The sequence below is a fragment of the Heteronotia binoei genome, chromosome 2 (genome assembly GCF_032191835.1).
Source record: "Heteronotia binoei isolate CCM8104 ecotype False Entrance Well chromosome 2, APGP_CSIRO_Hbin_v1, whole genome shotgun sequence".
NCBI classification, from domain to species: domain Eukaryota; kingdom Metazoa; phylum Chordata; class Lepidosauria; order Squamata; family Gekkonidae; genus Heteronotia; species Heteronotia binoei.
Window position 1 is genome coordinate 1279908 of NC_083224.1, and position 69875 is coordinate 1349782.

The 69875-nt window shown below is 52.8% G+C and overlaps 3 protein-coding genes and 1 non-coding gene across 5 annotated transcripts in view; 2 read left to right on the forward strand and 2 right to left on the reverse strand.

Moving 5' to 3' along the window:
* The window catches only part of TNNC2 (troponin C2, fast skeletal type), a 9422-nt gene extending 6998 nt beyond the window's left edge, over positions 1 to 2424 (forward strand). Inside the window, exons 5-6 of one of the 2 annotated variants that reach the window (XM_060233168.1) lie at positions 877 to 1013; positions 2312 to 2413. In XM_060233168.1, the coding sequence (XP_060089151.1) occupies positions 877 to 1013; positions 2312 to 2343 (169 nt within the window). In that variant the 3' untranslated portion in view covers positions 2344 to 2413. Of the gene's footprint in view, positions 1 to 876; positions 1014 to 2311 lie in introns of both variants that reach the window. The other variant, XM_060233167.1, reaches the window with a different exon arrangement.
* Positions 2425 to 6174: 3750 nt separating this feature from the next.
* On the reverse strand, positions 6175 to 14686 carry UBE2C (ubiquitin conjugating enzyme E2 C). Its single transcript, XM_060233170.1, is given in 11 exon segments — positions 6175 to 6393; positions 7525 to 7584; positions 8454 to 8562; positions 8564 to 8592; positions 8595 to 8640; positions 8642 to 8659; positions 10094 to 10120; positions 10122 to 10153; positions 10156 to 10180; positions 14436 to 14463; positions 14592 to 14686. Coding segments are annotated over 11 exon segments (528 nt in total). The 3' UTR covers positions 6175 to 6334.
* Positions 14687 to 20082: 5396 nt separating this feature from the next.
* On the reverse strand, positions 20083 to 34662 carry DNTTIP1 (deoxynucleotidyltransferase terminal interacting protein 1). The gene is made up of 12 exons (XM_060263868.1): positions 34481 to 34662; positions 30394 to 30490; positions 28200 to 28298; positions 24941 to 25009; positions 24657 to 24713; positions 24135 to 24196; positions 23838 to 23883; positions 23481 to 23539; positions 23302 to 23362; positions 21479 to 21550; positions 20526 to 20581; positions 20083 to 20373 (listed from the first exon to the last, which is right to left on the reverse strand). The coding sequence occupies exons 1-12, from the start codon at positions 34660 to 34662 to the stop codon at positions 20229 to 20231; spliced, it is 1005 nt and encodes a 334-aa protein (XP_060119851.1). The 3' UTR covers positions 20083 to 20228.
* On the forward strand, positions 25916 to 25982 carry TRNAP-UGG (transfer RNA proline (anticodon UGG)). The gene has a single exon. It is a non-coding gene; the product is annotated as a tRNA-Pro (tRNA).
* Positions 34663 to 69875: the final 35213 nt, after the last annotated feature.

The window sequence follows — 69875 nt, forward strand, 5'->3', positions numbered from 1 at the left end:
GTCCCTTCCAACTCTATAATTCTAAGTTCCCACAGGCTTCCTCCTCGGGAGGTGGTGGTCTCTCCTTCCTTGGAGGTTTTTAAGCAGAGGCTGGATGGCCATCTGACAGCAATGAAGATCTTGTGAATTTAGGGGGAGGGGCTTGTGAGTTTCCTGCATTGTGCAGGGGGTTGGACTAGATGACCCTGGAGATCCCTTCCAACTCCTCTATGATTCTACCAGGCTTCCTCCTCAGGAGGTGGTGGGCTCTCCTTCCTTTCTAAACAGAGGCTTGGATGGCCATCTGACAGCAATGAAGATCCTGTGAATTTAGGGGGAGGTGTTTGTGAGTTTCCTGCATTGTGCAGGGGTTGGACTAGATGACCCTGGAGGTCCCTTCCAACTCTATAATTCTAAGTTCCCACAGGCTTCCTCCTCGGGAGGTGGTGGGCTCTCCTTCCTTGGAGGTTTTTAAGCAGAGGCTAGATGGCCACCTGACAGCAATGAGGATCCTGTGAATTTAGGGGGATGTGTTTGTGAGTTTCCTGCATTGGGCGGGGGGGTTGGACTAGATGACCCTGGAGATCCCTTCCAACTCCTCTATGATTCTAACAGTCTTCCTCCTTGGGAGGTGGTGGGCTCTCCTTCCTTGAAGGTTTTGAAACAGAGGCTGGATGTCCATCTGACAGCGATGAAGATCCTGTGAATTTAAGGGGAGGCGTTTGTGAGTTTCCTGCATTGTGCAGGGGGTTGGACTAGATGGCCCTGGGGGGTCCCTGCCTGTTCAGGCTGGACAGACATGCCAAGGGAAAGCAATACTCCCCTGCTGGCCCAGGCCTGGACGTGCTCAACGGCCCCTCCTAACGCTGTGACCTCTTCTCCCCACTGCCTCACCAGGAACGCAGACGGCTACCTGGATGCCGAGGAGCTGATTGAGATCTTCCGGGCGTCTGGTGAGACCGTCACCGAGGAGGAGGTCGACTGGCTCATGAAGGATGGAGACAAAAACAACGATGGCCGGATTGACTTTGACGGTAGGTGATGGGCTTGGCCCAGTGCCAGTGCTCCGTACCCATCTCGGCACCCAGCCTCACAGCTTAGGGGGCTCTGGGCTGATGCAAGAGGGCATCTTGGGGGCCCCCAAGGAGAAACAGACGAGGTGCACGACTCCTGGCCCTTTTAGCTGCTGTGAGAAGCCACGGAATACTGCAGAAATGTGACTGTCCAGGATGAGTCCCGTGACAGAATACCGAGATGAAGAGACCTAAACTGGTTGACCTCAGCAGATCTTGGCACCTTAGCAGGGTCGACTCTGGCTAGGACCAATACTCTAAGACGGGGGTGTCGAACTCTTTTGTTGGGAGAGCCAGATCCGACACAAAAGAGAGCCTGCTGGGCCAGGCCATGTCAGGTTGGGCCGAGCCATGTTGAGGCGGGGCCATCCGTGTACCTATTTAAGACTAGGTAGCAGAGACACAAACTTTATAAAGGACACAAACACAATTTTAAAAATCTTAAAACGATAGTATTCGTTGGTCTGAAAGATGCTTTCTTTGTATCTCTCCCACGGGACCCAGAGAACTGGGCAAAGGAAGCTCTGGCTCTTTCCTTCCTTCCCCAGGAGAGGGAAGGAGCCTCAGCCAATAGAAAGGAGAAGCTTGGCTTAGTAGCTCTGCTGTGCAATCGATGAAGCCTGGCAAAGCAAGCTGTTATGCAGAAGGAAGCAAGATACAGGGAGAAGGAAGCAGATGACAGCCAGTTGCTCAGAGGCCGGATAGGGGCCTGATTCGGCTCCTGGACCGCATGTTTGACACCCTTGCTCTTAGAGTCTTGTGAGCAAAAATTCTACTTTGTGAGCTCCTGGCATCAAAGTTGTGAGCTGCTGCATAAATCAGTGTGCTCTGGGATCATCCTTCCTGAGCTAAAACAAAAAATGTGTGAGCCGGAGGCTAAAAAACCGGTGAGCCGGCTCACGCTAACTCAGCTTAAAGGGAACGCTGGTTAGAACGTGGACGAGACCACTGAGGAACCCCAAAGTTGCTGTGCAAAGGCAGGCAAGGGAAAACCACCTCTGCTTATCTCTTTGCTTGGAAACCCGACAGGGGTCCCCGTAACTCAGCTGCGGTATGACGGGACTTTCCATCCAACGTCACAGAATCGAAATCTAATTTACCCCCATCAGTTCCTGTGCCCCCAGGGCTTTGTGGGGGCTCAGAGCACAACACCCATGCCCGCTTGTTCAGGTGCCCCGAGGTCACTTGGGGGGTGGGGGAGTGAGGGTGCTGGTGCCAACCCTGTCCTGGAACTCACCCCCGCTTCTTTCTCTCAACAGAGTTCCTGAAGATGATGGAGGGTGTGCAGTAAAGCGCCCGGACATTCCTGCAATGGTGGCGGCAGCAGCCGGCTAGGCTGGGCCTCTCTTGCCCCTGTGCCAGCCCCCTTGCCTCGCCTCGCCAGCCCGCCCCCCAGAGTCCCTGCTTCGGTTCCAGCTTGCTCCAGATTGGAGACTCCACTTCAGCTCCTGTGAGGATTTCCTTCCTCCCGCAAATCGGTTTATCAACAACTTCAATAAAGAGCAAAGGACTGGAACGCAGGCTGCGGCGGCGACACTGTTTTCGAGGGGGGCGGGATGCAAATGCAGCACCCCTGTGCCCAGGGGGTGGGGAGCGGAGCTGCTACGGCTTTGCTTTTGGGCTACCCTCAAGGAAATCTCTGCCTCCACAGAAGCCAGCTAAACAAACAGAATCCTTTGCGGGTGGGGGGAACCAGGCTTTTGCATGTGAGAGCGGACCCCTGGCCACGGTGCGTTTGATGTGTTCAATTAGTGCGTCCAATCTTCAAGTCCTGGAAGGGCTGTCCTATACAGGATGGTGCGGAATTGTTTTCTGTGGCCTCAGGTCAGACCAGAACCAGCGGGCTGAAATTAAATCAAGAGTTTCCGACTCAACATGAGGAAGAACTTCCTGACCGTTAGAGCGGTTTCTCAGTGGAACAGGCTTCCTCCTCGGGAGGTAGTGGGCTCTCCTTCCCTGGAGGTTTTTCAACGGAGGCTAGATGGCCATCTGACAGCAATGAAGATCCTGTGAATGTAGGGGGAGGTGTTTGTGAGTTTCCTGCATTGTGCAGGGGGTTGGACTAGATGACCCTGGATGTCCCTTCCAACTCTAGGATTCTATGCTTTAACTGGGCTCTCCTTTCTTGGAGGTTTTTAAACAGAGGCTAGATGGCCATCTGACAGCAATGAAGATCCTGTGGATTGAGGGGGAGGGGTTTGTGAGTTCCCTGCATTGTGCAGGGGGTTGGACTAGATGGCTCTGAAGGTCCCTTCCAACTCCTCTGTGATTCTAACAGGCTTCCTCCTTGGGAGGTAGTGGGCTCTCCTTCCCTGGAGGTTTTTAAACAGAGGCTAGATGGCCTTCTGACAGCAATGAGGATCCTGTGGATTGAGGGGGAGGTGTTTGTGAGTTTCCTGCATTGTGCAAGAGGTTGGACTAGATGACTCTGGAGGTCTCTTCCAACTCTATGGTTCCTTCCTTCCTTCCATCTTCCTCGGGAGGTGGTGAGCTCTCCTTCCTTGGAGGTTTTTAAAGAGAGGCTAGATGGCCATCTGACAGCGATGAAGATCCTGTGAATTTAGGGGGAGGTGTTTGTGAGTTTCCTGCATTGTGCAGAGAGTTGGACTAGATGACCCTGGAGGTCCCTTCCAACTCTATGAGTGTGGTGCAGCAGCAAAAAAGGCACACAGTCACAAGATGTCATCGTCCTGTTGTACACTGCATTGGTCAGGCCACCCCTGGAGTCTTGTGTGCAGTTCTGGAGGCCTCCCTTCAAGAAGGATGTGGCCAGAATGGAGCGGGTCCAGAGGAGAGCGATGGGTGCTCAGGGGCCTGGAGACCAAGAAGCCCATCTGAGGAAAGGCAGAGGGACCTGGGGAGGTTCTGTCTGGAGAAAAGGAGGTGTGGGGGGGGGGGGGCAGAACTGCTCTCTTGAAGTCTCTGAAGGGCTGCTGTCCCTTAGAGGAGGGCAGGGAGCTGTTCCCGTTGGCAGCAGAGGAGAGGACTCGCAATAACAGGCCTAAATTAAGAGTCGGCAGGTATCGACTGGATCTTAGGAAAAACTTTTTTTTACAGTCAGAGCTGTTCAACAGTAGAACCAGCTACTCAGGGAGCTGCGGAACTCCCCCTCCCTGGCAGTCCTCAAGCAGCAGCAGGACAAACCCATCAGGCGTGCTCTAGCCCAGGGCTGGCCAAACTTGCTTAAAGTAAGAGCCACGCAGAAGAAACAGATGTTTGAGAGCCTCAAGACGTGAACATCAGATGTTTGAGACCCGTAAGATAGGGAGGGAGATAAGGGGGAGACAGGTGGAAAGAAAGCAACTTTAACTCTAAATGCACTCTCCAAGCCACTGGCTGGCTTGGCGAAGTGATTTAAAGAGAGAAAGGCCTTCTCCGAGCCAGTGGGAGCTTGGAGAGCCACAAAGTATGTGTGGAAGAGCCACGTGTGGTGGGGGTTGGACTAGATGGCCTCTCCGTCCCCTTCCTACTCTGATTCCTGCTTTACAACCACCCAAGGGAGAGCTCAAACTTTTGCCATTTCCTCTTCTTTGCGGCTGAGGGAGGACCGCTGCAAGAGCAACAAGAGGAAACCACACCCAAAGCTGCCCGGGCTCTGGCAGAATTCCCACAGCCTCCCCTCCCAGTGAATGCCCACAGAAGCAGCCTGCATGAGTGCTGGGGCTCCTGGAAACGGCTGCTCAAGCCAATGGCCCTGCCACATCCATTCTTGGGCCCCCCCGCTTCTGAAGGTCACGTTTGGGCTCTGCAAAGGGGACAAAGATGAGCTGGCAAACTTAGAGAGTGTTGCCACTCAAGTGAAGGGGAGAAAGAAGAAGACCACCGTAGATTTACAGCCCGCCCTTCTCTCTGAATCAGAGTCTCAGAGCAGCTCACGTTCTCCCTTCCTTTTCCTCCCCCACCCCACAACAGACATCCTGTGAGAAGGATGGGGCTGAAAGAGCTCTCCCAGAAGCTGCCCTTTCAAGGACAACTCCTGTGATAGCTCTGGCTGACCCAAGGCAATTCATAAGAACATAAGAGAAGCCCTGTTGGATCAGGCCAGTGGCCCCTCCAGTCCAACACTCTGTGTCACATAAGAACACAAGAGAAGCCCTGTGGGATCAGGCCAATGGCCCCTCCAGTCCAACACTCTGTCACAGAAGAACATAAGAGAAGCCCTGTTGGATCAGGCCAATTGCCCATTCAGTCCAACACTCTGTGTCACATGAGAACATAAGAGAAGCCCTGTTGGATCAGGCCAATGGCCCATTCAATCCAACACTCTGTGTCATATAAGAACATAAGAGAAGCCATGTTGGATCAGGCCAGTAGCCCCTCCAGTCCAACACTCTGTGTCACATAAGAACATAAGAGAAGCCCTGTTGGATCAGGCCAATGGCCCATTCAATCCAACACTCTGTGTCACATAAGAGAAGCCATGTTGGATCAGGCCAGTGGCACATTCAGTCCAACACTCTGGGTCACACAGTGGCCAAAAAATTTATACACACACACACAGTGGCTAATAGCCACTGATGGACCTCTGCTCCATATTTTTATCCAATCCCCTCTTAAAGCTGGCTATGCTTGTAGCCGCCACATGTTAATCCCCCTTTGGGTGAAGAAGTGCTTCCTTTTATCCGTTTTAACCTGGCTGCTCAGCAATTTCATTGAATGCCCACGAGTTCTTGTATTGTGAGAAAGGGAGAAAAGTACTTCTTTCTCTACTTTCTCCATCCCATGCATTATCTTGTAAACCTCTATCAAGTCACCCTGCAGTTGACGTTTCTCCAAGCTAAAGAGTCCCAAGCGTTTTAACCTTCCTTCATAGGGAGGTGCAACTGGAGTGGAGAATCAAACCCAGTTCTCCCACATAAGAGTCCACTCACTTAACCGCTACCCCAAACTGGCTCTCACCTGAGCAGGCTCAGGTGTCTTGCAAACTATCGGAGAAGCCCCTACGTGTGAATTCTAAGTCTGCAGACATTTCATATTCTCCTGCAGCAGCTCCAACTTTACACCTACAGAATTCTGATGAAGGAGAAGGTCACAGGAGGGAGGTGGGAATCTCTCCTGCACTCCTCTTTCCGGGTTCCAGAACAAGGACGACGGCGCACAAAAGGGGAAAAAGCCCTCACGGTAGAAAACACAGCACACACATTTATTTATACATTAAGACAAAATGCCAAATAAAATTAAAAACAACTTATGATACAACCTGGCATTCATAGTCAGCGCATAGAGGGACAGGAGAAAGAAGCCGCCGCCACCGCCGGGGTGGAGAGAGAGAGAGGCCGCAGTCAGGGATCCTGGCTTTTCACATGCTTGGCGTAGGATTCGTGAAGACGTTTTTTGTAGGCTGTGGGAAGAAGCAGCAGCACTCCTCAGGGCATCACGGCCTCAAATCAACCCTCGCAGGGACCAGTCTTCTGGCCCAAGGTCACCGGGCAAGCTAGCACCGTGAACGGGAATTTGAATCCAGAGCCCAGATCCGCACTCTAACCTGCACCCCACGCTGCTGGCTCTCCATCTGCCTCTCCCGGCACATGGGAGAGCAACAAGCAGCCAGGCGACTGGGACAAGCCCTTGCCAGAGTGGGGGGAAGGGCGCCAACAGAGCCCGAGTCTCCGGGCTTTAACGAACAATTGCGGGCGGGGAGTGGGGGCGACTTTTGAGGTCGCACAGGAAGCATCTCAGACAAGCATCCCAGTCTTTTTGGGCCGGGGCGAAGAAACTTGTCCTGAGGTGGAAGCTGCTGCCAAAACGCTTGCAAAAACCTGGGCAGCCACTCAGAAACTTTGCAGGCCCTACCTGTTTTCTGAAGGCACTTGATGGAGCCAAGGAAAGTGCTGGGGGGCACCTCGTTCTAAGAAGGAGCGACAGCCCCCCTTCCCCTTCTTATGCAGGGAGGGGAGTTGAGTTTCCTGCATAGTGCAAGGTGTTGGACTAGATGACCCTGGAGATACCTTCCAACTCTAGGAGTCTATTATTCTAAGTTCCCTCAGGCTTCCTCAGGAGGTGGGGGGCTCTCCTTCCTTGGAGGTTTGAACAGAGGCTAGATGGCCATCTGACAGCAATGAGGATCCTGTGAATTTAGGGGGAGGTGTTTGTGAGTTTCCTGCATTGTGCAGGGGGTTGGACTAGATGACCCTAGAAGTCCCTTCAACTCTTCTATGAATCTAACAGGTTTCCTCGGGAGGTGGTGGGCTATCCTTCCTTGGAGGTTTTTAAAACAGAGCTAGATGGTCATCTGATAGCAATGAAGATCCTGTGAATTTAGAGGGAGGTGTGAGTTTCCTCCATTGTGCAGGGGGTTGAACTAGATGACCCTGGAGGTCCCTTCCAACTCCAGGATTCTACAAACATCTGTCAGAGGGATATTCTTAGGATGTGGCTCTCATCTGCCCTAGAGCCTGACCCCCTCCCCGTGTCTAAGCCCCCCTGCTGCTGCAGCCCAGCTCCTGCCTCAGCTCCAGGCCCAAAGACTCACCAGCCTGGTTCTTCCACAACTCCGCTGCATCCGTGTTCAAGGGACTCTCGATGTTGGGCTCTGGGGGTGGTAAACAGAAGCCGTTTCAGGGCAGGCAACTTGCTCATCAGCCCTCCCCACCCAAAAACCCCACCTCAGAATTGGGGCACAAGATCCAGGCCAGAGCTTAACAGCACACTTGGAACGCCCTTGTGGGGGGGGGGGGGGGGACAGTGGGAGAATATGCAGTCAGAAATACTTGCGCCCCACACCTTGGCTTCAGGCCTCTCAGCAAAGAAGGGGAAGAGGGCTCAGAGAGACAGTGGGGCACTGTGTGACACAAAGCAGCGAGAACTTTTTGGCCACTGTGCGACACAGAGTGTTGGACTGGAGGGGCCATTCGCCTGATCCAACAGGGCTTCTCTTATGTTCTTCTGTGACACAGAGTGTTGGACTGGAGGGGCCACTGGCCCGATCCAACAGGGCTTCTCTTATGTTCTTCTGTGACACGGAGTGTTGGACTGGATGGGCCACTGGCCTGATCCAACATGGCTTCTCTTATGTTCTTCTGTGACACAGAGTGTTGGACTGAATAGGCCATTGGCCTGATCCAACATGGCTTCTTTTATGTTCTTAACCTCCTTTCCCCTCCCCCTCCCCACAACAGACACCCTGTGAGGTGGGTGGGGCTGAGAGAGCTCGCACTGCAGCTGCCCTTTCAAGGACAACTCTGTCAGAGCTCTGGCTGACCCAAGGCCATTCCAGCAGCTGCAAGTGGAGGAGTGGGGATTCAAACCCAGTTCTCCCAGATAAGAGTCTGCACACTTAACCACTACACCAAACTGGCTCTCCAAAGGAAATAAGGGTGTGTTGTGTACACTAAATTACCACCAATTTTTCACTGGGAGGAGAGGAGGGGTCTGCCCATGGCCAAGGAGCTTCCTACTCACCCCCCAGCAGGCTCTGGATGGAGAGGAGGATGGTCCGGACGTCGAAGAGAGCTGACCACTGGTCCTTGAGGATGTCCAGGCAGATGTTGCCCTGCAGGTCCACGTTGGGGGTGGTAGCAGGGGGTGAGGAATTTTACGGTGGCGCATTGTATGGGTACCCACTGGGGAACTCCAAAGACAGCCTGTAGCCGCAGGTCTTCGTACACCTGGGGGCAAATGCAAGCACCCATCAGACACAGAAGAAGCCTCTATCTCTCCTCTCCCAACTATTGTTAGCAAAACCCCATCCCTGTAAGTCAGGGGTGCGGAACCTTTTTTCTGCCAAGGGCCATACGGATATTTACAACATCATTCGTGAGCCATAAAAAATTATCAACTTCAAAAGCAGTGCTCCACTGAGGGAGAATGATTCAGGCCAGCAAAATGAATGCAAATAATTGTTTTTCTATTTGAAGTCATGTGGGGAGAGCTAATCTGGCACACACACCGTCCGCTGCCCTAGACAAATGCATAGGTCCAGAACGTTTTTCTAGAAAAAGCCCAGCAGGAACTCAGTAGCATATCAGACCACATCCCCTAATATTAGCATATTAGTAAACACACTAATTAGCATATTAGGCCACACCCTCTGGATAATCGAGTGCAAAGTGAACTGTGACAGTTACTTCGCCAGGCCCTGCAGCGATTGTGGCCGGCCAGCCAGGCCCCCGGGAGGCTGCTGCACAGCGCCGTTGGGCCCCCACGATCCTCGCTGGCCAGCCGGCCCCAGGGAGGCTGCCGCACAGTACATCTGGGCCCTGTGATTTATTTATTTATTTATTCTATGACTTATATCCCGCCCTTCCCATAAAATGGCTTATATCCCCGCCCTTCCCATAAAATGATCCCTGCCTGGCCCTGGGGAGGCTGCTGCACGGCGCGTCTGGGCCCCACGATCCACGCTGGCCAGCCAGGCCCCAGGGAGGCTGCCACATGGCTCGGTTTCGCCCAGCAATGCCCGAGGGCCACACCAAGTGACCTTGAGGGCCATATACGGTCCTCGGGACGGAAGCTCCCCACCCCTGCGGTGAGTAGACGGTGGGGCGAGAGGTGCCACCCTGGAAGCCTCTACACATTTTAAAAGATGATCTAACAAGGCATATCCAGCAGCCAGATTTTCCAAAATTAACTGAGGTAACTGAAGAGAAGGCAGGAAACAAGCAACAAGGTTTCAATCCGAAGAGACAGAAATCTCTGCTGTTACTGCCCTGCTGATTTGAAATTAGTCTCTGAATAAAAGAACTGGAATAAAAGGGACCGAGCACAAGTCCTGAGTATATGGGGTGGTGGCTTTTGGCAGGTGCATCCTGTTTAATGCCTTGCCACAACTGCTCCCCCCATGGCCTTTCGAGAGGCTTAATGGGCGGTGGGGAAGGGCCCCCTGGGCACTACAGCTGCTCGGGGGGGTGGGGGGGGGAGAGATGCCCTGGCGCCCCCCCCCCAAAAGAGGCTGGAAAGCTCCTGCCTGGATCGAGACCATCCGCACTTCTCCAGCTCCTCCCCCTGGGGTCACAGAGGACGCGCTCTGCACATGCCCAGAGACTCAGCTGAGTGTCTTAGGGGGTGCCAGTTTCCCCCCCCCCCCCCACAGCTCAGCTCACCGTCCCTGCAGCTCCGTTGATGGTCCCCAATCCACTTGAAGAGGTTGTCCGACTCAGGAAGGCCGAAATCCCTTTGTCGCCAGACATCTAGGCAGGAAAGAAGGTATTCGATTTATATCTCAGCCTATACTCTGAATCTGAGAGCGGCCACAATCTCCTTCCCCTTCCTCCCCCACAACAAACGCCCTGTGAGGTGGGTGGAGCTGAGAGAGGCTCTCCCAGAAGCTGCCCTCCTAGGACAACTCCTATGAGAGCTATGGCTGACCTAAGGCCATTCCAGCAAGTGCAAGAGTGGGGAATCAAACCCGGTTCTCCCAGATAAGAGTCCTTGCAAGAAGAAAACTGTAGATTTATACCCCACCCTGCTCTCTGAATCAGTGGCTCACAATCCTTTCCCTTCCTTCCCCATGACAGGTAGATGGGGATGAGAGAGCTTTGACACCAGCTGCCCTTTCAAGGACAACTCCTGCGAGAGCTCTGGCTGACCCAAGGCCATTCCGGCAGCTGCAAGTGGAACAGTGGGGAATCAAACCTGGTTCTCCCAGATAAGAGAGCTCTGGCTGACCCAAGGCCATTCCAGCAGCTGCAAGTGGAGGAGTGGGGAATCCAACCCGGTTCTCCCAGATAAGAGAGCTCTGGCTGACCCAAGGCCATTCCAGCAGGTGCAAGTGGAGGAGGGGGGAATCAAACCTGGTTCTCCCAGATTAGAGAGCTCTGGCTGACCCAAGGCCATTCCAGCAGCTGCAAGTGGAGGAGTGGGGAATCCAACCCGGTTCTCCCAGATAAGAGAGCTCTGGCTGACCCAAGGCCATTGCAGCAGCTGCAAGTGGAGGAGTGGGGAATCCAACCCGGTTCTCCCAGATAAGAGAGCTCTGGCTGACCAAGGCCATTCCAGCAGCTGCAAGTGGAGGAGTGGGGAATCCAACCCGGTTCTCCCAGATAAGAGAGCTCTGGCTGACCCAAGGCCGTTCCAGCAGCTGCAAGTGGAGGAGTGGGGAATCCAACCCGGTTCTCCCAGATAAGAGAGCTCTGGCTGACCCAAGGCCATTTCCAGCAGGTGCAAGTGGAGGAGTGGGGGAATCCAACCCGGTTCTCCCAGATTAGAGAGCTCTGGCTGACCCAAGGACGTTCCAGCAGCTGCAAGTGGAGGAGTGGGGAATCCAACCCGGTTCTCCCAGATAAGAGAGCTCTGGCTGACCCAAGGCCGTTCCAGCAGCTGCAAGTGGAGGAGTGGGGAATCAAACCAGGTTCTCCCAGATTAGAGAGCTCTGGCTGACCCAAGGCCATTCCAGCAGCTGCAAGTGGAGGAGTGGGGAATCCAACCCGGTTCTCCCAGATAAGAGAGCTCTGGCTGACCCAAGGCCATTCCAGCAGCTGCAAGTGGAGGAGGGGGGAATCAAACCCAGTCCTCCCAGATAAAAGAGCTCGAGCTGACCCAAGGCCATTCCAGCAGCTGCAAGTGGAGGAGTGGGGAATCAAAGCCGGTTTCCCAGAAAAGAGAGCTCTGGCTGACCCAAGGCCATCCCAGCAGCTGCAAGTGGAGGAGTGGGGAATCAAACCCGGTTCTCCCAGATTAGAGAGTTCTGGCTGACCCAAGGCCCTTCCAGCAGCTGCAAGTGGAGGAGTGGGGAATCAAATCCGGTTCTCCCAGATTAGAGAGCTTTGGCTGACCCAAGGCCATCCCAGCAGCTGCAAGTGGAGGAGTGGGGAATCCAACCCGGTTCTCCCAGATTAGAGAGCTCTGGCTGACCCAAGGCCCTTCCAGCAGCTGCAAGTGGAGGAGTGGGGAATCCAACCCGGTTCTCCCAGATAAGAGAGCTCTGGCTGACCCAAGGCCATTCCAGCAGCTGCAAGTGGAGGAGTGGGGAATCCAACCCGGTTCTCCCAGATAAGAGAGCTCTGGCTGACCCAAGGCCGTTCCAGCAGCTGCAAGTGGAGGAGTGGGGAATCCAACCCGGTTCTCCCAGATAAGAGAGCTCTGGCTGACCCAAGGCCATTCCAGCAGGTGGAAGTGGAGGAGTGGGGAATCCAACCCGGTTCTCCCAGATTAGAGAGCTCTGGCTGACCCAAGGACGTTCCAGCAGCTGCAAGTGGAGGAGTGGGGAATCCAACCCGGTTCTCCCAGATAAGAGAGCTGTGGCTGACCCAAGGCCGTTCTAGCAGCTGCAAGTGGAGGAGTGGGGAATCAAACCAGGTTCTCCCAGATTAGAGAGCTCTGGCTGACCCAAGGCCATTCAAGCAGCTGCAAGTGGAGGAGTGGGGAATCCAACCTGGTTCTCCCAGATAAGAGAGCTCTGGCTGACCCAAGGCCATTCCAGCAGCTGCAAGTGGAGGAGGGGGGAATCAAACCCGGTTCTCCCAGATTAGAGAGCTCTGGCTGACCCAAGGCCATTTCAGCAGCTGCAAGTGGAGGAGTGGGGAATCCAACCCGGTTCTCCCAGATAAGAGAGCTCTGGCTGACCCAAGGCCACTCCAGCAGCTGCAAGTGGAGGAGGGGGGAATCAAACCCAGTCCTCCCAGATAAGAGAGCTCGAGCTGACCCAAGGCCATTCCAGCAGCTGCAAGTGGAGGAGTGGGGAATCAAAGCCGGTTTCCCAGAAAAGAGAGCTCTGGCTGACCCAAGGCCATCCCAGCAGCTGCAAGTGGAGGAGTGGGGAATCCAACCCGGTTCTCCCAGATTAGAGAGCTCTGGCTGACCCAAGGCCATTTCAGCAGCTGCAAGTGGAGGAGTGGGGAATCCAACCCGGTTCTCCCAGATAAGAGAGCTCTGGCTGACCCAAGGCCACTCCAGCAGCTGCAAGTGGAGGAGGGGGGAATCAAACCCAGTCCTCCCAGATAAGAGAGCTCGAGCTGACCCAAGGCCATTCCAGCAGCTGCAAGTGGAGGAGTGGGGAATCAAAGCCGGTTTCCCAGAAAAGAGAGCTCTGGCTGACCCAAGGCCATCCCAGCAGCTGCAAGTGGAGGAGTGGGGAATCCAACCCGGTTCTCCCAGATTAGAGAGCTCTGGCTGACCCAAGGCCATTTCAGCAGCTGCAAGTGGAGGAGTGGGGAATCCAACCCGGTTCTCCCAGATAAGAGAGCTCGAGCTGACCCAAGGCCATTCCAGCAGCTGCAAGTGAAGGAGTGGGGAATCAAAGCCGGTTTCCCAGAAAAGAGAGCTCTGGCTGACCCAAGGCCATCCCAGCAGCTGCAAGTGGAGGAGTGGGGAATCAAACCCGGTTCTCCCAGCTTAGGGAGTTCTGGCTGACCCAAGGCCCTTCCAGCAGCTGCAAGTGGAGGAGTGGGGAATCAAATCCGGTTCTCCCAGATTAGAGAGCTTTGGCTGACCCAAGGCTATCCCAGCAGCTGCAAGTGGAGGAGTGGGGAATCCAACCCGGTTCTCCCAGATTAGAGAGCTCTGGCTGACCCAAGGCCATTCCAGCAGGTGCAAGTGGAGGAGTGGGAAATCAAACCCGGTTCTCCCAGATGAGAGCTCTGGCTGACCCAAGGCCATTCCAGCAGCTGCAAGTGGAGGAGTGGGGAATCAAACCCGGTTCTCCCAGATAAGAGAGCTCTGGCTGACCCAAGGCCATTCCAGCAGGTGCAAGTGGAGGAGTGGGGAATCAAACCCGGTTCTCCCAGATAAGAGAGCTCTGGCTGACCCAAGGCCATTCCAGCAGGTGCAAGTGGAGGAGTGGGGAATCCAACCCGGTTCTCCCAGATAAGAGCTCTGGCTGACCCAAGGCCATTCCAGCAGGTGAAAGTGGAGGAGTGGGGAATCAAACCCGGTTCTCCCAGATAAGAGAGCTCTGGCTGACCCAAGGCCATTCCAGCAGCTGCAAGTGGAGGAGTGGGGAATCCAACCCGGTTCTCCCAGATAAGAGAGCTCTGGCTGACCCAAGGCCATTCCAGCAGGTGCAAGTGGAGGAGTGGGGAATCCAACCCGGTTCTCCCAGATAAGAGAGCTCTGGCTGACCCAAGGCCATTCCAGCAGGTGCAAGTGGAGGAGTGGGGAATCCAACCCGGTTCTCCCAGATAAGAGCTCTGGCTGACCCAAGGCCATTCCAGCAGGTGAAAGTGGAGGAGTGGGGAATCAAACCCGGTTCTCCCAGATAAGAGAGCTCTGGCTGACCCAAGGCCATCCCAGCAGCTGCAAGTGGAGGAGTGGGGAATCCAACCCGGTTCTCCCAGATTAGAGAGCTCTGCCTGACCCAAGGCCATTCCAGCAGCTGCAAGGGAAGGAGTGGGGAATCCAACCCGGTTCTCCCAGATCAGAGTCCGCGCACTCAAGCACAGCACCCAAGCGGCCAGTTGCGCCCTGGGGAAGGTGGGGGGGCGAAGGAGCGGGGTGCGGCGGACTCACCATCAGCGTCATGAGCTCCTGCTGCAGCCTGCGGGGCAGAGAAGGGAGAGAGAAGGAAGGAAGGAAGGAAGAGCGCCCATTAGAGGAGAGCCGGGCCCAGCGGGCGCCTCCCTCCCGGGGCCGAAGCAGCCCAGCCCAGCCCAGCCCTCCTGCTACCTGCTGCGGACGGAGCCTCGGGCTGCGCCTCCTCCGGGCTCGGCGGCCTTCCGTGCGGGGCGCCCATTGGCGGGGTCGGTGTTCTGCGAGGCCATCGCGCTGCTCTCCTCCTCCTCCCGCTGCAGCAGCTGCCCGCGTTTGAATGTTGCAAAGCTCCTGCTCCGCAGCCAATGGGCGCCCGCCTCGCTTTCGACCGGCCCAATGGGAGCGCGCGGCGTCGCGGCCCCCACGCGAAACGGACCCCGGCCGCGCCGTCATTGGCCGGCGGGAGAACGCTGAGGGCTCCCATTGGCCGGTGGCGTTCGGAGGGTGCCCCCGCGAGAACCAATGAGGCTCGCCTTCCGAGCCCCGCAGGGAGCGTGGGGGAGCATTCACACGTGACGCCGAGCTCTCCCGTTCACTCCTATGGAGAAGCTTCCAGGGAACACGTCACATCTGTCCAGTTTTATTAGTATTACTATTACTTACTTTTCGAAGGCATTAATTTCAAAATAGAGATACACAATCATTAGCCATAAGAACATAAGAGAAGCCCTGTTGGAACAGGCCAGTGGCCCCTCCAGTCCAACACTCTGTGTCACATAAGAACATAAGAGAAGCCCTGTTGGATCAGGCCAGTGGCCCATCCAGTCCAACACTCTGTGTCACATAAGAACATAAGAGAAGCCCTGTTGGATCAGGCCAGTGGCCCCTCCAGTCCAACACTCTGTGTCACATAAGAACAGAAGAGAAGCCCTGTTGGATCAGGCCAGTGGCCCCTCCAGTCCAACACTCTGTGTCACATAAAAACATAAGAGAAGCCCTGTTGGATCAGGCCAGTGGCCCCTCCAGTCCAACACTCTGTGTCACATAAGAACAGAAGAGAAGCCCTGTTGGATCAGGCCAGTGGCCCCTCCAGTCCAACACTCTGTGTCACATAAGAACATAAGAGAAGCCCTGTTGGATCAGGCCAGTGGCCCCTCCAGTCCAACACTCTGTGTCACATAAGAACATAAGAGAAGCCCTGTTGGATCAGGCCAGTGGTCCCTCCAGTCCAACACTCTGTGTCACATAAGAACATAAGAGAAGCCCTGTTGGATCAGGCCAGTGGTCCCTCCAGTCCAACACTCTGTGTCACATAAGAACATAAGAGAAGCCCTGTTGGATCAGGCCAGTGGCCCCTCCAGTCCAACACTCTGTGTCACATAAGAACATAAGAGAAGCCCTGTTGGATCAGGCCAGTGGCCCCTCCAGTCCAACACTCTGTGTCACATAAGAACATCAGAGAAGCCCTGTTGGATCAGGACAATGGCCCCTCCAGTCCAACACTCTGTGTCACATAAGCACATAAGAGAAGCCCTGTTGGATCAGGCCAGTGGCCCCTCCAGTCCAACACTCTGTGTCACATAAGAACATAAGAGAAGCCCTGTTGGATCAGGCCAGTGGCCCCTCCAGTCCAACACTCTGTGTCACATAAGAACATAAGAGAAGCCCTGTTGGATCAGGCCAGTGGTCCCTCCAGTCCAACACTCTGTGTCACATAAGAACATAAGAGAAGCCCTGTTGGATCAGGCCAGTGGTCCCTCCAGTCCAACACTCTGCGTCACATAAGAACATAAGAGAAGCCCTGTTGGATCAGGCCACTGGCCCCTCCAGTCCAACACTCTGTGTCACATAAGAACATAAGAGAAGCCCTGTTGGATCAGGCCAATGGCCCCTCCAGTCCAACACTCTGTGTCCCATAAGAACAGAAGAGAAGCCCTGTTGGATCAGGCCAGTGGCCCATTCAGTCCAACACTCTGTGTCACATAAGAACATAAGAGAACCCCGGTTGGATCAGGCCAGTGGCCCCTCCAGTCCAACACTCTGTGTCACATAAGACCATAAGAGAAGCCCTGTTGGATCAGGCCAGTGGCCCCTCCAGTCCAGCACTCTGTGTCACATAAGACCATAAGAGAAGCCCTGTTGGATCAGGCCAGTGGCCCCTCCAGTCCAACACTCTGTGTCACATAAGAACAGAAGAGAAGCCCTGTTGGATCAGGCCAGTGGCCCATCCAGTCCAACACTCTGTGTCACATAAGAACATAAGAGAAGCCCTGTTGGATCAGGCCAGTGGCCCATCCAGTCCAACACTCAGTGTCACATAAGAACATAAGAGAAGCCCTGTTGGATCAGGCCAGTGGCCCCTCCAGTCCAGCACTCTGTGTCACATAAGAACATAAGAGAAGCCCTGGTGGATCAGGCCAGTGGCCCCTCTAGTCCAACACTCTGTGTCACAGAAGAGCATAAGAGAAGCCCTGGTGGATCAGGCCAATGGTCATCCAGTCCAACACTCTGTGTCACAGAAGAACATAAGAGAAGCCCTGGTGGATCAGGCCAGTGGCCCCTCCAGTCCAACACTCTGTGTCACAGAAGAACATAAGAGAAGCCCTGGTGGATCAGGCCAGTGGCCCCTCCAGTCCAACACTCTGTGTCACAGAAGAACATAAGAGAAGCCCTGGTGGATCAGGCCAGTGGCCCCTCCAGTCCAACACTCTGTGTCACATAAGAACATAAGAGAAGCCCTGGTGGATCAGGCCAGTGGCCCCTCCAGTCCAACACTCTGTGTCACAGAAGAACATAAGAGAAGCCCTGTTGGATCAGGCCAGTGGTCCCTCCAGTCCAACACTCTGTGTCACATAAGAACATAAGAGAAGCCCTGTTGGATCAGGCCAGTGGCCCCTCCAGTCCAACACTCTGTGTCACATAAGAACATAAGAGAAGCCCTGTTGGATCAGGCCAGTGGCCCCTCCAGTCCAACACTCTGTGTCACATAAGAACATCAGAGAAGCCCTGTTGGATCAGGACAATGGCCCCTCCAGTCCAACACTCTGTGTCACATAAGCACATAAGAGAAGCCCTGTTGGATCAGGCCAGTGGCCCCTCCAGTCCAACACTCTGTGTCACATAAGAACATAAGAGAAGCCCTGTTGGATCAGGCCAGTGGCCCCTCCAGTCCAACACTCTGTGTCACATAAGAACATAAGAGAAGCCCTGTTGGATCAGGCCAGTGGTCCCTCCAGTCCAACACTCTGTGTCACATAAGAACATAAGAGAAGCCCTGTTGGATCAGGCCAGTGGTCCCTCCAGTCCAACACTCTGCGTCACATAAGAACATAAGAGAAGCCCTGTTGGATCAGGCCACTGGCCCCTCCAGTCCAACACTCTGTGTCACATAAGAACATAAGAGAAGCCCTGTTGGATCAGGCCAATGGCCCCTCCAGTCCAACACTCTGTGTCCCATAAGAACAGAAGAGAAGCCCTGTTGGATCAGGCCAGTGGCCCATTCAGTCCAACACTCTGTGTCACATAAGAACATAAGAGAACCCCGGTTGGATCAGGCCAGTGGCCCCTCCAGTCCAACACTCTGTGTCACATAAGACCATAAGAGAAGCCCTGTTGGATCAGGCCAGTGGCCCCTCCAGTCCAGCACTCTGTGTCACATAAGACCATAAGAGAAGCCCTGTTGGATCAGGCCAGTGGCCCCTCCAGTCCAACACTCTGTGTCACATAAGAACAGAAGAGAAGCCCTGTTGGATCAGGCCAGTGGCCCATCCAGTCCAACACTCTGTGTCACATAAGAACATAAGAGAAGCCCTGTTGGATCAGGCCAGTGGCCCATCCAGTCCAACACTCAGTGTCACATAAGAACATAAGAGAAGCCCTGTTGGATCAGGCCAGTGGCCCCTCCAGTCCAGCACTCTGTGTCACATAAGAACATAAGAGAAGCCCTGGTGGATCAGGCCAGTGGCCCCTCTAGTCCAACACTCTGTGTCACAGAAGAGCATAAGAGAAGCCCTGGTGGATCAGGCCAATGGTCATCCAGTCCAACACTCTGTGTCACAGAAGAACATAAGAGAAGCCCTGGTGGATCAGGCCAGTGGCCCCTCTAGTCCAACACTCTGTGTCACAGAAGAACATAAGAGAAGCCCTGGTGGATCAGGCCAGTGGCCCCTCCAGTCCAACACTCTGTGTCACAGAAGAACATAAGAGAAGCCCTGGTGGATCAGGCCAGTGGCCCCTCCAGTCCAACACTCTGTGTCACATAAGAACATAAGAGAAGCCCTTTTGGATCAGGCCAATGGCCCCTCCAGTCCAACACTCTGTGTCACATAAGAACATAAGAGAAGCCCTGTTGGATCAGGCCAGTGGCCCCTCCAGTCCAGCACTCTGTGTCACATAAGAACATAAGAGAAGCCCTGTTGGATCAGGCCAGTGGCCCCTCCAGTCCAGCACTCTGTGTCACATAAGAACATAAGAGAAGCCCTGTGAGATCAGGCCAATGGCCCATCCAGTCCAACACTTTGTGTCACATAAGAACGTAAGAGAAGCCCTGTTGGATCAGGCCAGTGGCCCATCCAGTCCAACACTCTGTGTCACATAAGAGAAGCCCTGTTGGATCAGGCCAATGGTCCACTCAGTCCAACACTATGTGTCACATAAGAACATAAGAGAAGCCCTGTTGGATCAGGCCAATGGCCCATCCAGTCCAACACTCTGGGTCACATAAGAGAAGCCCTGTTGGATCAGGCCAATGGCCAATCCAGTCCAACACTCTGTGTCACACAGTGACCAAGAAACCCAGGTGCCATCAGGAGAGCCATCAGTGGGGCCAGGACACCAGAAGCCCTCCCACTGTGCCCCCCTCCCAAGCATCAAGAATACAGAGCATCACTGCCCCAGACAGAGAGTTCCATCAATACACTGTGGCTAATAGCCACTGATGGACTTCTGCTCCATATAAGAATATAAGAGAAGCCATGTTGGATTAGGCCAATGGCCCATCCAGTCCAACTGTCTGTGTCACACAGTGGTCAAAAACCGAGGTGCCATCAGGAGGTCCATCATTGGGGCTAGAAGCCCTCCCACTGTGCCCCCCCTAAAGCACCAAGAATACAGAGCATCACTGCCCCAGACATAAGAACACAAGAGAAGTCCTGTTGGATCAGGCCCATGGCCCATCCAGTCCAACAATCTGTGTCACACAGTGGCCAAAAAACCCAAATGGCATCAGGAGGTCCATCATTGGGACTAGAAGCCCTCCCATTGTGCCCTCCCCCCAAGCACCATGAATACAGAGCATCCCTGCTCCAGACACAGAGTTTCATCAATACGCTGTGGCTAATAGCCACTGATGGACCTCTGCTCCATATTTTTATCTCACCCCCTCTTAAAGCTGCCTATGCTTGTAGCCGCCACCACCTGTGGCAGTGAATTCCATGTGTGAATCACCCTTTGGGTGAAGGACTCCTTCACTCTGGGGGGCAGCCTGTGAGGAAGTCCAGCTCCCCCAAGAAGGAAGAGGGCTACATTTCCATGGGGCAGCTACAGGTGTTTGTTTCCTGCAGAGACAAGACACGCAAGTTCTCTCACCCCACCCGCAGCACAGCCAAGAGGCCGCTGAACACCCATCCAGAGACTTCCCTTCCCCTCCCACCCAAAAAGACACAGAAGGTACCAGTTCAAGCAGAGGTGATTTTCAAGTAGAATAGTTTATTCAGAACCTGATTCTTACAGTAACAGTCAGAGACGCAGCTGAATCTTGCATTCTCCCCCCACCCCCCCAAAAAACCACCTCAAGCAGGCCAAAGGCCGGAAGAAGTCCAGTGCAGCCCCCACCTAGGGGTCAGGAGGCCCCTCTGCTGCTGGAGGCAGCTGCTCTCCTTCGCTGCGGAGTTGCTCCATGTACTTCCGCATCTTGGCCGTCATCCACGGCGGGGGGACAAAGGGCTTCAGCTCCTCCAGCTTCAAGTCAAGAGACCCCCTAGGGAGAGTTACGGAAGGGGGGAAGCAGCTCTCCTTGGAGCAACACGCTTGGAGGAAACCTCCTTGCAGCCTCGAAGGGGACTCTCCCGCTGCCTCCTCTGAGCTCTGCCCCCCCCCCCCCAGCCCTCCTGCCCGAGGCCCGTCTCTCACCTGTACTCATCGCTGGCCACCAGATCCTGGATATCCTCTTCTAACAGAAGATAAGCCTAGGAGAGAAGAGAGGCACAAGGACCTGAGGCACCAGAAGAGCTGTTTTGCCCTCCTGCGCTAGAAGGCCACTGTGGAGAGCCAGTGTGGCCTAGTGGTTAGAGAGCGGGACAAGCAGCTGGGAGATCCAGGCTTGAATCCCCTCTCTGCTCACCGGGTGACCCTGGGCCAGTCACGCACACATACTTTACAGAGGTGTGAGGATAAAATGGACAAGAGGAGAACGGACGCCCTTTACGGCCAGGGGCCTGCAGAACTTTGGGATCGCCTCTCGCCATATGAACTCCCCCCCCCCCGGGCTCTGAGGTCTGCTGCTCAACATCTCCTCTTAGTCCCTGCTCCTAAGGACGCCTGGCTGGCTTCAACGAGGGACAGGGCCTTTTCGGTCCAGGCCCCTACCTGGTGGAATGAGCTCCTGCTGGAGATCCGGGCCCTGCGGGACTTATCCAGGTTTCGCAGGGCCTGTAAGACGGAGTTCTTCCGCCAGCCTTTTAAATGATCCAGTGGGCGTCCTTGAAAGTCATCCCTTCCCTCAGCATTTCCCCACTGTGGTGTTCTGCTATGCAACTAGCCATCGGCTGCATGCGGTTTACCGCCTATGTCTAAAAGATTGTTTCCTCTGCTGCTCCTGCTTGGTCACGTCTGTTTTTATGACATTATTTAAACCCTGTTGTTTTATTGTTGTAAGCTGCCCTGAGCCCGCTTGCGGGAGAGAAATCGAAAAATTAAATTAAATTAAAGCCATTCTGGAGATAGAAATGAAGTAAGCAAATAGATTCCTCTTGCCCAGGAAGGGAAGCGACTGTCAGAGACCCATCAGGACTCTTCCTGAAAGAGCCCCAACCACCTCCGCCCCCTGCAAAGCTGGATTCCTGCCCCAGCTCCAGCGCACTCACCATCTTCCCTCCGGTGGCCCTCATATGCTGCTGCTCCGCCAGCCAGTGCTTGTCTTGAGGGTCGGCTGCGTACTGCAGAGAGGGGGCATGGTTAAAAAACGTCCGCTGCTGGTTCTCGGGCCCCAGCAGCCCCACAAGGGGCTCCTGCCCAAAGACCATGCAAAGCTGCACGTGGCCCCCTGGCAGGCTGCTGCGCAATCCTTCCCTCCCATCCTTCCCTTTGCAAACGGGGTCTGAGCAGGGGGGCCGCAAGGAAGGGGTCTCCTTTGCCAGCAAGAAGGCAGCACGAAGCCACTGAAACTGAGGAGGCGAGGCCACACCACCCCGCTCCAAGTTCACAAGGACATCGGAAAATGGCCCCTCCAGTCCAACACTCTGTGTCACACAGTGGCCAAAACCCAGGGGCCATCAGGAGGGCCATCAGTGGGGCCAGGACACTAGAAGCCATCCCACTGTTGCCCCCCCCCCCCCAAGCACCAAGAATTCAGAGCATTCCTGCCCCAGAAATAAGAACATAAGAGAAGCCCTGTTGGATCAGGCCAATGGCCCCTTCAGTCCAACACTCTGTGTCACATAAGAACATAAGAGAAGCCCTGTTGGATCAGGCCAATGGCCCCTTCAGTCCAACACTCTGTGTCACACAGTGGCCAAAACCCAGGGGCCATCAGGAGGTCCATCAGTGGGGCCAGGACACTAGAAGCCATCCCACTGTTGCTCCCCCCAAGCACCAAGAATTCAGAGCATCCCTGCCCCAGAAATAAGAACATAAGAGAAGCCCTGTTGGATCAGGCCAATGGCCCATCCAGTCCAACACTCTGTGTCACACAGTGACCGATATATGTGTGTGTGTGTGTATATATGTATGTATACACACACACACTGTGGCTAATAGCCACTGATGGACTTCTGCTCCATATTATTATCCAATCCCCTCTTGAAACTGGCTATGCTTGTAGCCGCCACCACCTCCTGTGGCAGTGAATTCCACATGTTAATCACCCTTTGGGTGAAGGACTTCCTTTTATCCATTTTAACCTGTTTTAATCAGTTCAGAATTTGAAAATGAGCATGCACAAGTGATAAGCAGACTGCTGTATAAGGAATTTGGATCAGCTTATGAAAAAGCTGGAAACAGTGAAACATGATGAGAAGCTGGCAATCACGTGAAGGTGATTTTTTCCCTTTAGAGCCAATATCTGGGGCTGGAGTCTGTACTTCAAAAAGAATCTGGAGTGAAACCCCCATTGGAGACTGAAAAGTTTCTTCAGAGTCGCCCAGTGGAATGGACTATTGATAAAGGGACTTTCTTTTTCACTTTTTGATATTTCTGTATGAATTCATTTGCTGTTGAAGCATCTATGAAATGAAAAGCAATTTTCCATATTCTAGCAAGGGATTTATTCTTAACACAGTTGTTCTTTGGTAGCATATCGGTACTGTGTTGCCACTGTGTTGTTCTTTTTTCTTCTCTTCTCAACACTTGAGTGACAGAAGACAGCGATTGAGGAGGGACACAGCCAGCACCAGTGTCTCGATGGGCCGGGCCAGGCCAGCCAGCCTTTGGGGCCAAGGTGCTCTCTGCAGCTGCCCTGCTCTGGGCCACGTGGGAGGGGTTTGTGTGGCTTGGGGGCAGAGCACCTGCTTGGCATACAGAAGATCCACACTTTGGTCCCTTAGCATCTCCAGCTACAAGGATCAGGGTGTGTTACAGCTGGAGAGCTGCTGCCAGTCTGAGTAGACCATGCTGAGCTGGATGGAACCAGGGTGTGAGTCATTCTAAGGCAACGTCAAGGGTCCGGGTGTGTCCAGCTACCTGCACTGACCTTAAACAGGTGTGGGTGTTTGATGTACAGCCTGCCTCTGGTTCCTCCCATCCCAAGGGCCCTGGAGCAGGAAAACCAAGAGAGAGATCCCATTTTTGCAACGGGACAGATCCACACTCTTCTTTACCACCCGGACATCTGTGTGGCTCAGGCCAGCCCCTCCCCCAGCATTCACTCACTTGTTTGCTCTTGAGCCAAGAACGAAGGCCGTGCCCTCCGTGATCCGCGAGGGATTCCACTGCAGGGCGAGAGGAAGGGAAGTGCTCTTTCAACTGCACAGGTGGGAAGAGGAGTCCCTACCGGGGGTGGGGAGTTAAAGCTCTCCCCTCCTGCCCTGGCCCCCCTCTGGAAAGCAGATGCTGAGAGGTCAAGTGGTGCGCTGAATCGAACCCACAGTCCATCCAGGCTCACCTGCCGTTTCTGGGCCTAGCCCCCTTCCCTCCTTTTGCCCCCTGGCGGCATCAGGCAACCAGCCTCTCTGCCCGCGTGGGGCTCCCCCCTTGCGGAGAGGAGGCTCCCTCTCACCCGTGCCTCACCTTGGGCCCGTCCCTTTGCAGCGGCTCGCAGGACTTGGTTTTCCACCTAGCAGGAGAAAGAAGCCTCTGGTTGGCGTGGCTTCCAGGGCGGAACCAGGGAAAGGGGCTCTGGCAGGGCTGCTCCCCAAGGAGGCTCCCCCTGCCTGAACCCGGCTCCTTCCTCCTCCACCTGCATAAGAGCTGATTAGCTCAGCACCAACCCCAGCTGCCAGAATCGACGCCAGCATTTGTGGCCCAGCATCTCTTGGCACAGCCTCTCTGGGCTTCTGAGTTGGGGGCTCTTCCCAGGACACTTACATGCTGGTCCCCGAAGCCCCTCGGTCGCTCAACTGGCTCTGTCCTGGAGGCCGCCCCTTCCGCTGAAAGAAGAAGATGATGATGATATTGGATTTATATCCCACCCTCCACTCTGAATCTCAGAGCGGCTCACAATCTCCTTTCCCTTCCTCCCCCACAACAGACACCCTGGGAGGTGGGTGGGGCTGAGTGACCTAAGCTGCCCTTTCAAGGACAGCTCTGCCAGAGCTCTGGCTGACCCAAGAAGGCCATTCCAGCAGGTGCAAGTGGAGAAGTGGGGAATCAAAACCCGGTTCTCCTGGATAAGAGTCCGCGCACTTCACCACTACACCAAACTGGCTCTCAATGAAAGGGTGAAAGCTTCTGTTAGGGCTTCCCCACCGAGGCCCTCTCCTCCCTGCAGAGCCCCGCTGGAAAGAAGCGGACCTTCCCCAGAAGGGGGAGGAGAGTGCCCCTTCCCCTCTTCCTCCTCCAGGGACAGAAGTCGGGTTCTGGGGAAGAGGGCTTCCTAAAGACGCTCACCTTTTTGGGCAGGGGGCTGCCTTGCTGGCTGAGTTCCTCATCTGCTGGGCGGCTCCGCTGGACAGGGGAAAGGAGAAAAGGAGTCAGGAAAGGAGAGTCCCTTGGCTGTGCTGGCACCCAGGTCCAGGGCAAGCGGCCCCCTCGGGCGCAGAATGGCTGGCGTCTCCTCAGCAGAAGCCGACAGAGAGGTCCCTGCAGGACAACCCCCGGCCCAGGGCTCCTCGGCAGGTGACCCTGGAGACACTTTGAGCCCCAGCCTTTGCCTGGGAGAGGCCAGTTTCTACCTTCATCGCTGGCACTTCGTGGGGCAACCTTGCCACCGACTTCTTGCCATCACAGAAGAGGAGTTTGGCCTGCAGGGAGAAGAAATTGTCAGTGGAGTGCCAAAGAAGGGGCCTCGGAACTGGCCTTGGAGAGAACACTCAGCCACCCGAGGGGAGGGCCCAGGAATCCCCCCAACCAGCCCTGTTCTTCGGCCAGGAGTGTGTGTGTGGGTGTGTGTGTGGGTGGGGGGGGGGGGGGGGGTGTGCTTTAACTCAGGGGTGTCAAACATGCGGCCCGGGGGCCGAATCAGTCCCCTGAAAGGCTCCTATCAGGCCCCCAAGAGACTGGCTGTCATCTGCTTCCTCCTCCCTTTCGCTCCCTTCCGCATCACAGCTTGCTTTGCCAGGCTTGCTCAATCGCACAGCAGAGCTACAGAGCAAAACTTCTATTTTCTCCATTGGCTGAGGCTCCTCCTCCTCCCAGTCCCCTGGGGAACGAAGGAAAGAGCCAGAGCTTCCTTTGCCCAGTCCCCTGGATCCCATGGGAGAGATACAAAGAAAGCACCTTTAAGACCAACGAGCGCTAATGTTTTAAGCGTGTTTTAAGTTTCTTAAAAATATATATTTAATTGTGTTTGCGTCCTTTATAAAGTTTATCTCTCTGCTACCTAATCTTAAACAGGTACGCAACATGGCCCGACCCGACATGGCCTGACAAGGTCTCATTTAGGTCAGATTTGGCCCTCATAACAGGAGAGTTTGACACCCCAGCTTTAGCTGGCAAAGCAGCTGGGGAGGGGGAGGGGATGATGCAGGGCTTGTGTTGGGATCTGAACTGCTTGATGTTTCCTCCTTAGATCCTTTTGTTTATTAGCTACCTTTCTCCTTTGCAGAATTCAAGGCAGCTCACAACATTAAAAAAAAATGGCTATTAAAAACCTCCATAAAAACAATGTTAGTAAAATCACAGTGATGAAAGCACATCGGGGGAGGGACGGTGGCTCAGGGGCAGAGCATCTGCTTTGGAAGCAGAAGGTCCCAGGTTCGATCCCCGGCATCTCCAACTCAAAAGGGTCAAAAGGCAAATGGGAACAAAAAACGTCCGCTTGAGACCCTGGAGAGCCGCTGCCAGTCTGAGGAGACAAGACTGACTTTGATGGACTGAGGGTCTGATTCAGTATAAGGCAGCTTCAGATGTTCATATATATGTTCACATAAAATTTAAAAACTCCACTTGGGAGTGCCAATAAATAAATACTAGGCCGCTCGCGTGCACACCTAGATACATCTGTCTTCAACCACCTCCTGAAGATCATTGCGGGTGCACCCCCCAGGGAGGTTGTTCTATAATTGTGGGGTCTCCGCAGAAAAGACCCTCTCTGGCTCGTGAACGTTATAGTAGATGGATGGAACAATGTGGCAGAAAATTTGTATTAATGTTCACCGTAGACTTTAATTTAATAAATTGTATTCACTTGTAATTGTAAATTGTAATAAATCGGGTTAGAACGGATAAAAGAAGGTACTTCTTCACCCAAAGGGTGATTAACATGTGGAATTCACTGCCACAGGAGGTGGTGGCAGCTACAAGCATAGGCAGGTTCAAGAGGAGGTTAGATAAAAATACAGAGCAGAGGTCCATCAGTGGCTATAAGCCACAGCGTGTGTGTGTATATATATATATAAATTTTTGGCCACTGTGTGATACAGAGTGTTGGACTGGATGGGCCATTGGCCTGATCCATCATGGCTTCTCTTATGTTCTTATGTGACACAGAGTGTTGGACTGGATGGGCCACTGGCCTGATCCCACAGGGCTTCTCTTATGTTCTTATGTGGCACAGAGTGTTGGACTGGATGGGCCATTGGCCTGATCCAACGTGACTTCTCTTATGTTCTTATGTATTAAAAAAAATTTAGTGGCTCACAATGGGAAGGCCTCTTCTTCTATCTACAGGTTGTGTTACTTCTCTCAGCGCCTCTGCTGGCGGATCTCCTCAGACTCCCAGAGATCCAGTTTTAATACCAGAGGAAGGAGAGTTCGGGCACTTTTACACATACTCAATAATGCCCTTTCAATCCACTTTGCAACTGGATTTTGCAGCATGAAATGGCAAATTCCATTTGAAAATAGTTGCTGAAGTGGACTAAAACGGAATTATTTGGCATGTGTGAAAGCGCCCTATGTGGGAAGGGGGGGAAGTGTGTAAAGGCCCAGGAAGCCATGGCTTAGGACCGGTTCTCCCCAGGGAAGGCGAACAAGAGAAGAGACAGGGTGCCTCGTGCTGCCTTCCCTTGCTTGGGCTGCACTGCTCACCTCTCCCACCCCCAGAGCAATGCTTCAAATCCCAGGAGGATTCAGTGCTGCTTTCTGCCCTGCTTCCACTCTGGGCTCTGTCACACAGCAGGGGCCAGAAAGGGCCTTCTACTGGCTGTCACCACTCTGGTATGGGTCTATCTGGGAGGGTCCAGAGTGCCCACCCAAACTTTCTTCCTTTTTAACAAAACACCTTCTATCCATGACCGAAGAGATGTAAGGACCCAAGCAGTATAATAACAACAGCCTTGTTGTAAGCACTAAAGAAGAAACAAGTGTGTATGTACAGTGAGTATGGAAACAGTAAAAGGTGGTGTAAAGAAAATAACAGGAGCCCCGTGACGCAGAATGGTAAGCTGCAATACTGAAGTCCAAGCTCTGCTCACGACCTGAGTTCAATCCCGGCAGAAGCTGGAATCAGGTAGCTGGCTCATGGTTGACTCAGCCTTCCATCCTTCGGAGGTCGGTAAAATGAGGACCCAGCTTGATGACTGGGGAAGGCAATGGCAAACCACCCCGTAAAAAGACTGCCATGAAAATGTTGTGAAAGCAATGTCACCTCAGATTCAGAAATGACTGGTGCTTGCACAGGGGACTACCTTGACCTTTTTAAAAGAAAGCAACAGCCCTGACATGACTACCTAAATGTTCTCTTCCTCTAATGCCAACAGACTCACCACCGCTTGAGTGAGGCAACCCTCCTACTGCAGCCTCTCCAGAGAGAACAACCTCTCTAGCTAGTCCTGTTTATGCTTTCTTTCCAGGTCCCACCCCTTTGGTCTCCACTGAGCAAGTTTTCCCTCCTAAATCTCTGCCACCCGGTCAGAGGGACAGATGGAATCCTGGGGGATGTAGGTCCACTAGCAAACCGAGGCAGGCTTCTCCAGGCCTTCTAGGCCTCATGGCCCAGGCATGACAGGCTCTCCACCCTCAGCAAGAGCAGCAGCAGCAGGGAACACCCACCTGCTCCAGGCAGCTCCGACACGTGTCTTGGATCAGCTGCTCGGTGTCCACATCTTCCCCAACGTTTTCTCGCACGTTCCCTGCAGCCTTCTGGAAGAACTTGAAACACGAAAGGTGTTCTTTGAGTGAGGACGGCACAAGAGGACAGAGCCTCTCCCCCAACCGTCACGCTTCCCTTTGCTGCTCCACCCTCCCAAATTCAGCACACTGCAAACCTCCGCAGCAAAGTCTCTCAAAGTCAGCACCCTTCAAACCTCTCATCAGTGCCACCCCCCCCCCCCCACCCTGCCTAGAACCTGGGAAAGGACAGAGAGGCCCAACCTGCAGCAGGCGAGGCACATGGAAAGATGAGGCAGTCTTATCCTGAAACAGACCCTCGGTCCATCAAGGTCGGCCTTGTCTACTCAGACTGTAAAAGGAGGATCCATGGCTCAGTGGCAGAGCCTTTGCTTGGCATGCAGACGGTCCCAGGTTCTATCCCCAGCATCTCCAATTAAAAGATTAGGAGGGACGGTGGCTCAGTGGCAGAGCATCTTCTTGGTAAGCAGAAGGTCCCAGGTTCAGTCCCCGGCATCTCCAACTTGAAAGGGTCCAGGCAAATAGGCATGAAAAACCTCAGCTGGAGACCCTGGAGAGCCGCTGCCAGTCTGGGAAGACAATACTGACTTTGATGCACTGAGGGTCTGATTCAGTAGAAGGCAGCTTCATATGTTCATTTGAACAATGGACCTCCTAAAACCTTTAGGGGAGGGATGGTGGCTCAGTGGTAGAGCATTTGCTTGGTAAGCAGAAGGTCCCAGGTTCAATCCCTGGCATCTCCAAAAAAGGGTCCAGGCAAATAGGTGTGAAAAACCTCCGCTTGAGACCCTGGAGAGCCGCTGCCAGTCTGAGGAGACAATACTGGCTTTGATGGACTAAGGGTCTGATTCAGTATAAGGCAGCTTCATATGTTCATATGACTGGCAGTCGCTTTCCAGGGTCTCAGGCAGAGAAAGGTCTTTCCCATCACCTCCCACCTCATCCCTTTCCACTGGAGGTGCTGCTGGGGATTGAACCTGGGGCCTTCTGCATGCCAAGCAGAGGCTCTTCCACTGAGCCACAGCCCTTCACTAATATTCTACAATCAGCCATCGAGGCCACACATGAAGCTGCCTTCTACTGAATGAGACCAGTGGTCTCTCAAGGCCAGTCTTATTTATTTATTCATTTTTATTTATTTATTTAGGATTTATATCCCGCCCTTCCCACGAGGTGGCTCTTATACTGGATCAGACCTTCAAAGAGCATTGCCTACTCAGTCTGGCAGCCACTCTCCAGTCTCAGGCAGAGAAAGGATTTTCCCATCACCTCCTACCCAATCATATGAACATATGAAGCTGCCTTATACTGAATCAGACCCCCCTGGGTCCATCAAAGTCAGTCTTGTCTACTCAGACGGGCAGCGGCTCTCCAGGGTCTCAAGCTGAGGTTTTTCATGCCTATTTGCCTGGACCCTTTTTAGTTGGAGATGCCGGGGATTGAACGTGGGACCTTCTGCTTACCAAGAAGAGGTTCTACCACTGAGCCACCGTCCCTTCCCTAAAGGTTTTAGGAGATTCATTGTTCAAATGAACATATGAAGCTGCCTTCTACTGAATCAGACCCTCAGTGCATCAAAGTCAGTATTGTCTACTCAGACTGGCAGCAGCTCTCCATGGTCTCAAGCTGAGGCTTTTCATGCCTATTTGCTTGGACCCTTTTGAGTGGGAGATGCTGGGAACTGAACCTGGGACCTTCTGCTTACCAAGCAGATGCTCTATCACTGACCCACCGTCCCTTCCCAATCAGACCCTCGGTCCATCAAAGTCAGTATTGTCCACTCAGACTGCAAGCAGCTCTCCAGGGTCTCAAGCTGAGGTTTTTCACGTCCGCTTGCCTGGACTCTTTTTAGTTGGAGATGCTGAGGATTGAACCTGGGACCTCCAGCTTACCAAGCAGATGCTCTACCACTGAGCCACCGTCACTCCCAATCGTTTAATTGGAGATGTTGGGGATAGAATCTGGGACCGTCTGCATGCCAAGCAAAGGCTCTGCCACTGAGCCATGGATCCTCCTGTCTCCTCCTGTGCTCTCTAGCCTCCCGCTCGCGGGGCCATCACAGAATGTGGAAGGCTGCAAATCCACCTCCCCACTAACACTTTTCATCAGCTCTTACCTTCATGTATTTATTGAAGACAGCCTGGATCTCCTCATTGATCGTGGGCTGCAGAACAGCTCGCAGGAGGTCCATGGAAACCACGGGGTCTGTGAAACTGGACCCAGGAGGGCAGTGAAGACAACCACCTCTGTGCAAGCACACATGTAACACCCCCCCACACACCCAACAGGGGCTGATGCAGGGATTTCGAACCAATTTGTTACAGGGGCAGAACAGACATGACTGAGACCTTGGCTATGTTGGGCTGGGCCACATGTGTACCTGTTTAAGATTAGGTAGCAGAGATATCAACTTTTTAAAGGACACAGACAAACACAACTAAATTCCCTCCCATGAAGACGGCCCTGGAGGTCCCTTCCAACTCTATGATTCTAAAGATTTTTTTATAAACCTCCCCCCTTAAAATATGCTTAAAACATTAGCACTTGTTGGTCTTAAGAACATAAGAACATAAGAGAAGCCATGTTGGATCAGGCCAACGGCCCATCAAGTCCAACACTCTGTGTCACACAGTGGCAAAAAATGTTATATACACACATACACTGTGGCTAATAGCCACTGATGGACCTGTGCTCCATATTTTTATCTAAACCCCTCTTGAAGGTGGCTATACTTGTGGCCGCCACCACCTCCTGTGGCAGTGAATTCCACATGTTAATCACCCTTTGGGTGAAGAAGTACTTCCTTTTATCCGTTTTAACCTGTCTGCTCAGCAATTTCATCGAATGCCCACGAGTTCTTGTATTATGAGAAAGGGAGAAAAGTACTTCTTTCTCTACTTTCTCCATTCCATGCATTATCTTGTAAACCTCTATCATGTCACCCCGCAGTCGACGTTTCTCCAAGCTAAAGAGTCCCAAGCGTTTCAACCTTTCTTCATAGGGAAAGTGCTCCAGCCCTTTAATCATTCTAGTTGCCCTTCTCTGCACCTTCTCTAAAGCTATAATATCCTTTTTGAGGTGCGGCGACCAGAACTGCACACAGTACTCCAAATGAGACCGCACCATCGATTTATACAGGGGCATTATGATACTGGCTGATTTGTTTTCAATTCCCTTCCTAATAATTCCCAGCATGGCATTGGCCTTTTTTATTGCAAACGCACACTGTCTTGACACTTTCAGTGAGTTATCTATCATGACCCCAAGATCTCTCTCTTGATCAGTCTCTGCCAGTTCACACCCCATCAACTTGTATTTGTAGCTGGGATTCTTAGCCCCAATGTGCATTACTTTGCACTTGGCCACATTGAACCGCATCTGCCACGTTGACGCCCACTCACCCAGCCTCAACAGATCCCTTTGGAGTTCCTCACAATCCTCTCTGGTTCTCACCACCCTGAACAATTTAGTGTCATCCGCAAACTTGGCCACTTCACTGCTCACTCCCAACTCTAAATCATTTATGAACAAGTTAAAGAGCATGGGACCCAGTACCGAGCCCTGCGGCACCCCACTGCTTACCGTCCTCCACTGCGAAGACTGCCCATTTATACTCACTCTCTGCTTCCTATTACTCAGCCAGTTTTTGATCCACAAGAGGACCTGTCCTTTTACTCCATGATTCTCAAGCTTTCTAAGGAGCCTTTGATGAGGAACTTTATCAAAAGCTTTCTGGAAGTCAAGGTAAACAACATCTATCGGGTCTCCTTTGTCCACATGTTTGTTCACCCCCTCAAAGAAGGTGCTTTCTTTGTATTTCTCCCATGGAATCCAGGGAACTGGACAAAGGAAGCTCTGGCTCTTTCCTTCCTTCCCCAGGGGACTGGGGGGGGGGGGGGGAGGAACCTCAGCCAATGGAAGGAAGAAAGGCTTGACTCAGTGCAATTGAAAAGCCTGAGGGAACGTAGAATAATAACATTATAGAGTTGGAAGAGACCTCCAGGGTCATCTAGTCCAACCCCCTGCACAATGCACAAAACTCACAAATCCCTAAATTCACAGGACCCTCATTGCAGTCAGATGGCCATCTAGCCTCTCTTTAAGAACCTCCAAGGAAGGAGAGCCCACCACCTCCCGAGGGGGAAGCCTGTTAGAATCATAGAGGAGTTGGAAGGGACCTCCAGCGTCATCTAGTCCAACCGCCTGAACAATGCAGGAAACTCACAAACACCTCCCCCTAAATTCACAGGACCCTCATTGCTGTCAGACGGCCATCTAGCCTCTGTTTAGAAACCTCCAAGGAAGGAGAGCCCACCACCTCCTGAGGAAGCCTGTTCCACTGAGGAATCGCTCTAAACTCACAAATCCCTCCCCTTAAATTCACAGGATCCTCATTGCTGTCAGACGGCCATCTAGCTTCTGTTTAGAAACCTCCAAGGAAGGAGAGCCCCCCACCTCCAGAGGGTAACCGAATGTGGTGGAAGGGCCCTCCAGGGCCATCTAGTCCAACAATGCAGGAAACTCACAAACCCCTCCCCCTAAATTCACAGGACCCTCATTGCTGTCAGACGGTCATCTAGCCTCTGTTGAAAAACCTCCAAGGAAGGAGAGCCCACCTCCTCCAGAGGAGGAAGCCTGTTAGAATCATAGAAGAGTTGGAAGGGACCTCCAGGGTCATCTAGTCCAACCCCCTGCACAAAACAGGGAATTCACAAACACCTCCCCCTAAATTCACAGGACCCTCATCGCTGTCAGATGACCATCCAGCCTCTGTTTAGAAACCTCCAAGGAAGGAAAGCCCACCACCTCCCAAGGAGGAAGCCTGTTAGAATCATAGACGAGCAGGAAGGGACCTCCAGGGTCATCCAGTCCAACCCCCTGCACAAGGCAGGAAACTCACAAACACCTCCCCCTAAATTCACAGGATCATTGCTGTCAGATGGCCATCTAGCCTCTGCTTAAAAACCTCCAAGGAAGGAGAGCCCACCACCTCCTGAGGAGGAAGCCTGTTAGAATCATAGAAGAGCTGGAAGGGACCTCCAGGGTCATCTAGCCCAACCCCCTGCACAATGCAGGAAACTCACAAACCCCTCCCCCTAAATTCACAGGATCTTCATTGCTGCCAGGTGGCCATCCAGCCTCTGCTGAAAAACCTCCAAGGAAGGAGAGCCCACCACCTCCTGAGGAGGAAGCCTGTTAGAATCATAGAAGAGGTGGAAGGGACCTCCAGGGTCATCTAGTCCAACCCCCTGCACAATGCAGGAAACTCACAAACACCTCCCCCTAAATCCACAGGACCTTCATTGCTGTCAGATGGCCCTCCAGCCTCTGCTTAAAAGCCTCCAAGGAAGCCCGTTCTACTGAGGAACCGCTCAAATGGTCAGGCAGTTCTTCTTAATCATAGAATCCTAGAGTTGTAAGGGACCTCCAGGGCCATCTAGTCCAACCCCCTGCACAATGCAGGAAACTCACAAACCCCTCCCCCTCAATTCACAGGATCTTCCTTGCTGTCAGATGGCCATCTAGCCTCTGCTTAAAAACCTCCAAGGAAGGAGAGCCCACCACCTCCCGAGGAGGAAGCCTGTTAGAATCATAGAAGAGCTGGGAAGGACCTCCAGGGCCATCTAGTCCAACCCCCTGCACAAGGCAGGAAACTCACAAACACCTCCCCCTAAATTCACAGGATCATTGCTGTCAGATGGCCATCTAGCCTCTGCTTAAAAACCTCCAAGGAAGGAGAGCCCACCACCTCCTGAGGAGGAAGCCTGTTAGAATCATAGAAGAGCTGGAAGGGACCTCCAGGGTCATCTAGTCCAACCCCCTGCACAATGCAGGAAACTCACAAACACCTCCCCCTAAATCCACAGGACCTTCATTGCTGTCAGATGGCCATCTAGCCTCTGTTGAAAAACCTCCAAGGAAGGAGAGCCCACCACCTCCTGAGGAGGAAGCCTGTTAGAATCATAGAAGAGCTGGGAAGGACCTCCAGGGTCATCTAGTCCAACCCCTGCACAATGCAGGAAACTCACAACGCCCTCTCCCTAAATTCACAGGATCTTCATTGCTGCCAGGTGGCCATCCAGCCTCTGTTTAAAAACGTCCCAGGAAGGAGAGCCCCCACCTCCCGAGGGTAACAGAGTGTGGTGGAAGGGCCCTCCAGGGCCATCTAGCCCAACCCCTGCACAAGCGCCTCCCCCCAATACCTGCTCATCATCTGCGAGCGCCGCCCCCGCCGCTGCACCAGCCGGTGCTTGATCATGATGTTCCAGGGGGGGCTCTGGGCCCCTCCGCCTCTCCCGCCGTCCCCGCCCTCCGTCCGCTGCGCCGCCGCCTCCTGCCCGCCCTCCGGCGGCTGCTGCGCCTCGACCTCCCGGGCGGCCCCCATCCCGCCGCGCCCGCCGCTCCCCGCGTCGCCTGCCTCTGCGTCATCGCCGCGCGACCGCTCCCCGGGCGTTGGTCGCCCTAGCAACGGCCCGCTCTGCGCAGGCGCGGCTGGGGCGGGGGGGGGGGGAGGAAGGGCGGCTCTGGCTGGCCCTCCCCGCCCACAACAGCCCTGCCAGGTGGGCTCAGCCAGCCAGAGGCTTCCCTTCCAGGGCGGGCAGGGCTGAGCAACAGGGCCCCCTTGCAGCAGAACGCGGGATCGGCATGGAAAGGAAGAAGGCTGCAGATTTACACCCCGCCCTTCTCTCTTGAATCAGAGACTCAGAGCGGCCTACAGTCTCCTTTCCCTTCCTCCCCCACAACAGACACCCTGTGAGGCGGGTGGGGCTGAGAGAGCTCTCCCAGAAGCTGCTCTTGCAAGGGCAGAGACTCAGAGCGGCCTACAGTCTCCTTTCCCTTCCTCCTCCACAAAAGACACCCTGTGAGGCGGGTGGGGCTGAGAGGGCTCTCCCAGAAGCTGCTCTTGCAAGGGCAGAGACTCAGAGCGGCCTACAGTCTCCTTTCCCTTCCTCCTCCACAAAAGACACTCTGTGAGGCGGGTGGGGCTGAGAGGGCTCTCCCAGAAGCTGCTCTTGCAAGGGCAGAGACTCAGAGCGGCCTACAGTCTCCTTTCCCTTCCTCCTCCACAAAAGACACCCTGTGAGGCGGGTGGGGCTGAGAGGGCTCTCCCAGAAGCTGCTCTTGCAAGGGCAGAGACTCAGAGCGGCCTACAGTCTCCTTTCCCTTCCTCCTCCACAAAAGACACCCTGTGAGGCGGGTGGGGCTGAGAGGGCTCTCCCAGAAGCTGCTCTTGCAAGGGCAGAGACTCAGAGCGGCCTACAGTCTCCTTTCCCTTCCTCCTCCACAAAAGACACCCTGTGAGGCGGGTGGGGCTGAGAGGGCTCTCCCAGAAGCTGCTCTTGCAAGGGCAGAGACTCAGAGCGGCCTACAATCTCCTTTCCCTTCCTCCTCCACAAAAGACACCCTGTGAGGCGGGTGGGGCTGAGAGGGCTCTCCCAGAAGCTGCTCTTGCAAGGGCAGAGACTCAGAGCGGCCTACAGTCTCCTTTCCCTTCCTCCTCCACAAAAGACACCCTGTGAGGCGGGTGGGGCTGAGAGGGCTCTCCCAGAAGCTGCTCTTGCAAGGGCAGAGACTCAGAGCGGCCTACAGTCTCCTTTCCCTTCCTCCTCCACAAAAGACACCCTGTGAGGCGGGTGGGGCTGAGAGGGCTCTCCCAGAAGCTGCTCTTGCAAGGGCAGAGACTCAGAGCGGCCTACAATCTCCTTTCCCTTCCTCCTCCACAAAAGACACCCTGTGAGGCGGGTGGGGCTGAGAGGGCTCTCCCAGAAGCTGCTCTTGCAAGGGCAGAGACTCAGAGCGGCCTACAGTCTCCTTTCCCTTCCTCCTCCACAAAAGACACCCTGTGAGGCGGGTGGGGCTGAGAGGGCTCTCCCAGAAGCTGCTCTTGCAAGGGCAGAGACTCAGAGCGGCCTACAGTCTCCTTTCCCTTCCTCCTCCACAAAAGACACCCTGTGAGGCGGGTGGGGCTGAGAGGGCTCTCCCAGAAGCTGCTCTTGCAAGGGCAGAGACTCAGAGCGGCCTACAGTCTCCTTTCCCTTCCTCCTCCACAAAAGACACCCTGTGAGGCGGGTGGGGCTGAGAGGGCTCTCCCAGAAGCTGCTCTTGCAAGGGCAGAGACTCAGAGCGGCCTACAGTCTCCTTTCCCTTCCTCCTCCACAAAAGACACCCTGTGAGGCGGGTGGGGCTGAGAGGGCTCTCCCAGAAGCTGCTCTTGCAAGGGCAGAGACTCAGAGCGGCCTACAGTCTCCTTTCCCTTCCTCCTCCACAAAAGACACCCTGTGAGGCGGGTGGGGCTGAGAGGGCTCTCCCAGAAGCTGCTCTTGCAAGGGCAGAGACTCAGAGCGGCCTACAATCTCCTTTCCCTTCCTCCTCCACAAAAGACACCCTGTGAGGCGGGTGGGGCTGAGAGAGCTCTCCCAGAAGCTGCTCTTGCAAGGGCAGAGACTCAGAGCGGCCTACAATCTCCTTTCCCTTCCTCCTCCACAAAAGACACCCTGTGAGGCGGGTGGGGCTGAGAGAGCTCTCCCAGAAGCTGCTCTTGCAAGGGCAGAGACTCAGAGCGGCCTACAATCTCCTTTCCCTTCCTCCTCCACAAAAGACACCCTGTGAGGCGGGTGGGGCTGAGAGGGCTCTCCCAGAAGCTGCTCTTGCAAGGGCAGAGACTCAGAGCAGCCTACAATCTCCTTTCCCTTCCTCCTCCACAAAAGACACCCTGTGAGGCGGGTGGGGCTGAGAGAGCTCTCCCAGAAGCTGCTCTTGCAAGGGCAGAGACTCAGAGCGGCCTACAATCTCCTTTCCCTTCCTCCTCCACAAAAGACACCCTGTGAGGCGGGTGGGGCTGAGAGGGCTCTCCCAGAAGCTGCTCTTGCAAGGGCAGAGACTCAGAGCGGCCTACAATCTCCTTTCCCTTCCTCCTCCACAAAAGACACCCTGTGAGGCGGGTGGGGCTGAGAGGGCTCTCCCAGAAGCTGCCCTTTCAAGGACAGAATCTCAGAGCAGCCTACAGTGTCCTTTCCCTTCCCCCCCACAACATACACCCTGGGAGGCGTGTGGGCCTGAGAGGGCTCTCCCAGAAGCTGCCCTTTCAAGGACAGTCTCAGAGCGGCCTACAATCTCCTTTCCCTTCCTCCCCCACAAAAGACACCCTGTGAGGCGGGTGGGGCTGAGAGGGCTCTCCCAGAAGCTGCCCTTTCAAGGACAGAGTCTCAGAGCAGCCTACAATCTCCTTTCCCTTCCTCCTCCACAAAAGACACCCTGTGAGGTGGGTGGGGCTGAGAGGGCTCTCCCAGAAGCTGCTCTTTCAAGGACAGAGACTCAGAGCAGCCCACAATCTCCTTTCCCTTCCTCCTCCACAACAGACACCCTGGGAGGTGGGTGGGGCTTAGAGGGCTCTCACAGCAGCTGCCCTTTCAAGAACTGAGTCTCAGAGCAGCTTACAATCTCCTCTACCTTCCCCTCCCTCCACAACAGACACCCTGCAGGGTGGGTGGGACTGAGAGAGCGCTCCAAGAATATGCCCGTTCAAGGACAACTCTTGCAAGAGCTATGGCTGACCCAAGGCCATTCCAGTAGCTGCAAGCAGAGAACCAAACCCTGCTCTCCCAGATAAGAGTCTGCGCGCTTCACCACTACACCAAACTGGAACGGCATGAATTTAGCCATGTCCTGTGCTCGGAAGTCACCTGGAGCAATGAATCGTAGAACATAAGGAAGTCTGGTAGAATCCTAGAGTTGGAAGGGACCTCCAGGATTATCTAGTCCAACCCCCTGCGCAATGCAGGAGACTCACAACCCCCCTCCCCCTCAGTTCACAGGATTTGCATTGCTGTCAGATGGCCATGTACCCTCTGTTTAAAAACCTCCAAGGAAGGAGAGCCCACCACCTCCCAAGGAGGAAGCCTGTTCCACTGAGGAACTGCTCTAACAGTCATAGAATCCTAGAGTTGGAAGGGACCTCCAGGTTCATTGGAAGTATTTTCCCTCCAGTTGTGATGAATGGGTGAAATCATCCGATCTCCCCTACTGTACCCAGACAAACCCTGAGCAAGAGCTTGGCGGGGGAGGTGGCGGCAGTATGTCAAGCATTGTCTATTTCTTTATTATTATAGTTACCAAAGTATAGAAATGTTACTAACCATGAATTGAATCTATGCACATCAAAGAAGAGAACCCCCCTTTTGTTCCTTTCGCTTTTACTAACAAATGCAGGAATGTGCTCTTTGAAGATAAAACCTCCTGGGACTAATTCCCATGCCAGCAAGGCTGGAACCCAGGATGAGCTGACCGCAGTAGAGATAAGGAAGTTACAGTGAGAAGTTTCACATGTGAATGTAGAATTGTTTAGAGAACCTTTGGTGTGCCATCTTTAAGTATGCATTTTACTGTTATACTGTATCAGTTCCAAAACCCAGCTCGGCTGACCCACATGGATTATCAATAAACCAAACTTTGTTTCAAAATTCAAGGACTGGTTACTTTGAGATCTAATGCTTGACACTCCCAAGGAGGAAGCCTGTTAGAATCAAAGAGTTGGAAGGGACCTCCAGGGTCTTCTAGTCCAACCCCCTGCACAATGCAGGAAACTCACAAACACCTCCCCCTAAATTCACAGGATCTTCATTGCTGTCAGATGGCCATCTAGCCTCTGCTGAAAAACCTCCCAGGAAGGAGAGCCCACCACCTCCCAAGGAGGAAGCCTGTTCCACTGAGGAACCGCTCTTAACAGTCATAGAATCCTAGAGATGGAAGGGACCTCCTGGGTCATCTAGTCCAACTTCCTGCACAATGCAAGAAACTCACAAACACCTCCCCCTAAATTCACAGGATCTTCATTGCTGTCAGATGGCCATCTAGCCTCTGCTGAAAAACCTCCAAGGAAGGAGAGCCCACCACCTCCTGAAGAAGCCTGTTCCACTGAGGAACCAGTTCTTCCTAATGTTGAGCCGGAAGCTCTTTTGATTTAATTTCAACCCATGGGTTCTGATCCTGCCTTTATTGCACAGAAACAATATATAAAGTATGTGTGTAAGTCATTCTAGTGTGGAGCTGGTGCTGGGCTAAGGAAAACAGGAGATTTTTGTGCAGGGGAGAGAGGAAAGGGAGCTGGGCTCCTTTGCCACTTGCCTGCTGTTACTGCCTGTGCCCAGGAGGGCTTCCCGCTGCCCATTCACAAGGGCTGGTGGCACATGTGTACACTGAGTACATTAGTTATGCGTTGGCACGTAGCATGTTGCTGCAGCTTCCGCGTGGGGGCAGAGAGATCTTGGCTCATGCCCGATTGTGAAAGGGTGCTTGCTGACATGAATGAGTGTCTCCGGTTTGTAAACACCCCCATTTTCATCTGTCACTTTTGGAGGCTGGGTGGATCCAGGGGGGTGACTTCCTCTTCGTGTCAAGTCGGCAGATTCAATAACGAGTCGTTGCTGATACAAAGAAACTACTTTATTGATACTGATACTTGAGGCTAGGCCAGTATTGAAAAGACTAAGGAATAACCTGTAGATACATTGCATATAAGGGACACTTCAAAGGGATTCCTAAGGGGGGAGGATTATGCAGGGAACATTCACACATTGATGTGACCAATTCGTTCTCAGGCTTGCATGGCCTTGATCGTAGCGGGCTCCTGACTCCCTTCCGAGAGCCAGGCCTGAGAAGGCACAGATAAGACTTTCCCATCTTTCCATTTCAAAGCAAGGACACTCACTACAGGAAGGGAGGGGTAGGAAAGACATGAGCTAGCAGCATTTGAATATACTTTGGTTCTACCCAGAATGCTCTCTGACTGAGCCAGAGTTACAGACAGACTTGACACTTCGAACCCCAGTTGTCCCAGAGCGTAACACCCTCTTGCTGGCCTGGGATATTTGGCAAGCCCAGTTCCCCAGGGCCCGTAAGAGATGTTCCACCAGGCCTCTGTGGCTGAGGACGGCAACGGTTTCCCATCAGGCCTGGCCTCCGTCTCTCACTGACATCAGATGCCTCCATGATCGCACTGTATTGTTTTTAATTGCTTTTATTGTTGTCGTTTAGATTGTTTTATTTATTGCTACGTGGGTGCAAGTTGCCTCACTGCCCTCAGCTCTTCAAGGAGGGCGGTTTCTCTGTTCTATCAATCAATCAACTAGACGGGAGGATGCATCAATCAACTAGACAGGAGGATGTCAATCAAGGGCTGGGTCCATCACCCCAGGAGTGGCCGGGCAGGAAAGAGGTAGGCTGCCTTTGGAATCCGTTAATCCTCATCTGAATAGCACAGAGGAAGAAGTCCGAGGCCTCAGCTGCAGAGAGGCAGGGGCTGTTTCCCATCCAGCAGCTGAGAGCCAGGGCTTCTGGCGGAGGAGGGCCCTGGAACTCCAAACTTCAACGAACGCAGGTGGACTCTTAAGGGCCACTATATTTACTACATGGAATGATTTCTATAAAATTACAAAGGGTTTAGAAATAAAGCAACAGCAAAACACATTTGCCTGCTCTTGTCAAATTTCAGAAGCTCAGAGAATCAGTTTGGTGTAGTGGTGAAGCGTGTGGACTCTTATCTGGGAAAACCGAGTTTGATTCCCTCCTCCTCCACTTGCAGCTGCTGGAATGGTCTTGGGTCAGCCAGAGCTATCACAGGCGTTGTCCTTGAAAAGGCAGCTGCTGTAAGAGCTCTCTCAGCCCCACCCACCTCATAGGGTGTCTGTTGTAGGGGGAGAAGATATAGGAGATTGTAAGCCACTCTGAGTCTCTGATTCAGAGAGAAGGGCAGAGTATAAATCTGCAGACCTCCTCCTCTTCCTTCTTCTGCTTCTTGTTCTTCTTCTTTGCAAGGTCGGCCTCGGTCAGTATTTGGATGGGAGACCACCAAGAAGATACCAGTACTCCTGGGGAGGGGAAGATATGACGGTGGGACGAGGCAGAGTTATAAGGGAAGGAGATCGAGACATAAGAGTGCTCGACCCCCTTCCAGCCTCCGTCCCATCCCGACGGTGACAAGTAGTAGGACCAGGCTGAATTACTCGCCTCCGTCACTGGTGTTATGCAACGCCAGGTCCATTAATAATAAGACCTCCGTCCTGCGAGAGTTTCTGACCGAACAGGACATGGACCTGGCTTGCGTGACCGAGACCTGGGTGCGGGAAGGGGAGGACGGTAGCTCTCTCCCAGACCGTTCCCCGGGATACTCGGTCTTCCACCAGTCACGGACTAGCGGCGGGGGGGAGGGGTGGCTCTTCTCATACGAGAGGCTTACTCCTTTAGGGCACTTCCGGCCCAGAGATTCCAGGCATGGAATGTGTTGGCCTGATGTGGGATGTTGGGGAGGGGTTGGCGATTTGGCTGGTGTACCGACCGCCTAACGCACCGGCCAACGCCTTACCGTCCCTGGTGGAGGCCGCGGCGGGCTGGGCGTTGGAGCACCCAAGGCTTTTGGTCTTGGGTGACTTCAATGTCCATGCTGACGACGCGGCCTCCGGCCAGGCGACGGACCTGGTGTCATCCATGGCGACACTAGGACTCTCCCAGGTTATTACAACGCCCACTCATCAGGCGGGACACATGTTAGACCTGGTCTTTGCGCCGGAATATTAGTGACTGATATTGCAATGGAAGCAGTGCCATGGTCAGATCACTTTGCCCTTAAGGCTCGTATGGGAGTGTCACCCAAAACCTGTTTAGGCGGAGAGCGTATTTTAGCTCACCCGCGGAGCCAGATGGACCCGCAACGGTTCCTAACGGCTCTTCGGGACACCTGGCCTGCTGGCGACTCCCTGGATGATCTGGTAGAGTCCTGGAACGATGGGCTCTCCAGGGCCATCGAGGAGGTCGCACCCAAGCGCCCTCTGCGTTCCCGCCCGAAGCCGTCGCCCTGGTTCAACCAGGGGCTGTGGCAACAAAAAGCGGGGACTCAGACGGCTAGAGAGGCAATGGCGGCGTACTCGAGACGAAGTGACCCGAACATCTTATAGAGAGAATTTGAAGGCCTATGAGATGGCAATCAAAGCCGCAAAGAAAGCGTTCTTTGCGGCTAAGATTGCGTCCGCAACTTCGCGCCCGGCCCATTGTTCGACATAATTAGAGGACTTACAACACTGCCGCAAGGCAGACCAAATTCTATTGAATTGGAAATAGGCTGTGAGGCTTTTGCGAAATTTTTTGTGGATAAAATCGCGTCACTCCGCCCCGACTCCTCTGCCAATTTTGAGACAGTTAGTGAACCCGAGGCTCCGAGCCTGTCTTCGGATTATACGCTGGATGACTTCGACCCCCTCAGCCTGGAGGAAGTTGACAGGATACTCTTAGCTGCTCGCCCAACTACCTGTAAATTGGACCCATGCCCTTCCTGGCTTATTAAATCTTGCCAGGGTGACCTTAGATATCCTATACGGGATATCATAAATAGATCCCTGAGGGAAGGGCACTTTCCAACGCCACTTAAAGAGGCCGTGGTCCGTCCCCTCTTAAAGAAACCATCTTTAGATCCGGCCCAATTGGCAAACTATCGGCCGGTCTCAAATTTGCCCTTTTTGGGCAAACTTATCGAGAGGGCAGTGGCGATGCAGCTGCAGACTTTCCTGGAGGATGCTTCCATCCTTGACCCATTTCAGTCCGGCTTTCGCCCGGGACATGGGACGGAGACGGTGCTGGTCGCCCTAATGGATGACCTTCAACGGCATCTGGATCGGGGCGGCTCGGCGGTGCTGATGCTGTTGGACCTGTCGGCGGCGTTCGACACGGTCGACCACCGGCTACTGAAGGGTCGCCTCGCCGACGCAGGGATTCAGGGGTTGGCTTTACAGTGGCTTTCCTCTTTCCTTGAAGGTCGGGGACAAAGGGTCGCAGTTGGGGGGGAGCTGTCCCGGAGGTGCACACTTGACTGCGGTGTGCCTCAAGGGGCGGTTCTCTCCCCGATGTTATTTAACATCTATATGCGACCTCTTGCCCAGATTGCCCGAAGGTACGGGCTAGGGTGTCATCAGTATGCTGATGACACCCAGCTCTATCTATTGATGGATGGCCAGCCGACCTGCGTCCCGGAAAATCTAGACCGGGCACTATATGCCGTGGCTGAATGGCTCAGACTGAGCGGGCTGAAGCTTAATCCTGCGAAGACAGAGGTCCTTTGCTTGGGTCGCCGTGGTCCGGAAGGGGGAATCCCCCTACCAGCCTTTGACGGTGCGCCGCTGATAGCGGCGGACAGGGTCAGGAGCTTGGGGGTGCTGTTGGAGCCTTCCCTAAAGATGGAGGCTCAGATAGCAGCCGCTGCCAAGTCCGCGTTTTTTCATCTTAGGCGGGCAAGGCAGTTGGCCCCCTTTTTGGAGCGCGACGACCTAGCAACAGTGATCCACGCCACGGTCACCTCGAGGTTAGACTACTGTAATGCCCTCTACATGGGGCTGCCCCTGTCCCGAACTCGGAAATTGCAGCTGGTGCAGAATGCCGCGGCCCGGCTGTTATTAGGTCTCCCAAAGCGGGAACACATTCAGCCGGGTCTTCGGACCCTGCACTGGCTTCCAGTAATATACCGAGTCCGGTACAAGGTGCTGGTTATCACCTTTAAAGCCCTATATGGCTTGGGACCTGTCTACCTGAAGGACCGTCTTTCCCCGCACGTTCCCCAGAGAGTACTGAGGTCGGGAACACAAAATCTCCTTACTATCCCTGGGCCGAAGGAAGCCCGGTTGAAGTCCACCAGAGAAAGGGCTTTCTCTGTTATGGCCCCTACATGGTGGAATCAGCTGCCGGAAGAGGTGAGGGCCCTGCGGGACCTTGTTCAGTTCCGCAGGGCCTGTAAGACGACCCTCTTCCGGCTAGCCTTTACTTAGCTTGAGAATTTTACTGTAACTTGCTGGATTCCTTTTATATATAGCTGAAATATTTATGTGTATTAATAACTAGGGTTTTATCTGTTTTATCTGTTTTAAATATGGATCCCTTTATATGTGTAATTTTGATGGATCTACTATTGGAAGCCGCCCTGAGCCACTTGTGGGAAGGGCGGGATATAAATCTTAAATAAATAAATAAATAAAATAAATAAAGAAGAAGAAGAACATAAGAACATAAGAGAAGCCATGTTGGATCAGGCCAACGGCCCATCAAGTCCAACACTCTGTGTCACACAGTGGCAAAAAATGTTATATACACACATACACTGTGGCTAATAGCCACAGAAGATATAGAAGATATTGGAAGATATTGGATTTATATCCCACCCTTTACTCTGAATCTCATAGACTCAGAGTGGTCACAATCTCCTTTCTTTTCCTCCCCCCAACAACAGACACCTTGTAAGGTCTGTGGGGCTGAGAGAGCTCTTACAGCAGCTGCCCTTTCAAGGACAACTCCTGCAAGAGCTATGGCTAACCCAAGGCCATTCCAGCAGCTGCAAGTGGCAGAGTGGGGAACCAAATCCAGTTCTCCCAGATAAGAATCCGCTCAGTTAACCACAACACCAAACTGGCTCTCTCTGGGGTCGCTGCGCAGAGGCAAGCGATGGCAAAGCACCTCTGAATGTGTCTTCCCTTGAAAACCCCATGGGAGGTCATCATAAGTCAGCTGAATTCATGCCCCAAACACAGTTAAAAGACAAAAACCCAGAGGAGTAAAAATGTCTTTGCTTGGCTGAGAGACTGTGGCTCAGTGGAAGAGCCTCTGCTTGGAATGCAGAAGGTCCCAGGTTCAGTCTCTATCATCTCCTGATAAAAAGAATCAGGGAACAGGTGACGGGCAGGAACTTTCTCTGCCTGGGACTTTGGTGCGGCACTTTCATGGGAGTGCCCATGTGTGGCTGGGAAAGGGAGGGGAAGAGCTGCTGAGGAGAGGCCTCGCTCCCGGGAGCAGCAAATCACGCCTCTTGGGAAGAGGGTCCTCCCAGAAGAGCCTCCTTAGGGCGGGGGGTGGGGGGGAAGAGGCCCAACCTGAGGCAGGGCCCAGGGCCTGGAGGGCTTTCGAGGGCCAAACACGGCAGGCCTTGGAAGGGGGCTCAGAATTCATCTGGCAACCAGCACTGACGCTTCACAGCTGCCGTAGTCCCATCTCACTGGCTCGCTCCTGCCAAGCAGAGGGTGGCAACATTCTGTACAGTTTGGCAGACCATTCCCAAAGCCAGCCTCATACAAATCACAGTCCAGGGGCCCAATCTGGAGACCCAGATTGACTAAAATGTTGAAGAATCCCTGACATTTCAGGGCTGGCGACAGTCGTGTTGTGGTTGGCCAGTTTGGTGTAGTGGTTAAGTGTGCGGACTCTTATCTGGGAGAACCGGGTTTGATTCCCCACTCCTCCACTTGCACCCGCTGGAATGGCCTTGGGTCAGCCAGAGCTCTCTTAACTGGGAGAACCGGGTTGGATTCCCCCACTCCTCCACTTGCAGCTGCTGGAATGGCCTTGGGTCAGCCAGACCTCTCTTATCTGGGAGAACCGGGTTGGATTCCCCACTCATCCACTTGCACCTGCTGGAATGGCCTTGGGTCAGCCAGAGCTCTTATCTGGGAGAACCGGGTTTGATTCCCCACTCCTCCGCTTGCAGCTGCTGGAATGGCCTTGGGTCAGCCAGAGCTCTCTTATCTGGGAGAACTGGGTTTGATTCCCCACTCCTCCGCTTGCAGCTGCTGGAATGGCCTTGGGTCAGCCAGAGCTCTCTTATCTGGGAGAACTGGGTTTGATTCCCCACTCCTCCGCTTGCAGCTGCTGGAATGGCCTTGGGTCAGCCATAGCTCTCTTATCTGGGAGAACCGGGTTTGATTCCCCACTCCTTCACTTGCAGCTGCTGGAATGGCCTTGGGTCAGCCAGAGCTCTCTTATCTGGGAGAACTGGGTTTGATTCCCCACTCCTCCAATTGCACCTGCTGGAATGGCCTTGGGTCAGCCAGAGCTCTCTTATCTGGGAGAACCGGGTTTGATTCCCCACTCTTCCACTTGAAGCTGCTGGAATGGCCTTGGGTCAGCCATAGCTCTCTTATCTGGGAGAACCGGGTTTGATTCCCCACTCCTCCACTTGCAGCTGCTGGAATGGCCTTGGGTCAGCCAGAGCTCTCATATCTGGGAGAACTGGGTTTGATTCCCCACTCCTCCACTTGCAGCTGCTGGAATGACCTTGGGTCAGCCAGAGCTCTCTTATCTGGGAGAACTGGGTTTGATTCCCCACTCCTCCACTTGCAGCTGCTGGAATGGCCTCGGGTCAGCCATAGCTCTCTTATCTGGGAGAACGGGGTTTGATTGCCCACTCCTCCACTTGCAGCTGCTGGAATGGCCTCGGGTCAGCCAGAGCTCTCTTATCTGGGAGAACCGGGTTGGATTCCCCACTCCTCCCCTTGCACCTGCTAGAATGGCCTTGGGTCAGCCAGAGCTCTCTTATCTGGGAGAACCGGGTTGGATTCCCCACTCCTCCCCTTGCACCTGCTGGAATGGCCTCGGGTCAGCCTGAGCTCTCTTATCTGGGAGAACCGGGTTGGATTCCCCACTCCTACACTTGCACCTGCTGGAATAGCCTCGGGTCAGCCAGAGCTCTCTTATCTGGGAGAACCGGGTTTGATTCCCCACTCCTCCACTTGCACCTGCTGGAATGGCCTTGGGTCAGCCATAGCTCTCTTATCTGGGAGAACAGGGTTTGATTCCCCACTCCTACACTTGCACCTGCTGGAATGGCCTTGGGTCAACCAGAGCTCTCTTATCTGGGAGAACCGGGTTGGATTCCCCACTCCTCCACTTGCAGCTGCTGCTATGGCCTTGGGTCATTACAGAGTTATAGAGTTGGAAGGGACCTCCAGGGTCATCTAGTCCAACCCCCTGCACAATGCAGGAAACTCACAAATACCTCCCCCTAAATTCACAGGATCTTCATTGCTGTCAGATGGCCGTCTAGCCTCTGTTGAAAAACCTCCAAGGAAGGAGAGCCCACCACCTCCTGAGGAAGCCTGTTCCACTGAGGAATTGCTCTAACGGTCAGGAAGTTATATAATAATAATAATAATAATAATAATAATAATAATAATAATAATAATAATAATAATAATAATAATAATTATTATTATTATTATTATTATTATTATTATTATTATTATTATTATTATTATTATTATTATTATTATTATTATTATTATTATTATTATTTATAGGAAGTTCTTCCTAATGTTGAGCCGGAAGCTCTTTTGATTTAATTTCAACCCATTGGTTCTGATCCTACCTTTGTTGTACAGAAACAATATATAAAGTATGTGTGTAAGTCATTAGGGTTTGTAGAATCTTTCAGGGTCAAGTGCCGTGTTCTACTGGAGAAAGTTTTTCTTCCAGACGTTTCGTTCTCAGCTGCGGAGAACATCCTCAGTGGCGTTGCAGTCGGAGCAGGTGTCACTGAGGATGTTCTCCGCAGCCGAGAATGAAACGTCTGGAAGAAAAACTTTCTCCAGTAGAACACAGCACTTGAGCCCGAAAGATTCTACAAACCCTAATGATGTTACCAGCCGTGAAAACCTGAAATCTTTGATATGTGTTTAAGTCATTCTAGTATGGAGCTGGCTTTTGGGCTAAGGAAGACAGGAGATTTTTGTGTAGGGGAGAGAGGAGAGGGAGCTGGGCTCCTTTGCCACTTGCCTGCTGCTACTGCCTGTGCCCAGGCGGGCTTCCCGCTGCCCATTCACGAGGGCTGGTGGCACATGTGTACGCTGAGTACATTAGTTATGTGTCGGCACGTAGCGTGTTGTTGCAGCTTCTGCGTGGGGGCAGAGAGATCTTGACTCATGCCCGATTGTGAAAGGGTGCTTGCTGACATGAATGAGTGTCTCCAGTTTGTAAACACCCCCATTTTCATCTGTCACTTTTGGAGGCTGGGTGGATCCAGGGGGGTGACTTCCTCTTCAAACCCCAGTTGTCTCGGAGTGTAACACCCTCTTCCTGCCCTGGGATATTTGGCAACCCTGTGACTTCCAAGCCCTGTGGAACCTGGTTCAGTTCCCTAGGTGGTGGGCTCTGTTTTAAAACCTCCAAGGAAGGAGAGCCCACCACCTCCCAAGGAGGAAGCCTGTTCCACTGAAGAATCACAGAGTTGGAAGGGACCTCCAGGGTCCTCTAGTCCAACCCCCTGCACAATGCAGGAAACTCTCCAACACCTCCCTCTAAATTCACAGGGTTCTCATTGCTGTCAGATGGCCACCTAGCCTCTGTTGAAAAACCTCCAAGGAAGGAGAGCCCACCACCTCCCAAGAAGGAAGTCTGTTCCACTGAGGAACCGCTCTAATAGAGAGGAGACTTGAAGGAGACACCCCCCCCCCCCCAGTCTGACTTGGGCTTCTTTTAGTGTTTATAAACCTGTGGGGCGATCCAATTAGGGTACTCCCAGCACCTCAGCTAGTAGTTTGACCCCGAGCTGGCCACTTGCAGCAAGCTCCTGGTGCCATGTCGTGTCACCCAAAGGGGGCTGTGGGACCCCCAGAAGCATTCCCAGGACTCAGCTGGATATGGCAGAGAAGCACTGGATACCAGTCAAGTACTGGATCCATTCCAAGATTCTAGTTTTGACATTTCAAGCCTTACATGACCTGGGACCGACCTACCTACAGGCAGGGGTTATTTTGTAGAAAAATAGGTGGTGGAGTTCATCCAGGGATTTTTATGCAGCTGCACATACTATGCAATGGACAAGGAGATGGAACTCTCAGAAGAAGGAGGTGGAACTCTCAGAAAGGTTCAGGAGCTGTGCTCCTGTGTGTCAAGCACGTGGTTTCAATGACGAGTCGAAGTTGATACAAAACCACGCTTATTGATAAACCGATACTTTCAGTGTAACAGATTCTTGAGAGTGATGCTGCAAATACATTGATACAATACTTTTAAGGCTTACTTCAGTAGGATTCCAAAGGGTGGGGGCGCGGGGTAGCTCTCACACATAAGCTATCATAAATGTCTACATTCTCATAGCGTTATCAGGACTCTGTCCTTGCTTTCCCCAGAAGTGTCACACTCCCTACCAGGAATGTATGGGAAGGTGCTGATTACTTCTTCTCAAGTTAGTTTCGTTTCTCACTACTTCTACTTTACAAGGGGGAGGGGAAAGAATAACAAAGCATGGTCCTCCATGATACTTCAGTGTTATGAAGGACCCTATAACAATCAATTATCAATGGAATTTCACCATGCTTGACACTGTGAGCTCCCAATGAATCTGAGGCCTGCCTACAGGACCACTTTTCCCCATATGTGCCCTGCCTGAAGATCGTTACGATCTGGTTTGCAACATCTACTGACCATCCCTGGCCTGAAGGACATCTGACTTGTCTCAACAAGGGGCAGGGCTTTTTTGGTCTTGGCCCCGGCCTGGTGGAATCAGCTCCCCACAGAGATCTGGGCCCCTACTGATTTATTACCTTTTTGTAGGGCCTGTAAAACATAAGAACATAAGAGAAGCCCTGTTGGATCAGGCCAGTGGCCCCTCCAGTCCAACACTCTGTGTCACATAAGAACATAAGAGAAGCCCCGTTGGATCAGGTCAATGGCCTATTCAGTCCAACACTCTGTGTCACAAAAGAACATAAGAGAAGCCCTGTTGGATCAGGCCAGTGGCCCCTCCAGTCCAACACTCTGTGTCACATAAGAACATAAGAGAAGCCCTGTTGGATAAGGGCAGTGGCCCCTCCAATCCAACACTCTGTGTCACATAAGAACATAAGAGAAGCCCTGTTGGATCAGGCCAATGGCCCCTCCAGTCCAACACTTTGTGTCACATAAGAACATAAGAGAAGCCCTGTTGGATCAGGCCAGTGGCCCCTCCAGTCCAACACTCTGTGTCACATAAGAACATAAGAGAAGCCCTGTTGGATCAGGCCAGTGGCCCCTCCAGTCCAACACTCTGTCACAAAAGAACCTAAGAGAAGCCCTGTTGGATCAGGCCAGTGGCCCCTCCAGTCCAACACTCTGTGTCACAGAAGAACATAAGAGAAGCCCTGTTGGATCAGGCCAGTGGCCCTTCCAGTCCAACACTGTGTGTCACATAAGAACATAAGAGAAGCCCTGTTGGATCAGGCCAGTGGCCCCTCCAGTCCAACACTCTGTGTCACATAAGAACATAAGAGAAGCCCTGTTGGATCAGGCCAATGGCCCCTCCAGTCCAACACTCTGTGTCACATAAGAACATAAGAGAAGCCCTGTTGGATAAGGGCAGTGGCCCCTCCAATCCAACACTCTGTGTCACATAAGAACATAAGAGAAGCCCTGTTGGATCAGGCCAATGGCCCCTCCAGTCCAACACTCTGTGTCACATAAGAACATAAGAGAAGCCCTGTTGGATCAGGCCAGTGGCCCCTCCAGTCCAACACTCTGTGTCACATAAGAACATAAGAGAAGCCCTGTTGGATCAGGCCAGTGGCCCCTCCAGTCCAACACTCTGTCACATAAGAACCTAAGAGAAGCCCTGTTGGATCAGGCCAGTGGCCCCTCCAGTCCAACACTCTGTGTCACAGAAGAACATAAGAGAAGCCCTGTTGGATCAGGCCAGTGGCCCTTCCAGTCCAACACTGTGTGTCACATAAGAACATAAGAGAAGCCCTGTTGGATCAGGCCAGTGGCCTCTCCAGTCCAACACTCTGTCACATAAGAACATAAGAGAAACCCTGTTGGATCAGGCCAGTGGCCCCTCCAGTCCAACACTCTGTGTCACAGAAGAACATAAGAGAAGCCCTGTTGGATCAGGCCAGTGGCCCTTCCAGTCCAACACTGTGTGTCACATAAGAACATAAGAGAAGCCCTGTTGGATCAGGCCAGTGGCCCCTCCAGTCCAACACTCTGTGTCACAGAAGAACATAAGAGAAGCCCTGTTGGATCAGGTCAATGGCCTATTCAGTCCAACACTCTGTGTCACAAAAGAACATAAGAGAAGCCCTGTTGGATCAGGCCAGTGGCCCCTCCAGTCCAACACTCTGTGTCACAGAAGAACATAAGAGAAGCCCTGTTGGATCAGGCCAATGGCCCCTCCAGTCCAACACTCTGTCACATAAGAACATAAGAGAAGCCATGTTGGATCAGGTCAATGGCCTATTCAGTCCAACACTCTGTGTCACAAAAGAACATAAGAGAAGCCCTGTTGGATCAGGCCAGTGGCCCCTCCAGTCCAACACTCTGTCACATAAGAACATAAGAGAAGCCATGTTGGATCAGGTCAATGGCCTATTCAGTCCAACACTCTGTGTCACAAAAGAACATAAGAGAAGCCCTGTTGGATCAGGCCAGTGGCCCCTCCAGTCCAACACTCTGTGTCACAGAAGAACATAAGAGAAGCCCTGTTGGATCAGGCCAATGGCCCCTCTATTCAATGGCCTATTCAGTCCAACACTCTGTGTCAAAGAAGAAGGTAAGAGAAGCCCTGTTGGATCAGGCCAATGGCCAATCCAGTCCAACACTCTGTGTCACATAAGAACATCAGGGAAGCCCTGTGGGATCAGGCCAATGGCCCGTCCAGTGCAACACTCTGTGTCACAGAAAAACATAAGAGAAGCCCTATTGGATCAGGCCAATGGCCCCTCCAGTCCAACACTCTGTGTCACATAAGAACATCAGAGAAGCCCTGTGGGATCAGGCCAATGGCCCATCCAGTCCAACACTCTGTGTCACATAAGAACATAAGAGAAGCCCTGTTGGATCACGCCAATGGCCCCTCCAGTCCAACACTCTGTGTCACATAAGAACATCAGAGAAGCCCTGTGGGATCAGGCCAATGGCCGATCCAGTCCAACACTCTGTGTCACATAAGAACATCAGAGAAGCCCTGTGGGATCAGGCCAATGGCCCATCCAGTCCAACACTCTGTGTCGCATAAGAACATAAGAGAAGCCCTGTTGGATCAGGCCAATGGCCCATCCAGTCCAACACTCTGTGCCTTATAAGAACATAAGAGAAGCCCTGTGGGATCAGGACAATGGCCCATCCAGTCCAACACGTGTGCCTCAAAAGAACATAAGAGAAGCCATGTTGGATCAGGCCAGTGACCCATCCAGTCCAATACTCTGTCACATAAGAACCTAAGAGAAGCCATGTTGGATCAGGCCAATGGCCCCTCCAGTCCAACACTCTGTGTCACATAAGAACATAAGAGAAGCCCTGTTGGATCAGGCCAATGGCCCCTCCAGTCCAACACTCTGTGTCACATAAGAACATAAGAGAAGCCATGTTGGATCAGGCCAATGGCCCCTCCAATCCAACACTCTGTGTCACATAAGAACATATGAGAAGCCATGTTAGATCAGGCCAATGGCCCCTCCAATCCAACACTCTGTGTCACATAAGAACATAAGAGAAGCCCTGTTGGATCAGGCCAGTGGCCCATCCAGTCCAACACTCTGTGTCATATAAGAACATAAGAGAAGCCATGTTGGATCAGGCCAATGGCCCCTCCAATCCAACACTCTGTGTCACATAAGAACATACGAGAAGCCATGTTGGATCAGGCCAATGGCCCCTCCAGTCCAACACTCTGTGTCACATAAGAACATAAGAGAAGCCATGTTGGATCAGGCCAGTGGCCCCTCCAGTCCAACACTCTGTGTCACATAAGAACATCAGAGAAGCCCTGTGGGATCAGGCCAATGGCCGATCCAGTCCAACACTCTGTGTCACATAAGAACATCAGAGAAGCCCTGTGGGATCAGGCCAATGGCCCATCCAGTCCAACACTCTGTGTCGCATAAGAACATAAGAGAAGCCCTGTTGGATCAGGCCAATGGCCCATCCAGTCCAACACTCTGTGCCTTATAAGAACATAAGAGAAGCCCTGTGGGATCAGGACAATGGCCCATCCAGTCCAACACGTGTGCCTCATAAGAACATAAGAGAAGCCATGTTGGATCAGGCCAGTGACCCATCCAGTCCAATACTCTGTCACATAAGAACCTAAGAGAAGCCATGTTGGATCAGGCCAATGGCCCCTCCAGTCCAACACTCTGTGTCACATAAGAACATAAGAGAAGCCCTGTTGGATCAGGCCAATGGCCCCTCCAGTCCAACACTCTGTGTCACATAAGAACATAAGAGAAGCCATGTTGGATCAGGCCAATGGCCCCTCCAATCCAACACTCTGTGTCACATAAGAACATATGAGAAGCCATGTTAGATCAGGCCAATGGCCCCTCCAATCCAACACTCTGTGTCACATAAGAACATAAGAGAAGCCCTGTTGGATCAGGCCAGTGGCCCATCCAGTCCAACACTCTGTGTCATATAAGAACATAAGAGAAGCCATGTTGGATCTGGCCAATGGCCCCTCCAATCCAACACTCTGTGTCACATAAGAACATACGAGAAGCCATGTTGGATCAGGCCAATGGCCCCTCCAGTCCAACACTCTGTGTCACATAAGAACATAAGAGAAGCCATGTTGGATCAGGCCAGTGGCTCCTCCAGTCCAACACTCTGTGTCACATAAGAACATAAGAGAAGCCCTGTTGGATCAGGCCAATGGCCGATCCAGTCCAACACTCTGTGTCACATAGGAACATAATAGAAGCCCTGTTGGATCAGGCCAATGGCCCATCCAGTCCAACACTCTGTGCCTTATAAGAACATAAGAGAAGCCCTGTGGGATCAGGACAATGGCCTATCCAGTCCAACACATGTGCCTCATAAGAACATAAGAGAAGCCATGTTGGATCAGGCCAGTGACCCATCCAGTCCAATACTCTGTCACATAAGAACCTAAGAGAAGCCATGTTGGATCAGGCCAATGGCCCCTCCAGTCCAACACGTGTGCTTCATAAGAACATAAGAGAAGCCATGTTGGATCAGGCCAATGGCCCCTCCAATCCAACACTCTGTGTCACATAAGAACATATGAGAAGCCATGTTGGATCAGGCCAATGGCCCCTCCAATCCAACACTCTGTGTCACATAAGAACATATGAGAAGCCCTGTTGGATCAGGCCAGTGGCCCATCCAGTCCAACACTCTGTGTCATATAAGAACATAAGAGAAGCCATGTTGGATCAGGCCAATGGCCCCTCCAATCCAACACTCTGTGTCACATAAGAACATACGAGAAGCCATGTTGGATCAGGCCAATGGCCCCTCCAGTCCAACACTCTGTGTCACATAAGAACATAAGAGAAGCCATGTTGGATCAGGCCAGTGGCCCCTCCAGTCCAACACTCTGTGTCACATAAGAACATCAGAGAAGCCCTGTGGGATCAGGCCAATGGCCGATCCAGTCCAACACTCTGTGTCACATAAGAACATCAGAGAAGCCCTGTGGGATCAGGCCAATGGCCCATCCAGTCCAACACTCTGTGTCGCATAAGAACATAAGAGAAGCCCTGTTGGATCAGGCCAATGGCCCATCCAGTCCAACACTCTGTGCCTTATAAGAACATAAGAGAAGCCCTGTGGGATCAGGACAATGGCCCATCCAGTCCAACACGTGTGCCTCATAAGAACATAAGAGAAGCCATGTTGGATCAGGCCAGTGGCCCCTCCAGTCCAACACTCTGTCACAAAAGAACCTAAGAGAAGCCCTGTTGGATCAGGCCAGTGGCCCCTCCAGTCCAACACTCTGTGTCACAGAAGAACATAAGAGAAGCCCTGTTGGATCAGGCCAGTGGCCCTTCCAGTCCAACACTGTGTGTCACATAAGAACATAAGAGAAGCCCTGTTGGATCAGGCCAGTGGCCCCTCCAGTCCAACACTCTGTGTCACATAAGAACATAAGAGAAGCCCTGTTGGATCAGGCCAATGGCCCCTCCAGTCCAACACTCTGTGTCACATAAGAACATAAGAGAAGCCCTGTTGGATAAGGGCAGTGGCCCCTCCAATCCAACACTCTGTGTCACATAAGAACATAAGAGAAGCCCTGTTGGATCAGGCCAATGGCCCCTCCAGTCCAACACTCTGTGTCACATAAGAACATAAGAGAAGCCCTGTTGGATCAGGCCAGTGGCCCCTCCAGTCCAACACTCTGTGTCACATAAGAACATAAGAGAAGCCCTGTTGGATCAGGCCAGTGGCCCCTCCAGTCCAACACTCTGTCACATAAGAACCTAAGAGAAGCCCTGTTGGATCAGGCCAGTGGCCCCTCCAGTCCAACACTCTGTGTCACAGAAGAACATAAGAGAAGCCCTGTTGGATCAGGCCAGTGGCCCTTCCAGTCCAACACTGTGTGTCACATAAGAACATAAGAGAAGCCCTGTTGGATCAGGCCAGTGGCCTCTCCAGTCCAACACTCTGTCACATAAGAACATAAGAGAAACCCTGTTGGATCAGGCCAGTGGCCCCTCCAGTCCAACACTCTGTGTCACAGAAGAACATAAGAGAAGCCCTGTTGGATCAGGCCAGTGGCCCTTCCAGTCCAACACTGTGTGTCACATAAGAACATAAGAGAAGCCCTGTTGGATCAGGCCAGTGGCCCCTCCAGTCCAACACTCTGTGTCACAGAAGAACATAAGAGAAGCCCTGTTGGATCAGGTCAATGGCCTATTCAGTCCAACACTCTGTGTCACAAAAGAACATAAGAGAAGCCCTGTTGGATCAGGCCAGTGGCCCCTCCAGTCCAACACTCTGTGTCACAGAAGAACATAAGAGAAGCCCTGTTGGATCAGGCCAATGGCCCCTCCAGTCCAACACTCTGTCACATAAGAACATAAGAGAAGCCATGTTGGATCAGGTCAATGGCCTATTCAGTCCAACACTCTGTGTCACAAAAGAACATAAGAGAAGCCCTGTTGGATCAGGCCAGTGGCCCCTCCAGTCCAACACTCTGTCACATAAGAACATAAGAGAAGCCATGTTGGATCAGGTCAATGGCCTATTCAGTCCAACACTCTGTGTCACAAAAGAACATAAGAGAAGCCCTGTTGGATCAGGCCAGTGGCCCCTCCAGTCCAACACTCTGTGTCACAGAAGAACATAAGAGAAGCCCTGTTGGATCAGGCCAATGGCCCCTCTATTCAATGGCCTATTCAGTCCAACACTCTGTGTCAAAGAAGAAGGTAAGAGAAGCCCTGTTGGATCAGGCCAATGGCCAATCCAGTCCAACACTCTGTGTCACATAAGAACATCAGGGAAGCCCTGTGGGATCAGGCCAATGGCCCGTCCAGTGCAACACTCTGTGTCACAGAAAAACATAAGAGAAGCCCTATTGGATCAGGCCAATGGCCCCTCCAGTCCAACACTCTGTGTCACATAAGAACATCAGAGAAGCCCTGTGGGATCAGGCCAATGGCCCATCCAGTCCAACACTCTGTGTCACATAAGAACATAAGAGAAGCCCTGTTGGATCACGCCAATGGCCCCTCCAGTCCAACACTCTGTGTCACATAAGAACATCAGAGAAGCCCTGTGGGATCAGGCCAATGGCCGATCCAGTCCAACACTCTGTGTCACATAAGAACATCAGAGAAGCCCTGTGGGATCAGGCCAATGGCCCATCCAGTCCAACACTCTGTGTCGCATAAGAACATAAGAGAAGCCCTGTTGGATCAGGCCAATGGCCCATCCAGTCCAACACTCTGTGCCTTATAAGAACATAAGAGAAGCCCTGTGGGATCAGGACAATGGCCCATCCAGTCCAACACGTGTGCCTCAAAAGAACATAAGAGAAGCCATGTTGGATCAGGCCAGTGACCCATCCAGTCCAATACTCTGTCACATAAGAACCTAAGAGAAGCCATGTTGGATCAGGCCAATGGCCCCTCCAGTCCAACACTCTGTGTCACATAAGAACATAAGAGAAGCCCTGTTGGATCAGGCCAATGGCCCCTCCAGTCCAACACTCTGTGTCACATAAGAACATAAGAGAAGCCATGTTGGATCAGGCCAATGGCCCCTCCAATCCAACACTCTGTGTCACATAAGAACATATGAGAAGCCATGTTAGATCAGGCCAATGGCCCCTCCAATCCAACACTCTGTGTCACATAAGAACATAAGAGAAGCCCTGTTGGATCAGGCCAGTGGCCCATCCAGTCCAACACTCTGTGTCATATAAGAACATAAGAGAAGCCATGTTGGATCAGGCCAATGGCCCCTCCAATCCAACACTCTGTGTCACATAAGAACATACGAGAAGCCATGTTGGATCAGGCCAATGGCCCCTCCAGTCCAACACTCTGTGTCACATAAGAACATAAGAGAAGCCATGTTGGATCAGGCCAGTGGCCCCTCCAGTCCAACACTCTGTGTCACATAAGAACATCAGAGAAGCCCTGTGGGATCAGGCCAATGGCCGATCCAGTCCAACACTCTGTGTCACATAAGAACATCAGAGAAGCCCTGTGGGATCAGGCCAATGGCCCATCCAGTCCAACACTCTGTGTCGCATAAGAACATAAGAGAAGCCCTGTTGGATCAGGCCAATGGCCCATCCAGTCCAACACTCTGTGCCTTATAAGAACATAAGAGAAGCCCTGTGGGATCAGGACAATGGCCCATCCAGTCCAACACGTGTGCCTCATAAGAACATAAGAGAAGCCATGTTGGATCAGGCCAGTGACCCATCCAGTCCAATACTCTGTCACATAAGAACCTAAGAGAAGCCATGTTGGATCAGGCCAATGGCCCCTCCAGTCCAACACTCTGTGTCACATAAGAACATAAGAGAAGCCCTGTTGGATCAGGCCAATGGCCCCTCCAGTCCAACACTCTGTGTCACATAAGAACATAAGAGAAGCCATGTTGGATCAGGCCAATGGCCCCTCCAATCCAACACTCTGTGTCACATAAGAACATATGAGAAGCCATGTTAGATCAGGCCAATGGCCCCTCCAATCCAACACTCTGTGTCACATAAGAACATAAGAGAAGCCCTGTTGGATCAGGCCAGTGGCCCATCCAGTCCAACACTCTGTGTCATATAAGAACATAAGAGAAGCCATGTTGGATCTGGCCAATGGCCCCTCCAATCCAACACTCTGTGTCACATAAGAACATACGAGAAGCCATGTTGGATCAGGCCAATGGCCCCTCCAGTCCAACACTCTGTGTCACATAAGAACATAAGAGAAGCCATGTTGGATCAGGCCAGTGGCTCCTCCAGTCCAACACTCTGTGTCACATAAGAACATAAGAGAAGCCCTGTTGGATCAGGCCAATGGCCGATCCAGTCCAACACTCTGTGTCACATAGGAACATAATAGAAGCCCTGTTGGATCAGGCCAATGGCCCATCCAGTCCAACACTCTGTGCCTTATAAGAACATAAGAGAAGCCCTGTGGGATCAGGACAATGGCCTATCCAGTCCAACACATGTGCCTCATAAGAACATAAGAGAAGCCATGTTGGATCAGGCCAGTGACCCATCCAGTCCAATACTCTGTCACATAAGAACCTAAGAGAAGCCATGTTGGATCAGGCCAATGGCCCCTCCAGTCCAACACGTGTGCTTCATAAGAACATAAGAGAAGCCATGTTGGATCAGGCCAATGGCCCCTCCAATCCAACACTCTGTGTCACATAAGAACATATGAGAAAGCCATGTTGGATCAGGCCAATGGCCCCTCCAATCCAACACTCTGTGTCACATAAGAACATATGAGAAGCCATGTTGGATCAGGCCAATGGCCCCTCCAGTCCAACACTCTGTGTCACATAAGAACATACGAGAAGCCATGTTGGATCAGGCAGTTGCCCATCCAGTCCAACACTCTGTGTCACATAAGAACATCAGAGAAGCCCTGTGGGATCAGGCCAATGGCCCATCCAGTCCAACACTCTGTGTCGCATAAGAACATAAGAGAAGTCCTGTTGGATCAGGCCAATGGCCCATCCAGTCCAACACTCTGTGCCTTATAAGAACATAAGAGAAGCCCTGTGGGATCAGGACAATGGCCCATACAGTCCAACACATGTGCCTCATAAGAACATAAGAGAAGCCATGTTGGATCAGGCCAGTGACCCATCCAGTCCAATACTCTGTCACATTAGAACCTAAGAGAAGCCATGTTGGATCAGGCCAATGGCCCCTCCAGTCCAACACGTGTGCCTCATAAGAACATAAGAGAAGCCATGTTGGATCAGGCCAATGGCCCCTCCAATCCAACACTCTGTGTCACATAAGAACATATGAGAAGCCATGTTGGATCAGGCCAATGGCCCCTCCAATCCAACACTCTGTGTCACATAAGAACATAAGAGAAGCCCTGTTGGATCAGGCCAGTGGCCCCTCCAGTCCAACACTCTGTGTCACATAAGAACATAAGAGAAGCCCTGTTGGATCAGGCCAGTGGCCCCTCCAGTCCAACACTCTGTCACATAAGAACCTAAGAGAAGCCATGTTGGATCAGGCAATGGCCCCTGCAGTCCAACACTCTGTGTCACATAAGAACATACGATAAGCCATGTTGGATCAGGCCAGTTGCCCCTCCAATCCAACACTCTGTGTCACATAAGAACATATGAGAAGCCATGTTGGATCTGGCCAATGGCCCCTCCAGTCCAACACTCTGTGTCACATAAGAACATACGAGAAGCCATGTTGGATCAGGCCAGTTGCCCATCCAGTCCAACACTCTGTGTCACATAAGAACATAAGAGAAGCCCTGTTGGATCAGGCCAATGCCCGACCCAGTCCAACACTCTGTGTCACATAAGAACATCAGAGAAGCCCTGTGGGATCAGGCCAATGGCCCATCCAGTCCAGCACTCTGTGTCGCATAAGAACATAAGAGAAGCCCTGTTGGATCAGGCCAGTGGCCCCTCCAGTCCAACACCATGTGTCACACTGTGGCCAAAAGAACCGCAAGTGACATCAAGAGGTCCACCGGTGGGGCTAGAAGGCCTTGCACTCGGAGCTATTCCTATGGGCCTTTGGTTGAGGCACCGGGTGTCCTATGCCTTCTGCTGCCTTCTTTGCTGTGATGCCATCTTATGGCTGTAGCACCATCACCCATCATATTTCTAGACCATCAGTACCCTGAATTGTAGAATGTGCCCAACTGAAACCGGCATCTATGGTCTATGCCTTGCCTATTGTTTTATCGTACTGCCTCACATTGCTTTGGTTTTCATTGTAAGCTTTAATCGTTGTTTCAGCTATGTTGTCGTCCGCCCTGAGCCCGTTTCAGGAAAGGGTGGAATATAAATTAACTAAGTAAACAAAATCAATCAATCAATCAGTAGGGGGAAGTGAGACTTCTCAACGGTGAGGCTCCACACCACGGAAGAGATCTTTGTGCACTGTGCTGTTTTCCACAGCCGCCCCCCAGATGCATTGTGGGTGGCACGTGTCGTCCTGGATTGTGAGCCACCTGCCTGTCACCCAGAGGGCAGACGACTTCCTTCATTCCCCAATGGGCTCCTCCCAGCCATGGCTTTATAACCTGGTGTGGCCTGGTCCCTTCTGGACTTAGCTGGCTTCCAGCACCGCCACCACCATGAAGGCCAGGGGCCTCTTGCTTCTCCTGGCCTCCTCTGCTGCCCTCTGGGCTGAGCTGCCAGCTGCACCAACCCAAGGTGAGGAGAGACCTGGGTGGATGCACCAGCCCTGTGAAGGGTGAAGAAGGGGGGTTGTCATGCACAGAGGTGGGTTCAGATGTGGCCTCCTGAGGGGGAGGTGAGGCAATGGGCAGGTGCCAGATATAGAGCAGAGGATTGGTGGTTGCGGGGGAGAGCCTCAGGAATGGATTGCAGAAGAAAAGGCAGGAAGGAAGGAAGGAAGGAAGGAAGGAAGGAAGGAAGGAAGGAAGGAAGGAAGGAAGGAAGGAAGGAAGGAAGGAAGGAAGGAAGGAAGGAAGGAAGGAAGGCTCAGCTTCTACACTCAGAAGGCTGTCTGATGGAGCTGCTGTCTGCAGAAATTCAACAGGTGTGCTTGGCCTGCAGAATTTCTGCGTGGCATCCAACTGCGAAAGGCACAGGCCTCTGGGCTGTGGAAAAGGTGGCAGCCACCCCGTGATGCTGCAGGTATGAGCCTCTTTGGGGTAAGAAGATGTTTTTTGCTAAGCAGCGCTGTTTAGCTGAGCGGAGCAGCCAGGAGTTACCTGGGAAGCCAAAGTGGGAATGAGTGCAAATAACAAAATCCATTCTGGGCAGGAAGTGATGCAGCAGCTTCTGGTTCCTTGGAAAGCCGGATTCTCCATCAGCCACACTCTCAAGAGCATATCTGGGCAGCGCCTGATGCCTCCTGAGTGGCTCCATGGCGCAGAGTGGTAAAGCAGCAGTACTGCAGTGCTGCGGTTTGAACTCTCTGCTCACGACCTGAGTTCGGTCCCAGAGGAAGCTGGTTCAGGCAGCCGGCTCCAGGTTGACTCAGCCTTCCATCCTTCCGAGGTCAGTCAAAGGAGTCAAAGCTTGCTGGGGGGAAAGCGTAAAAGACTGGGGAAGGCAATGGCAAACCACCATGTAAAAAGTCTGCAATGAAAACATGAAAGCAACGTCACCCCAGAGTCGGAAACGACTGGTGCTTGCACAGGGGACTTTTCCTTTTTCCTGATGCTTCCTGAGGCCAAAAGCCAAGAACTGGGTGCTGAAAGGGCTTTTGCCTGAAGTACATGATCCATTAGAAAAAAAATTATCCTGCATTCCAGTTTTTAATGTATTGCAACATCATAAAGAGCCCATGGCGCAGAGTGGTAAAGCTGCAGCACTGCAGTGGGAGCCCTCTGCTCACGACCTGAGTTCGATCCCAGCGGAAGCTGGTTCAGGTAGCCGGCTCCAGGTTGGCTCAGCCTTCCATCCTTCCGAGGCCGGTAAAATGAGGACCCAGCTTGCTGGGGGGAAAGCATAGAGGACTGGGGAAGGCAATGGCAAACCACCCCATAAAAAAGTCTGCCCTGAAAACGTTGTGAAAGCAACGTCACCCCAGAGTCGGAAACGACTGGTGTTTGCACAGGGGACCTTTTCCTTTAACTTATCATAGCACTAGGCCTCAGATTCAGCAGAAGCTCGCAGGAGCACAGCTCCTGATCCTTCCTGAGGGTTCCCCCTCTTCCTCCCCACCTACCTTGTCCATTGAATAGGAGGTGCAGCTGCATAACAATCCCTGGATAAGGACAGGGAGCAGCCAGCCAGCCAGCCCCCAGGGGCTTTGTTACTCCCCCAGCAGCCCTCATGAACCTCTGGAGAAGCCCGCACCACCCTTTCTCCACTTCTGATGTGATTTTGGGCAGGAGGTGGCTTGCTGGCCTTTTGACTGGGGGGGGGGGGGGGCGGTCCAGGAGAACCCCAAGCAAGCAAGGCCTGCTTGGGCTAGCTGGATCTCTAGCCAGCCCAAGCAGGCCTCGCTCACCTGGGGCTCTCCTTTCTTGCATTGGGTTACTTTTGGCTGAGGGGGGCGGCGTATGCTAATGAGTTATGCAAATGAGCCCCACCACCTATTTTTCTACAAAACGAACCCTGGAAAGAAGTCTTCCTTAGCCATTACAGGCAACGCTAGAGAGGGCAGTGGTGGGGGTGGGGGTTAGTTGCCGGGAAGGGCTAGCTGGAGTCAAGATGCAGAAGTAACTGAGCAAGAAGTAGAGCTGGCCATGGGTTCAAGCGGAAAGACCTGTGAATGGCAGCAGTTTAGCATACAAATACAAGAGGTAACAAACAGCTGTGAGAACGAAGTTTGAATCCAGCGGCACCTTCAAGACCAACAGAGTTCAAGAGAGAACTGAGAGGCTCAGCATGTGTAGATGCCAGCTCCTGGTAACTAATTCTCCCCCCCCGCCCCACTCCATCTCTATGTAATGGTCGAGGAAGTCTTGTTTCAACGTACCCGAAGATGTACACAACAGCTTATATCCAGCATTAAACTTGGTTGGTCTTAAAGGTGCCTGACTGACTGGACTCAAGCTTTGTTCTGTCGCTTCACACCAGGGGTGGCCAAACTTGACTAATGGGCTTTTTTTGTAGCAGGAACTCCTCTGCATATTAGGCCACACACCCCTGATGTAGCCAGTCCTCCTGGAGCTTACAGTAGGCCCTGTGCGAAGAGCCAGTTTGGTGTAATGGTTAAGTGTGCGGACTCTTATCTGGGAGAACCGGGTTTGATTCCCCACTCCTCCACTGGCAGCTGCTAGCATGGCCTTGGGTCCGCCATAGCCCTGGCAGAGGTTGTCCTTGAAAGGGCAGCTGCTGTGAGAGCCCTCTCAGCCCCACCCACCTCACAGGGTGTCTGTTGTGGGGGGAGGAAGGGAAAGGAGATTGTAGGCCACTCTGAGACTCTGTCCTTGAAAGGACAGCTGTTGTGAGAGCCCTCTCCAGCCCCACCCACCTCACAGGGTGTCTCTTGTGGGGGAGGAAGGGAAAGGAGATTGTGAGCCGCTCTGAGACTCTTTGGAGTGGACGGTGGGATAGAAATCCAATATCTTCTTCTCTTGTGGTATTGGCTACATCAGGGGTGCGTGGCCTAATATGCAGAGGAGTTCCTGCTACAATGAAAGCCCTGAATGTAAGAGTTCCATAAAATAAATGGCAGATGTTTGAGAGCCACTAGACATGAATGTCATGTCTTTGAAAGCTCCAAGACAGGCAGGGAGGGAGGGAGAAAAATAGATGGGGGAAGAAGAGGTGGAAAGGAAGCAACTTCAAATGCATTCTCCAAGCCGCTGTTTTTTCCGAGCTGCCTGAAGTGATTTAAAGAAGAGTTGATTTAAAGAATGAGAAGTGATTTAGAGAAGAGGTGATTTAAAGAAGTGAGAAGTGATTGAAAGAGAGAAACGTTTTCTCCAAGCTGGCTGCCGGAGCTGTGGAGGCTTTGAGAGCCACAAATATGTGTGAAAGAGCTCCTGAGCCACAGTTTGGCCATCCCCGCTTCAGACCAACACGGGACCCCCCCCCCTCCTCCAGGCAAGTTAGTGATGGGGAGAGCGCCCTCTGCTGGTCCAGACTTCCAGTGCCCAGGAGTTCAGCCCAGTCTGGTGCAAGGCATTTCCGTGCCCAAGGGCATTGCAGGATCCGTGGAGCTGAAGTCCTGAAGGCTACTGCCAAGGCTGCCGGCCCTGGGGCATGGGAGTGAGGAGGCACACCCCCCGACTGCATGGCACAGAGACAAAAAGCGCTGCCCTGGAAGTCGTCGGCGTTCCACCAGCTGCAGGCAGGCTGAGAGGGGCCCCCCAACTGTGGCAAAGTATACTCTGGACCCAGGCTGGCAATGCCACACCTGACCTTTGGGTGCAGAGCCCCACCCCAAGTTTCCCTCTGAAGTAGGCTTGCCAATTCCCAGGTCCCAGCGGGGGGTCTCCCGTTTTCGCAGGCTCCTTCCCGCCCCCAGAGGGCCATGTGCCTTTCCACCTCCGGAGGCTTCAGTCGCCGATTGAAAGGCTTCCTCTTGAGATGGGGTGTCTGTGTTACTTGGAAGAAGCTGGCAGCAACTCGTGAGGGGAGAGGCCAGTCCCTCACTTCAGAGTCGCCAGAAAAGGGGGGAAATGTCTGCTGGGCACTTCATTATTCCCTATGTGGAGATCGATTCTCATAGGGTATAATGGGGAATTGATCTGGAGGTATCGGGGGCTTTGTGGGGGGGGGCTGGTTTTTGAGGTAGAGGCACCATATTTTCAGTGTAGTATCTAGTGCCTCTCCCCAAAATACCCCCCAAGTTTCAAAATGATTGGACCAGGGGGTCCAATTCTATGAGCCCCCAAAGAAGGTGCCCCTATCCTTCATTATTTCCTATGGAAGGAAGGCATTTAAAAAGGTGTGCTGTCCCTTTAAATGTGATGGCCAGAACTCCCTTGGAGTTCAATTATGCTTGTCACACCCTTGCTCCTGGCTCCACCCCCAATGTCTCCTGGCCCCACCCCCAAAGTCTCCTGCCCCCACCCCCAAAGTCTCCTGGCCCCACCCCCAAAGTCACCAGATATTCCTTGAACTGGACTTGGCAGCCCTCCTCTGAAGCCAGGGCCCCAGCCTCCGATCTGCCTTGCAGCCTGGCTGAGGACGGTCACGCTCCCAACTGTGGAATGCCGTTGGCTTGGCACCAAGGGGGTGTGGCCTAATATGCAAATGAGCTCCTGTTGGGCTTTTTTAAACAATAAAAGCCCCGTGTGAAACATTGGTGAGGTCAGGGGGTGTGACCTAATACCCAAATGAGTTCCTGCTGGGGGGTGGGATGCAGGCATGATGGTTTCAGGATGATACAATTGTGGACTTTATTTCCATTTGTTTGGTGTAGTGGTTAAGTGTGAGGACTCTTATCGGGGAGAACTGGGTTTGATTCCCCACTCCTCCATTTGCACCTGCTGGAATGGCCTTGGGTCAGCTCTGTGAGAGCTCTCTCAGCTCCACCTACCTGTGGATATAAATCCAATATCATCATCTTCTTCTTCTTAGGTGCAAGCACTCTTATCTGGGAGAACCGGGTTGGATTCCCCACTCCTCCACTTGCACCTGCTGGAATGGCCTTGGGTCAGCCAGAGCTCTCTTATCTGGGAGAACCGGGTTGGATTCCCCACTCCTCCACTTGCACCTGCTGGAATGGCCTTGGGTCAGCCAGAGCTCTCTTATTTGGGAGAACCGGGTTTGATTCCCCACTCCTCCACCTGCAGCTGCTGGAATGGCCTTGGGTCAGCCAGAGCTCTCTTATCTGGGAGAACCGGGATTGATTCCCCATTCCTCCACTTGCACCTGCTGGAATGGCCTTGGGTTAGCCATAGCTCTCGCAGAGCTGTCCTTAAAAGGGCAGCTTCTGTGAGAGCTCTCTCAGCCCCACCTACTGTGGATATAAATCCAATGTCATCATCTTCTTCTTCTTAGGTGCAAGCACTCTTATCTGGGAGAACCAGGTTTGATTCCCCACTCCTCCACTTGTGGCTGCTGGAATGGCCTTGGGTTAGCCAGAGCTCTTGCAGAGCTGTCCTTGAAAGGGCAACTTCTGGGAGAGCTCTCTTAGCCCCACCCACTCACAGGGTGTCTGTTGTGAGCGGGGAAGATAAAGGAGATTGTAAGCTGCTCTGAGATTCGGAGTGGAGGGCAGGATATAAATCCAGTGTCATCATCTTCTTCTTCTTACATTGTAATATATAATGAAATGCATGGCCCGTCTAACAGGCTATGGACCGGTACTGGTCCACGGCCCAGGGGTTGGGGATCCCTGTTCTAGTGCGTTACTTAGGTCCCTGAAATCTCATGTACTGCATAACTTTAGTCATCAAACTTTAAGATGATGGGGAACCCCCCCCCAGAAACTAGCATGCACCAAGGGCAAGAGAGGGTGTGAAGTGCAGGGCTTGTGGTCTGTGGCTGCCCACAGGGATGTGGGATATCCTCACCTTGAGGGGGCAGAGGGATTCTCTGTGTGGATTTCCAAACAAGGAGACACTTTCAGGAATCAGGGCCAGGCTGACCTTACAGGAAACCTGCACCTAGAACGACTTCTAGTCATTTATCGCGTGGGCAGAAATATAAAGAGAGATAATCACTCCCGTAGGATCAGGAAGCAGGAGAGGAATCTGCCCCCTCTCAGTTGCGCTGTTTCACAAGAAACCTCAAAGCCAGTGAGTCAGAAGCCCCAGTTGCCCAACCGTTATTTGTCAGTGGGGTTGGGGCTGCCAGAGGCTCCTCCAGGGAAGGGAGATGCCACCACCCGGACAACTATAATCCAGACCAAACCTACGTCTGATGCAGCAGAATCTTGCGTTTCCCTGACAGCTGGTGCCAGTGGAGGCCAAGAAACGGAAGAAGGACTTCTTGGCTGGTGCCCTTGGAGGGCTGGGCAGAAAGAGAGAGAAGAGGAGAGATGGGGGAGGGAGAGGTGGAAAGAAAGAAATGTTAACTTTTTAAAAACTGGATTTTTATCTTGCCCTATACTCCAAGTCTCAGAGCGGTCACAATCTCCTTTACCCTCCTCTTCCACAACAAACACCCTGTGAGGTGGGTGGGGCTGAGAGAGCTCTCCCAGAAGCTGCCCTTTCAAGGACAACTGCTGCGAAAGCGATGGCTGACCCAAGACCATTCCAGCAGCTGCAAGTGGAGGAGGGGGGAATCAAACCCAGTTCTCCCAGATAAGAGAGCTCTGGCTGACCCAAGGCCATTCCAGCAGGTGCAAGTGGAGGAGGGGGGAATCAAACCCGGTTCTCCCAGATAAGAGAGCTACGGCTGACCCAAAGCCATTCCAGCAGGTGCAAGTGGAGGAGGGGGGAATCAAACCCGGTTCTCCCAGATAAGAGAGCTCTGGCTGACCCAAGGCCATTCCAGCAGGTGCAAGTGGAGGAGGGGGGAATCAAACCCGGTTCTCCCAGATAAGAGAGCTCTGGCTGACCCAAGGCCATTCCAGCAGCTGCAAGTGGTGGAGTGGGGAATCACACCCGGTTCTCCCAGATAAGAGAGCTCTGGCTGACCCAAGGCCATTCCAGCAGCTGCAAGTGGAGGAGTGGGGAATCAAACCCGGTTCTCCCAGATAAGAGAGCTCTGGCTGACCCAAGGCCATTCCAGCAGGTGCAAGTGGAGGAGTGGGGAATCAAACCCGGTTCTCCCAGACAAGAGAGCTCTGGCTGACCCAAGGCCATTCCAGCAGGTGCAAGTGGAGGAGTGGGGAATCCAACCCGGTTCTCCCAGAAAAGAGAGCTACGGCTGACCCAAGGCCATTCCAGCAGGTGCAAGTGGAGGAGGGGGGAACCAAACCCGGTTTTCCCAGATAAGAGAGCTCTGGCTGACCCAAGGCCATTCCAGCAGGTGCAAGTGGAGGAGGGGGGAATCAAACCCGGTTCTCCCAGAAAAGAGAGCTATGGCTGACCCAAGGCCATTCCAGCAGGTGCAAGTGGAGGAGGGGGGAATCAAACCCGGTTCTCCCAGAAAAGAGAGCTATGGCTGACCCAAGGCCATTCCAGCAGGTGCAAGTGGAGGAGTGGGGAATCAAACCCGGTTCTCCCAGACAAGAGAGCTCTGGCTGACCCAAGGCCATTCCAGCAGGTGCAAGTGGAGGAGGGGGGAATCAAACCCGGTTCTCCTAGATAAGAGAGCTCTGGCTGACCCAAGGCCATTCCAGCAGGTGCAAGTGGAGGAGGGGGGAATCAAACCCGGTTCTCCCAGATAAGAGAGCTCTGGCTGACCCAAGGCCATTCCAGCAGCTGAAAGTGGAGGAGTGGGGAATCACACCCGGTTCTCCCAGAAAAGAGAGCTCTGGCTGACCCAAGGCCATTCCAGCAGCTGCAAGTGGAGGAGTGGGGAATCAAACCCTGTTCTCCCAGATAAGAGAGCTATGGCTGACCCGAGGCCATTCCAGCAGCTGCAAGTGGAGGAGTGGGGAATCACACCCGGTTCTCCCAGATAAGAGAGCTCTGGCTGACCCAAGGCCATTCCAGCAGCTGCAAGTGGAGGAGTGGGGAATCAACCTGGCTCTCCCAGATAAGAGTCAGCAGACTTAACCACTACACCAAATTGGCTCTTAAAATGCATTCTCCAAGCCATCAGGGGACATACACAATAGATGGCAGTGGTGGGAAAACAGGGTGACTCCTTCTCTTATAGATGTCGAACAAAGCAGGAGTCAAGTGGACCTTTAAGACCCACCAATTTTTATTGAGAACGTCGGCTTTCGTGTGCTCTTAAGCCCACTCCATCAGACGAGGAATCCAGCACAGTGAGCAGAGCCTACAGAGCTGAGCAGAGCCATACAGAGCCGCTAGGCAGTGGCCCAGAATGCAACACTGTACAGATTTAACAACCAATGACAGTGAAGTAAAATTAGCTGGTAGGCAGTGGTTTAGAATGTAAAATGGTACAATGACTGAATAGTACAATTAACAAACTGAGCAAACCTTTGATCTGAGTAGCAGGAGCATGCGAAAGCAACAAAACAGTAGTATGTCAAAATGTGAGATTGTCTGTCAATGACAATGGGAGATGGGTTCAATATATGTAATGGGATAAGGAACCAAAGTCCCTGTTTGAGAGTGTCAATACAGCTAAAAGAGAAATACATTGGATAGTGATGTTCTTGTCCACCTAATTGACTTTTTAACAAGTAAACATAATTCTAGTTTGCTATAGGAAAAAGGAATACAATAAAATATAGTGTAAATGGGTAAAGCATATGTAATGAGATATACAGCCAATATCCCTATTTTGTGCATGTCAATACAAATAATTATACTGATACACAATTCTAAAAGAGAAACACATTGGAATACTGTGGGTGTATAGCTGTACTCTCTGAGAGTGGGTTTAGCATCTGTAATGAGATAAAAAAGCCAATATCCCTGTTCAGTCCTGGGGAGGTGTTTGTTCCAAGTTTCATAATAATTTGTAATTCAGCAATTTCTCTCTCCATTCTGTTCTTGAAGTTCCTTTGCAGCTGTCTGTTCTTCTTCTCTGTTCACAGGCTCTGCTGGATCCTCCCCTCCTTCCCCGCTTGGTGACACAGGGACGCCCCACCCGGGAGAAATCCCATCGAAGGATGAAGGCAACACGCTTTCCTCTGCAATGAGGGGGGATTCTGACTTGTTCCAGGAGGACTCCGTGCCAGTGGAAAATCCTGTGCCTCGGGGACAGCCAAGGAATGAGGAGGCTGGCATCCCTCCCTCCAAGGAAGGCCTCGCCAACACAGGCACCCCTTTTTCCCTCTGGGGGGGCAAAGCCCATCCCCACGGAAAAACCTGCCCACAAGAAAAGACCTGGGAACAAAATGGAAGCGGGGCCTGCTGGGAAACCTCCAGGGATGCCCAAAGTGGGGCCTGCGAGAAACCCTCTCCTTGTGAAAAAGGGGGTGGGAGTTCCCTCGGATGGGGGGGAAGT

Excerpts from the sequence above, each read along its gene's own strand:
- DNTTIP1 (XM_060263868.1), bottom strand. The coding sequence starts at position 34,662 with ATGGGGGCCGCCCGGGAGGTCGAGGCGCAGCAGCCGCCGGAGGGCGGG. Across the intron at positions 24,197-24,656 it reads GCAGCCCCCTGCCCAAAAAG|CGGAAGGGGCGGCCTCCAGG; the intron begins GTGAGCGTCTTT and ends TTCTTCTTTCAG. Across the intron at positions 20,582-21,478 it reads GGGCCACCGGAGGGAAGATG|GCTTATCTTCTGTTAGAAGA; the intron begins GTGAGTGCGCTG and ends CTTCTCTCCTAG.